Source organism: Rhinopithecus roxellana, chromosome 12, assembly GCF_007565055.1.
Source record: "Rhinopithecus roxellana isolate Shanxi Qingling chromosome 12, ASM756505v1, whole genome shotgun sequence".
Lineage (NCBI taxonomy): Eukaryota > Metazoa > Chordata > Mammalia > Primates > Cercopithecidae > Rhinopithecus > Rhinopithecus roxellana.
In genome coordinates, this window is record NC_044560.1 from 11652613 (window position 1) to 11719704 (window position 67092).

Consider the following 67092-nt stretch of genomic DNA (forward strand, 5'->3'; position numbering starts at 1 on the left):
ACAACACAATGAATAGCATCTCCCATTCATTAGGCTGCCACTCTGTGTGTTCCCAACTGCCATTGTTCCAGTTTTCCCAGCGGTCCTGTTGGGAGAACATTTACCCTGGGCACGTTTTCAGCTGAAGAACCTTCCCCTAGAGAGGCGACTTAACTTGCCCCAGGTCGCACAGTGAGCCAGAGTCAGACTTCCAAACCAGTTCATTCTGCATCCGAGCCTTGAGCCCATGCCCACCAGGCACCTGCCCTCTGCACTGCTAGCTGGAGGCTGGCCCCCCACCTGCCTGCCCACCAGCTCCCTCTAAGGCCAGCCCATAGACTGACAGCTTCCCAGCCAGGCAGGCAACCCAAGCAACCTGTGGGGTCACCTCCCCAGGCTGGAGCCAGAGCTGTGACAGGGAGACCAAGAAAGGCCGAGCCCAGTGGGGGCAAGGCCAAACCCTGAGCTGCTCACTGTCTGCCCTGCCCGCCGGGGGTCTCGTCAGTATCAGCAGTGGCCTCTGGGCGAGATGAGGTTGACATTTCCTGTACATCCTGCTGGAGGCTGCCTGTCTTTCCTGGGAAGGGGCTCTGGTGGGAGGGGCTGTGGGGTGACAACTGCGATGTGACAGGCAGGCCTGGAAGAACACTCCAGGGTGCTCTCCTACCCCAAGAATTTGACGAAGGAAACAGACGAGGCTCCCGCCCCACGCTGAAGGCTCACAGGAGTAGCTGCTGGCATTGATGGAGGGCTCACACGTGCCAGGCTGTGAGCTGAGCACCTCACCTGTGTCCTCTCCCTCACCCTCACAGCTATGCATGGGGAGGCATGAGGAACAGCCCCAGTTTACAGTTAGGGAAACTGAGGCTCGGGGACATGAAATCAATTGCATGCAGTCATGTGAACAGAGTGGCAGATGCAGGACTGAGTTCTATCTGACCTCCGAGCCTTCACCCTTGAACTCCACTCCCACAGGTCTCTATGGAAAAATGTAAGTTACATAAAGGTGGCCCCTGCTTTCTGGGAACTTCCTTCTGCAGCTTAATGAGGCAGGAGAAGAAGCTCCTGGCTGGGGAGGCAGAAGACACAGTTTCAATAATCCTGCTTCCGGACTCCCTCTCTGTGCGACCCTAGGCTGCTCACTTAACGCCTCTGACCCTCAGCTGTGACATCCTCAAGATGGAGATTTCACACAACCATGTCTGAAAGGGACCATCCTGCTCACTGAGCCCTGGAGGCCTCTCCACCTCCCTGCTCTGATTCTCTGGGTTTGAGTCTTGGGGGCAGCAAACAGCACAGCCTGTGAGAAAGTCCCACAGTGTGGTGTGGGGCAGAGCCCACTGAACCCTCATCAGGGGATCCGACAAGCAGAGAGTCAGGGAGCACAGTGACTTGCCCAGGGTCACACGGCACATTAGCATCTGCAAAAGCATTCCCAGTCTAGCACCTTCCACCATGCAGCAGTTGCAGCCGTAAAAATGTTCAAAGAAATGTAAGAATTTTACCTTTGGCTCTTGTTTTTTTTGTTTTGTTTTGTTTTGCTTTAAATCTTTATTCTCTTTTCTTTGATTCTTTGAAGAGAGATAGCACATTGGGGTTCGTAGAAACTCTTTTTTTTTTTTTTTTTTTTTTTTTGTCCTTTTAAGCAAAAAATAAGCAAACTCAGTCTAGAAGACCCTGAAGACAGAAATGGCATCTCGGCTTCTTCCCATTATCCCCCTGGAGGCCTGGTGGCTGTCTCCCTGAGTCCCCAGCGGCTGGCACCGTCATGGAAAGGCCCGGCAGGGGGACTTGCCAGACCAGCTGCTGCATAAACAGCGAGCAACTTCAGACAGACTGGAAAATCAGGCGCCACTTCAAAGGCACAGTGACAGGAGGCAACGCTGGTGGGAGCATGGAGGTGGCCTCCCCTGACGACCAGCCGGGAGCAGGAGGCTGGACTCGCTGTGGTGTTCTCACCAAGAAACAGCAGACCAAAGGACGGGTATCACCTCCCCCACCAGTAGGAAGCTGTTACAATATTTGTCAACCTGTGAGCTCCAGGGAGGCAGAGGAGCCCGCTTGGGAGAGCCAAAGCAGGACAAAGGAGCACTGGCTGAGGCCTGGGACAGGCAGGCCTGATGCTTCCCAAAGCCAGGCTTCACCCGCACAGCCAAGGGCCTTGGGTAGAGGCTGTGTGGCCAGAGTTCAGCATGGCCCTGCCCAGCTCCTAGCCCACATACCAAGTCCCATCTCTGTGCCAGGCAGTATTAGGGCACAGCAAACCTTGGGGGCAGGTGAGGAGAAGCTGAACACACTGGCCCCCGTGAGGCAGCAGAAAGCCCTCTGCAAAGGTTGGAACAGAGCAAAAATGTTGAAGTGTGTGTGTGTATGCACTGCGTGCACGTGTGTGTGCACCCACATGGTGGTGTCTTTTAGCAGGACCTATTTCGTGCTCACACCTTGCGAGGTTCACTCATTCGGCCTCGGGCCCCCTCTCACCCCCAGCTCTTTCTGTAAGTCACTAAGGCCACCTGCCTCCTGGCTCCGTGGGTTCTCCAGCCCGCCCTGCCCACAATCTCTGTCCTCCCGCTCTTCCTCTTTCTCCAATCACAGGGACATTGGAGTGAGGTAACTCCAGATGTGTCCCATCACTTCCAGGTAGTGTGGCCTTAGACAAGGGACTGCACCTCTTTGAGCCTCAGCTTCCCCATCTGTAAAATGGGACGCATGGCTCCACCTTCATGGAGAGATGGAGGTTCAAGCTCATGCCTGGCGCACAAGAGCCCTCCACATACACAAGCCCTTCCCTCCCGCTTTCCCCACCACCCTCCATCCTCTTCTCACCTCTCCTCATCTTTGTTCCTTCCCAGCCCCTCTCTGTGCCTCTGTTTTTCTGTCTGTAAAGTGGAAATAATGTTACTTATCTTCAAGGCTGGTGGTGAAGATTAGGGAAGAGATGTTTAAGCAGGGCCTGTGGTTTCATCACTCACTGGTGGTGCGATCCTCATCATCCTGATGTCTCCATGCCTGGCACATAAACGGAAGTGGGTACTACTGAATGGGGAGAGGTGCTGCGTGTGTGTGTAACTGTTTGCATTAATCTTAAGTGTACCTTTGGCTTTTGCATCAAATGGCTTATGATGCAGGTGTACACCCATGAAACCACCACCTGAATAAAAAATGTAGAGCATCTCCAGCACCCCAGAATGTTCCCTATCCCAGTCACCACCTCCCTTCCACCAGCAGAGGTAACCACTATTCTGATCACCGATACAGCCAAAGTTGCAGGGAAGAGAATAGACTGAACGGGCAAAGGGCAGCCAGAGGACCAAGGCTGAGGTATCCAAGGCAGGGATGCTATGGTGGACATTTGGGGGTGGTGGGATGATGATAAGCTTGAGGTCTCAGGGGACCCCTTCTCTAGGAGCCTCCTGCTGCCAGAGAGAGAGGCAGGAAGGCTGCCTTGTGGCTCGTGGTCACACGCATCTGGGGCCTCTGGGCTGGACCAGCCCAGCAGAGCCGAGACTTGGGCAGCTACTGCCCCCAGCCCTTTGATGTGACAGAGATGGAGACACACGCACGCCCGGCAATTAATTAATTGTGACTTTCACCGCACAGCGGCCGCTTCCTATTGATCTCCGCCCGTCTGGAGTGAGAGAGACAATTAGGAGGGAGTGCAGCAGCGGCAGCTAATTACCCACTGAATAAAAACCGTGCCTTTCAATTTATTCAACTTTTATCACAAAAATAACCTGGTCACTCCCTCCTGCTGAGAAGCAAAGGAGGGTGCTCTGGAGTGGCGTCCCCAGTTAGCCCCTCACGGATGCTGAGAGCCTCAGGAAGTCATGGCCGCTACCTCATTGCCAAGGAAGACCCCCCACACAGCTGGGTTCTGGGAACTGGGGCTGGGGGACCAAGGGCCACTACGTCATCAAAAACAGCCCTCAGGTAAAATCAGGCAATAGACCAAATGAAGTGAGATAGAGGGCTCCAAGGAATCCAGAGGCTTAGATGAAGTCCTGGGAGTGTCCAAGTCAAGCTGCAAAGACTCCTGAAGATCCTATTGTCCAACCCCCACCCACAGGGGCAGCCTGGTGTACAGCAGGGGAAGGCGCGACAGCCCTTGGTTCAAACCTCAGCGAGGCTTCCTTGGATTTTTATTTTATTTTATTTTATTTTTTTTGAGACAGAGTCTTGCTCTGTTGCCCAATCTGGAGTGCAGTGGTGCAATCTCAGTTCACTGCAATCTCTTCCTCCCAGGTTCAAGCGATTCTCCTGCCTCAGCCTCCCGAGTAACTGGAATTACAGGCGTACACCACCACACCCGGCTAATTTTTGTATTTTTAGTAGAGACGGGGTTTCGCCATGTTGGTCAGGCTGGTCTCGAACTCCTGACCTCAGGTGATCCACCCGCCTCGGCCTCCCAAAGGGCTGGGATTACAGGTGTGAGCCACTGTACCCGGACCTTGGATTTTCATTGTCCACCAATACTTAGCACCTTCGAGGGAGAGTGCCACTCCCATTTTACAGATGTGAAAACCGATGGTCAGAGAGGTAACGGTGCCAGCTCAAGGCCACACAGCCCATGTGCTAATGCCTAGGGCAAGCAACATCACCTAATCAGGAGTGAAACCTTTACCATGCAGGGAAGTTGTGAACATTTACATACAATTTCTTTCTTTTTCTTTTCTTTTTTTTTTAAACTGCCTGGCCCTGCAAGGCGCCATCCATGATAGGGAAACTGAGGCTCCAAGATGAGGTCGCTCACTTAAGGCAAGCACATGGGCTACAGAGGGGAAGAGGGAGCAGAGGACTCCCAGCCAGCCAGCCCTCTTTCTGCTCCATAAACATCTCTCTCTATGTTCAGACCCGCTCCACTGTCTGCTGGGTGGTGGGAGGGACCGCTGAGCGAGTCGCCCACCAGCAGGACTTTGATGCCCTTAGATTTGCCTGGGTTTGGGGAAGCTTCTTCACAAGGATTTTTTTTTTTTTTTTTTTTGAGACGGAGTCTCGGTCTGTCACCCAGGCTGGAATGCAGTGGTGCAATCTAAGCTCACTGAACCTCTACCTCCCAGGTTCAAGCGATTCTCCTGCCTCAGCCTCCCCAGTAACTGGGATTATAGGCACTCACCGCCACACCCAGCTAATTTTTGTATTTTTAGTACAGACAGGGTTTCACCATGTTGGCCAGGCTGGTCTTGAACTCCTGACCCCAAGTGATCTGCCCACCTTGGACTCTCGAAGTTCTGGGATTGCAGGTGTGAGCCATGGTGCCTGGCCTCGAGCATCTTCTTAGAAGCATTGCCCCACAGCCCCATGGGGGAGGCAGGATAGTACCTGTTAGAGACAAAGATAGTGAACCCTGAGAAAGGAGGACGAGGCTGAGGCAGTACAGGCTCCACTGGGCCTAGAACCTGGCTCTCCAGGGTCCCAGTGCCCTCTCCAGGTGCCTGGACAAAACTGCTGACCATGGCCTGGCTCCAAGAGTGACTTGGTACTTTCACCCATCACTCCAGGCTGGCCCTAGAGTCCACTCCATGGGCCTTTGCCTCCTTTCCTTCCTGCCGGGGTCGACCCAGCCTTCAGAAAGCCCCCCGCAGCCTCAGTTACTGTGGAGAGTGGCGGACGAGGGGAGGATGGCTTATCCCACAGCTGCTGCCCAGATGTGCCAGCTCCTTCCTGGCTCTCCCAGCAACTGCCTGTCTGCCTGGAGAAAGCCAGGGAGTGGGGTCTCCCAAGAAGGCTGCTCAGAAGTCCCTCTCCCTGAGGAGGAAAGAGCTGGGTCAAGGGCCCTTTGTCCTGTTAGACCTATGCCTCCACCCCAAGCCCCACACTAATGCCCAGAACAGCCTTGCAGTGTGGGCAGCCAGCATCGTGTTACCCACTCAGCGGAGGGGAGGCTGAGCAGCTGTCTCCAGACCCCTGGCACCTGCTTACTTTGGATCCAAACTCCCTCTTGGGCCTCACTCTTCCCATTAATTTGGCAAAGATTCCCTGAGCCCACACTATGTATTCCTTTAACAAATCATGTTTGGTATTTGGTGAATGCTTACTATACCCTTGGCACTGTTCCAAAGACATTATTACCCTATTGACTCCATTAATAGCTGTCACAATCATGTGAGGTAGATTATATTACTATGCCCATTTCATAGATGGACACACTGAGGTGCCGAGAAATAAAGTAACTTGCTTGGTACCACACAGCCAGGAAGGGTCAGGGCCAGGATTTGAACCCGGTCTGTCTAGGATCCGGTCTGGCAAGTGACTGTCTTATCTAACTTGGCAAAGAAAGTGTAGCAAGACTCAGGAAGCCAGATTACCTCTAATTCATTGCGCTGGCACAAGGGACCCGCTTTATTCAGTTAAGATAGACACATTCCAAAGAAAGAGGACTCTCATTTTTTTTCATTTTTGCCTTATACTCAGAAGTCCATCTCAGCAATATTTTTTTTTCCAGTGACAGGGTCTCACTCTGTTGCTCAGGCTGGAGTACAGTAGTGATCATAGCTCACTGTAACCTCAAACTCCTGACCTCAAGCAATTCTCCCCCTTCAGCCTCCTGAGTAGCTAGGACTACATTCATGCGTCACCATGCCCAGCTAATTCTTCTTCTTCTTATTATTATTTTTGAGATGGAGTTTCGCTCTTCTTGCCCAGGCTGGAGTGCAATGGTGCAATCCCAGTTCACTGCACCTCTGCCTCCCGGGTTCAAGTGATTCTCCTGCCTCAGCCTCCCGAGTAGCTGGGATTACAGGTGTGTACCACCACACCCAACTAATTTTGCATTTTTAGTGGAGACGGGGTTTCACCATGTTAGCTAGCTGGTCTCAAACTCCTGACCTCATGATCTGCCTGCTTCAGCCTCCCAAAGTGCTGGGATTACAGGCGTGAGCCACCATGTCTGGACCAGCTAATTCTTATTTAAGAGACGGGGGTCTTGCTATGTTGCCTAAACTGGTCTCAAACTGCTGGCCTCAAGGGATCCTCCCGCCACAGCCTCCCAAAATGCTGAGATTACAGATATGAGCCACTGTGCCTAGCCCTCTCAACAATATTCTGAAGGAAATTCCCTATTCTGGAAGAGGGGGCAGTCACAGGTAATACTAGTCTAAGGTTGAAAATAATCAGAGACAGAGGCCGGATGTGGTGGTTCACATCTGTAATCCCAGCACTTTGGGAGGCTAGGGTGGGCAGTGACCTGAGGTCAGGAGATCGAGACCAGCCTGGCCAACATGGGGAAACCCTGTCTCTACTAAAAATAAAAATAAAATAATAATAATAATAATAATAATAATCAGAGACCTAAGTGAGGGACAGACAGAGGGTGAGGACTAGAGGTAGCAGACAGTACAAGGAAAGTAGAGAAGGCTATGGGTGGGGGTGGGGGGCATTCAAGATGAGCCTTGATGAGTGAGCGGCATTGGATGATGGAGATGCTGGGGAAAGACACACCAGGCGGGGAAAGCAAAGGCACGGAGCTCGGGGGAAGCAAGGCGGCCAGTGGGTGAGGGGCTGGGCGGGTCCTAGTTCCTGGATCATGGGCAGTTTGGGACCTGTGGATCCTGGCAAAGCTCTTGGGGAGTGGCCCCCATGGAGGTCTCAGGAAGGTGGTGACTTTGTACACCTGTGTTCATTGCAGCATTATTCACAGTGGCCAAATGTGGAAGTAACCCAACTGCCCGTCACTGGATGGATGGGATAAATAAAACATGATCTGTCCATACCATGAAATATTAGTCAGCTTTATAAAGGAATGATATTCTGATCTATGCTATAATATGGATGAGCCCTGAGGGCGTTATCCTAAGTGCAATAAGCCAGTCAGAAAAGGATGCGTGATTTTACTTATACAAAGTACCGCTGGGCGCAGTGGCCCATGCCTGTAATCCCAACACTTTGGGTGGGTGGATCACTTGAGGTCAGGAGTTCGAGACCAGCCTGGCCAACATGGTGAAACCCTATCTCTACCAAAAATATAAAAAATTAGCCGGGTGTGGTAGTGCATGCCTGTAATCCCAGCTACTCCAGAGACTGAAGCAGGAGAATCGCTTGAACTCGGGAGGCGGAGGTTGCAGTGAGCCAAGATCATGCCACTGCACATAATCGAAGAAAAACAAAAGTACCTAGAATAGTCAAATTCACAGAGCCAGAAAATGAGACGGTGGCTATAGGGGCGGTTGAGGCTTACGGTTTCACGGGTATAGAGTTTCAGTATGAAATGATAACAATTCTGGAGATGGATGGTAGTGTTGGTTGCATAACAGTGTGAATGCTCTTCATGCTACTGAAATGCACCCTTAAAATTGTTAAAATGGTAAATTTTATGGTATGTATATTTTATCACAATAAAAAAATATAGTAGAGTCTCAAAGGGTCAGGCTGGGGCTTTGAGACATGGAAAGAGTGGGAGATACGGCCAGGCCAGAATGAGCAGGTGAGATTCAAGGTCTGAGGGCACAAATGCTAACCCCAAGTAGCACAGTGAACGTAGGCTCAGAGTCAGACAGGCCCGGCTTCCAGTCCACACTCAGCCAGCTCTTAACTGTGTGGTTTTAGGCCAGTCACTTGCTCCTTCTGAGCCTCAGTTTTCTCATCTGTGGAACAGTGATAACGCTAGTTATTTCTATTTTCTCACAGGGTTGTTGCAAAAGCCAAATGAGGTAACAAGAACAAACGTTGCCCAGGCGCGGTGGCTCATGCCTGTAATCCCAGCACTTTGGGAGGCCGAGGCAGGTGGATCACAAGGTCAGGGGATCGAGACCATCCTGGCTAACATGGTGAAACCCCATCTCTACTAAAAATACAAAAAAATGAGCCGGGCGTGGTGGCGGCGCCTGTAGTCTCAGCTATTCAGGAGGCTGAGGCAGGAGAATGGCGTGAACCTGGGAGGCGGAAGTTGCACTGAGCTGAGATCGTGCCACTGCACTCCAGCCTGGGTGACAGAGTGAGACCCCGTCTAAAAAAAACAAAAACAAAAACAAAAACAAACAAACAAAAAACAAAACAAACAAAAAAAGAACAACCATTTACTGAACGTTACTGCATGCCAGGCACTGAGTAGAGCACCTCACACATGCTAATCCACTCAGCCATTGCAATAATCCCAAGAAGATGTACTTTTATTGTCCAATTTCACAGATGAGAAAACTAAGGCTTTAGGAAGGAAGATTCCACTGTGCACCCCAAGGCTACACAGTGGGAAGAAGAGGAGCCGGGACTCAGACCTGAACTGTGAGAGGAGCCTATGAGCACGGTGTAGGTGAGTCATTGCTGCCAACTCCTGCCTCTTCCTCTAAGAAGTCTCCCAAGATTCCTGCACTGGGGTGACTCTCATCTTACCCACTGCTTGTTTCTGGGTGTCTCTGGGGCCCCATGGTCTGCTCGGTCCTGGAGTTATTTCTAAGTCTGCCTCCGCAGCAGCATGCAAGCTCTCCAAAGGTACATCTGGATGTTTTTCATTTCAGATTCTTGGGTGCCTAGCCCAATGGCACAGAACCGATGAAAGTCTGGGCAATGGTGGAGCGCTCCGGCTGAGGACAGGACCCCGGACAGCTCCACTGGGACCTGCTAGGGATGGTGTTGCCAGAAGGGTTCTATAAGGATGTTGTCAGACACAATGACAGTCCTGACAAGGTAAAGGGAGGCATGGAGGGTGATGAAGACTAGGAGGACAGCAATGTTCATGTAATAATCATTCTCCAGTGGGCTTATCCTCTGCTGTATCCATCAGGAGAAGCTCGGTTATGCCGCAGTAACAACTGTATCGCAGGAGCTGAACACCACAAAGGCTTACTCTCCACTCCTGCAAAGCCTGTCGTGGGTCTGGGTGACTCTCCAGAGCAGTTGTCTCTCATGCAGTTCCTCAGCAAGCCAGGCCACTTGGATGCCGTGGCTCCACCTATGGCAATGCAAGGCCTCCATGACCTCCACAGCAGAGCAAGAGCACGGTGACAAAGACCAAGGTCACCCAGGTGAGGACAGTGGTATTCAGATTCACAGCCACTTCTCTGAGCCCCGTACCTATTTTTCCCTCTGCCATCCCCACAGTGTTCCATGCAAGGGCTACAGGTGTGCTGGAGACCCTCAAGGTGAGCCCCACCCCTACTCCTATTCTGACCTCCCAACCCCCCTAAACCTAAAGGCCCAAGCCCCTGCAGCCGGCCCATGTTCCCAGAGCCTGTCCCTGGAAGCAGCAGCACTTCCGGCTCTGACAGCCTTTCCCAGGAGCAGAAGGGGTTCATTTGCATACTACAGGCTCATTTGCATACTACTTAGGAAAAGCCTTCGCTTTTTCCCACCTGCAGCAAACTCCAGGCTGATTAGTCCTCCCCATGTTGGAGAGTTAATTACTCTCCTGCGTAGACCGGGTGTTTATTTGTAATCAGCAGAGGGCTGGGAGAGGGGGGTGAGGACAGGGCAGCGGCAGCTGTCATTAGCCCAAATTCCTGAGCGGCTCCACAGGTAAAAAAAAATGAGGGCGAGCTCCTGCATCACACGACCTGCGCTCAAATCCCAGCACTGGCCCTGCACACCATGTGACCCTGCCCATGCCCTGGGCTCCAGGGAAAGAAGGGTTGATTAGAGCTGGGGTTAGGGGACCGTTGGACAAAGGCCCACAGTGAGCCGCCGCAGGGCAGAGACAGAGGCTCAGAACCTCGCAATGAAAACGGCAGTGCCCCACTGACCCAGGACTCTGGGAGGAGGCTGGAACAGGGCCCCTTCCGGGACCATCCTAGGGCAGGGCTTGTGGGCTGGAGACTGGACCTCTCCTCTGTGTGACACAGGTGATTCGGCCCTCTGCATCCCCCATCAGTTAATTAAGGATGATGGCAGTAAACTCACCAGCCCCCACACAGGGAATCTCAGGAGCCAGGCAGCGGCCATGGAAAACATACATCTCTACTTAAGTGTAAAAAATAGGCCTGAATTCCAAGATTGGAAATGGTCTTAGCCTCTGGGGAGATTTAGGGACCTTCCCTTCCTTCTACCCCCACCTAACAAACGTGGCCTTCTGGCTTTGCCCCACCATGAAGGCATTTCTCTCCCCTCCCCAACCCCCTGGGCTCTGCCTCTCCCTCATTAAGTCATTTCTAAGCCCTCCAGTGCCTCTCCCCACTTGTCAGATACCAAAAGGTCATGTCCAAAGGTCCAGGGCAGGCCCAGCTAACGTGCCAAGGTTGGGAAGACCCTTAGTCACTGTCAAAGCCCCAGAAAAGGCCTGGGCTGCCAGCCTCAGCTCACTCAGGGTACCTGTTCAAATGCAGAGGCCCCACCCCGAGCCTCTGAGTTTGTAGAGAGCATGCAGCTTGGCAGTGGTGTTCTTCCCCAGCTCCCCCAGGTGACTGCTCCAGGGACCCACCGCTTCAGCGCAGCTCCCTTCTCTTTCCAGCAGAGAGGCCGGAGCCCGGGCGGGTGATTTGTCCAAGGAATAGAACCCAAGTCCCTTGCCTCCAGCCCACAGTGGTCTCTCCTGATAAAAAGTCTGGGGCAGTTAGACACACCCAGAAGGCAGCCTTCCATGGTGATGATGTGGGAACCATGGTGGGGGAACTGGGCTGGGGTTCTGGCCAGTCCACCGGAGCAGTGATCTTGGCCCCTAGGTAGATGGGTGAGGCTCACATCCCCCTGGGAGGCAGACAGGAACACCCTCGCACCCTCACCCCTCCCTAGATGGCTCTTGCCAGAGAGCCACAGGGAGAGGGGGTAACAGCCACTTACAGCCTGTGTGACCTAAGGAGGTTCCCAGATAAAATGCAGGCTGAATCATTTGTTTTAGCTTAAGTATATCCCATGGGTAGTGTTGTTTATCTGAAATGCAAATTGAAATGTGCATCCTGAACTCTCATTTGTTAAATCTGGCAAACCTAGACCCACGCACAAGTCATCGCACCTCTCTGAGCCTCAGTTTTTCATATTTGGAAATGAACCAAAATACCACCCTGTAAGGATCCCGTGTCAATTAAGTGAGATGATGTTAAATGCCTGGCACAAGGGAGGTCAATGTATGAAGCTGGCAGATCTCGCCCTCAGAGTCCCCATACTCAACATGTTCATCTCCTCTGTGCTCCTCCCCACCACTTTCAGGGCTGCTGTTTCAGACCCCAATCTGCAGGACAGATGCCAATGGCACACTCTCAGGAAGGTAACCCAATGTGGTAGAAATAACTATTCCAGGCCAGTCGCGGTGGCTCACACCTGAAATCCCAGCTCTTTGGGAGGCCAAGGCAGGCAGATCATTTGAGGTCAGGAGTTTGGGACCAGCCTGGCCAACATGGTGAGACCTGGTCTCTACTAAAAATAGAAAATATTAGGCTGGGCACGGTGGCTCACGCCTGTAATCTCAGTACTTTGGGAGGCCGAGGCAGGCGGATCATGAGATCGAGAGATGGAGAGACCATCCTGGCCAACATGGTGAAAACCTGTTTGTACTAAAAAACAAAAAAACAAAAAAACAAAAATTAGCCAGGTGTGGTGGCGCGCACCTGTAGTCCCAGCTACTCGGGAGGCTGAGGTAGAACAATTGCTTAAACCCAGGAGGCAGAGGTTGCAATGAGCTGAGATCGTGCCACTGCACTCCAGTCTGGCAACAGAGCAAGAATTCATCTCAAAAAAAAAAAAAAAAAAAAAAAGCCAGGTGTGGTGGTATGAGCCTGTAATCCCAGCTGCTCGGGAGGCTGAGGCACCCGAATCACTCCGATCACAAAAGGCGGAGGTTGCAGTGAGTTGTGACTACGCCACTGCACTCCAGCCTGGGCGACAGAGAGAGACTCCGTGCCAAAAAAAAAAAAAAAAGAAAGAAAGAAATAACTATTCCATTTACAGGCTGTGTGACCTTGTGTGAGTCACTTACCCTCTCTGAACCTTAGTTACTTCATCCGTAAAAGGGGTTGTCACTGTGCCACCTCCCGGGGGATTCTGATGATGAAGTGAGGTCGTGTATTAAGCACCCAGTAGGAAGTCCAGCATTATTCAGTGGGGCTCACAAGGAAGAGCCTGTTAACATCTTGCAAACACACCACGGTGCAGCACCAACCTCAAAATACCCCAGAGAGGACAATGCTTACCCTGTGGAAATAATTCCTCACAGGAGGAATTTCAGGTCCTGTGATGGGCAGATGGTGGAGATCATTTGTACTCCGGGCTCTCCCTAGCTGCTCTCTTGTGACCCTCGTGCCTGTGCGAGCTCCTTGGAAGCTAGCATCTCCCAGCAACCTCGACGTCAGGCCCAGCCCTCACAAGGTGGTGGTAATACCTCCTTGTTGGCTCCCACAGCCCGATCTGTTTGTTTTCCAAATTCTCTCTTAATCCTCTTAATCTTTTTACATCTTACCTGCCTGGTGGCTTCTGGCTATATTTGCCTGTGAAGAACGTCTTCAGAGCAGTTCCGCCCAGTTCCCCTCCAGGCTGGGCTGCCTCCCTCGTGGGCATTCAGGGTGCTGGCTTCCATCTGGGGGGGCTTTATATCTTCCTATTTTTCTTCACTCTCCCCCACAATAAATCTTTTTTGTCTTTTTTTTTTTTTTTCCACATTTTCTTTCATGCACCACCGGCCCTCTGAGTGCCAGGTGAGAGTAGGAGGAGGTTAGACATTGTGTTAAGCGCCTACTGTGTGCCAGAGACCAGCCGCACTGCTGCCTGGAAGCCTCGCATAGTTTGAGGTCATCATTCCCAGTTTACAGGTGAGGTGTTAGAGCCCCAGACACAGGAGGTTACTCGTGCAAGATCACACAGCCAAAGACAGACAGACACTGAATTTGAACACACGCTGCCTCCATCTCCACAACAACTGATTTGTTGTTTACAATCCTCTCTGCGTTTCATAAAATAATCCAAGAAGTGCTTTTATCTGCCAAGAAAAGTGAAGAATAAAGAGTGTGCACAGACAATGCATGGCCATTCTCTCGCACAACAGCTCCCTCCCCAATTCCAAATGGCTCCCCCAACCACTTGCTAACGGAACCCTGATCTTATTGGGTGGTGGGGACAAATAATGGAAGGATAGACCCCAAAAGGCCCAGAAGGAGGATTTTGCAAGAAAGGCGAGACTAAGACAATCTCCATAATAAAGAACAGAGAGCAGGAGAGTGGGGGAGAAGGAGGAACAGTGGCTCTGGGTACAGGGGCTGGGAACTTTTTTTTTTTTTTTTTTTTGGAGACAGGAAGTTGGAGACAGATGTCTGGAGGAGTGGATGGAAGAGAGCAAAGAGCACTGGTATCAACTCTACGCCTCCTTGTATGCTGTTCAAACATACAGCAGAGAAGTGAGTGTATCTGTTCACAGGGCTGGGTAGAGCAGAGGATTTGCACAAGAATGTTCTTAGCAGATTTATTCATCATAGCCCAAACTCCACACCAACGGAAGGGATAGACAAAGTGTGATACTGCGTATGCAATGGAATAGCACTCAGCAATGCCACGCGAACTGACACACGGTAACACAGATGCATCTCACTGGCGTGTTCATCAAAAGAAGCCAGACACAAAAGAGCAGTCTGCATGATTCCATTGACACGAAGTTCAAGAACAGGCAGAAGGCACCAACGGTGAGGGAGAGCAGAACACCAGTTATTGTGTGGGTGGAGGGGAGCACTGTTGACTCAGAGGGGCACGGCCGCCTTGCTGGGGAGATGGATACTCCGCACTCTGATCCGAGTGGTGGTAGAGGGCCTGTGTGTGCAGGTGTAAGCCACTGAGCTGTGTGCTTGAGATGTGCACATTTTACTCTGTGCAAATTACGCCTCATTTTTTTAAAAGAAATATGCAAGCACCTCAGAGTCACATTATATACACACTTGAGTATCTCCACTTTGCCTAATAGGACTCCAAGACAGAAACAACTAGAAATCGCAATTTAAGTGAGGCAGGTTTTTTTTTTTTTTTTTTTTTTTTTTTGAGACAGAGTTTCACTCTTACTGCCTAGACAAGAGTGCATGGCACTATCTTGGCTCACTGCAACCTCCACCTCCTGGGTTCAAGCAATTCTCCTGCCTCAGCCTCCCAAGTAGCTGGGATTACAGGCATGTGCCACCACGCCCGGCTAATTTTGTATTTTCAGTAAAGACAGAGTTTCTCCACGTTGGTCATGTTGGTCTCGAACTCCCAACCTCAGGTGATCCACCCTCCTCAACCTCCCACAGTGCTGGGATTACAGGCATGATCCACCATGCCCGGCCAGGGGATATTGTCTTCTAAGAGCCTATTTCTGGAAGAACTGTGGCTGGGAGAGGTCTGCTGTCCCCAAGTCTGCCTCAGCTCCTGTGAACCCCTCACGATCTAAACACCTCACCTCCGAGGGTGGCTCCAGTCTCCGAAGATTCAATTCCTTTGTGTGTGAGTGATGGGGAAGTTGGTTAACCTTAACCAACTGGTACTCAACTGAAGAACAAGAAATCTTTTCTACTGTTGGAGCCAAAACCGACAGCAAAAGTCCATTGTGAAACGGTAATACAGTCTTTCATGTGACGCTGTTCGAAGGTATTTTTCCACCATTTACAATGGTGATACTCACCATTTACAATGTTTGCCTCGTGTGCTGATTTTGCAACCCAACACTTGAATGCGATGTGACTCCGCCATAAAGAATTCGAGTCATTTAAAAATTATTTTTTGATGATTTATTTGACCTTTGACCCCACTCTGAGACTGAACCTCATGGATCATGACGGTGCAAGCATGGCTAGGAATTTCCTCTCTTCCCCACATCTGCCTCCCGTCTAGGAGTCTGGGCTCTGGAGAAATGGAAGACTATGCCCTTCCTCTCCGCCTGAAGGTGTCCCTGTTGTGACATGCACAGGGCCATTGCTGACCCTTTCACTTCTCACACTAATGATATGTACATTAGTATCGATGTCTTTTATTTCTTGGGAAGTGTTTATACTCTTGCAACAGCCTGATAAGTAAAATCATCCAACACTTGGAAATAAGGCAAATAGATAACCGGTGTCCTTTCAAAGTCAAATGAGAGCTGTATCTAACAAGCCCTCCTAAGGGTCATCTGACACTCTAGGGGAATGTCACTTGACTTGACTTATTATTTACTATTGATTAGAGCCCAGATTCAGTAAAGATAGCTGTTAACTGGTAGAAAACTGATAAGTTGCAAATTATTTTTGTCTGGTAGAGATGCAAATGATTTCTTTTCCATAGAGAAGATAGCCCCGACATGTTGATTGTATTGCCATATAGAACATTAACCAGTTTTGTATCTAATTTAGCAATCTTATGACTATTTCAGAATTCTTGTTGTTTCAACTGATTCTCTCTCTTTCCATATACAGGTATACATATCTATTTTTCCATATCCATTGAACTAGCTTTGTCACCCAGCTGGTTCCTCCATTAACAACCTACAAGACGACACTGACACATTCCCACACTGTATTTCTATAGGAACTGGGTATTCGATATTTTGAAAACGACACTTCAAGAAGTTTTTCACAGTATCCTTTTGCCAGCTGGCCCCTGTCTGTGTGACCCTGGGCAAGTCTTTTTTTGTCTCTGGTCCTTTGTGTCTTCAGAGTAAAATAGGGCACGTGAGGCTGGTGTTTCCGGCTCAGGCGTGTCATGTTTCTAACTCCTCTGGCAGGCAAGCGAGGCTGATGCAATGGAGTCAAAGAAGATGGATACTGGGCCGGGCGTGGTGGCTCATGTCTGTAATCCCAGCACTTTGGGAGGCTGAGATGGGAGGATCACCTGAGGTCAGGAGTTCGAGACCAGCCTGGGCAACATGGCAAAACCCCATCTCTACTAAAAACACAAAAATTAGCCGAGCATGGTGGTGCATGCACACCTGTGATCCCAGCTACTCAGAAGGCTGAGGCAGGAGAATCTCTTGAACCTAGGAGGCAGAGGTTGCAGTGAGCCGAGATTGAGCCACTGCACTCCAGCCTGTGAGACTCTGTCTCAAAAAAAAAAAAAAAAAAAAAGAAGAGGAAGAGGAAGATGGATACTGCAAGGGATGTTAGAGATCATTTGGGGCAGTCTTCCCGCCTCCCACTCACTCCCTCATCTTGGTAGATGGAGAAAGTGGGGTTCAGAAAGATGAGATAACTTGCCCAGCATCACACTGTGAGTTAGGTATGGGCCGAGCAGGTGAGATTCCAGCTCTGTGAACTTTCTGAATCCAGGGAGCTTGGGAGGGGCTGTCAGGAGGAGCTCTGGGCCCCCACCCTTCAACCTAGTATCCCCAGTTTTTGTTTGTTTTTTGTTTTTTGTTTTCTTTGAGACAGAGTCTTGCTCTATCACCCAGGCTGGAGTGCAGTGGCACAATCTCGGCTCACTGCGAGCTCTGCCTCCCGGATTCACGCCATTCTCCTGCCTCAGCCTCCCAAGTAGCTGGGACTACAGGCGCCCACCACCATGCCCGGGTAATTTTTTTGTATTTTTAGTAGAGACGGGGTTTCACCATGTTAGCCAGTATGGTCTCGATCTCCTGACTTCATGATCTGCCCGCCTCGGCCTCCCAAAGTGCTGGGATTACAGGCTTGAGCCACGGCACCTGGCCCAATATCCCCATTTTTATCTGTTTGACATACATCAGATGCCACATAAGATTGCAAATGAAAAAGAAGTCCCCAAAGCTGGAAAACCCTTCATCTGCCCACTTACAGCAGCTTTCCCGTATCTCCTCTCTCCTCCTCTTTTCCTCCTCCTGCCTCTGGCAAAATTCACAGAAAACAAATAAAAAAACAAACAAATCAACAAACAAAAACATACTCATGAGAAGAAGCAGACAGATGTGGTCAGCCCAGGCCTGAACACATTTGTCTCCAGTCTGGGAGAGACAGAGCCTCTCTATCTGAAAAAAAGCATTCTCAAGGTCCAAGCTGACAATGAAGCAGTGTGCTGTGTGGACAGGTAATGAGCACCCCGTCAGTTAAGATGAGTAAGGCTAGATGATCCATTCATACATTAGCAGCAATTATCTCTATATAGTAGAATTCACAGGCTTTCGTTGCTGGATTTTGTTTCTGTTTTTTTTTTGAGATGGTGTTACGGGATCTTTGGGGTGTCATTTTTCTGGTCGGAAACCTCTGCGACTGGTGGCACCTTTGCCCAAGTTTTGCTCAGGCCCACTGGGCTCATTTCACTCACTCCACCTGGCAGGCTGCACTCAGCTCACGTTACCAGCCTGGGTTGCACGTCTGCCCAGGGCAAGTCAGGGATGGAACAGTGAGGGGTGTGTGAGTGAACGTGGGGTCTGGCCACTGCACACAGTCAGACATGCCGGCTGCTGCAGCGGGGTCAACAGCTCCAGGTGCCAGTATGGGCGCCAGCTCTCTGAGAGGTTGTGGCTAAACCAGGTGCACCACAAGCAGCTTCCATGGCTGGCACCAGGGAACACGGTGGCACCCAGAAGCTTGGAGATCCCAGGAACCACGGGGCCCCAAAAAGGGAGTCACAGCCCTGGTTTGGGGAGCTCCCAGGTCTGGGTTCCCCAAAGGTCCGCAGCTCTTTTCTCCTTCTCTTCACTCACACCATGGCAAGCAAGGGGCATGTTGCAGCCCTGTTTGTGCTACAGTTCTTTCATCCCCACCATTTGATGGGTCCCAAGTTCTTATCCTGCAAACGGGAAGAATGAGGTATGCAGACAAGTGGAGAGTGAGCGAGACGAAGAGGAACTTTATTGAGCGATAGAACAGCTCAGCCTCCTGCAGGCCTCCCTCAGAGGGCAGCTCCTTTCCACAGCCAGGGTGTCCTGACGAGTGTTCAGCTCCCAGCAGAGAGGAGACCTGGAATGGGAAGCTCCTCTCTGCAGGCAGGTCAACCTGTCGACTTCCCAGCTCTCAGAAGAGGGAAGACCCTGGAGTGGGAAGTTCCTTTCTACAGGCAGGTTGTTCTGCCGTCTCTGCAGCTCTCAGCAAAGAGGAGGCCCTGGAGCGGGTAGCTCCTCTTGGCAGCTGGTCATCCCAATGTCTGCTCAGCTCTGGCTCAGCCTGAAGCTTTCACGGGCTTCAGAGGGGAGGAAGTGCATACTGATTGGTCCATGGGTGGCCACAGGCAAGCCCAGAAAAGATACCACAAGTTCCCACTCTGGACTGTGGGACTGGCAGCCTGGCCCCCAGCCTTCAGGCCCTCCCTGGCCTCACCAGGGACCCATCCCCTTCCACCAGGAGCCTGTCTGTCTCCTGCTACTGTTCATGGTGCCCAGGCTGTTCATGCCAAGGGGCACCTGTGGGTCAGCACTGAGCTGCCCTCAGTTTCCCCTTGGCTTTCCTTCCATGCTAGTCAGTTCCCAAAGTCCGGGAGGGGGCCAAGGCAGCAGGGAGCTAGTGTGTTAGCACTTCCCAGAGCATGCACACACCCAGCCAGGCTGCGACAGCACCCAGGCTCAGCACCAACTTTGCTCCAAGATCAGAGTGGGCGCCAAGAGCAGGGAGAAGCCAGGCAGTGGGAGCAGGTACTTCTGAGCCTGCAAGGGTTGGTGGGGGGCCTTCCTGGGCCCCCAAGAGTTGAAGGATGCCTGGGTCCACAGCTGCAGTTTAGGCAGCTGTAGCTGCATAGGGGGTTGTGGGGGCCCCCGCCTGCTCCGTGGAGCAGGAGGCCTGGGTCTTCAGCAGTGGTTTGGCAGCTGCAGCGGTGCCCAGGAGGGTGGGGTTCCCACTGTCCCCAGCTCCCACTGGAGCATGCAACCCTGGCCGTGCCTCCCTACTGCAGCCAGTGTGATGACAGCAGCCATTCCAGATGGCTTGCCATTGCCATCTCTTTTTTTTTTTTTTTTTTTTTTTTGCGATGGGGTCTTGCTCTGTCTCTCAGGCAAGAACGCAGCCTCAACCTCCTGGGCTCAAGCAATCCTCCCAGCTCAGCCTCCCTAATAGCTGGGATTACACAGGTGCATGCTACCACACCTGGCTATTTTTTAAATTTTTAGTAGAGATGGAGTTTCACCATGTTGGCCAGCTGGTCTCGATCTACTGACCTCAAGTGATCCGCTTGCCTTGGCCTCCCAAAATGTTGGGATTACAGGCGCAAGCCAAAGCATCCAGACTTGTTTTTTTAAATGTTGGCAAAAGCTAGTGATTAAGTGTTCACCATGTGCCAAGTGTTTTGTATGTGTAGGTCATTAAAATGTTACAATAATCAGATGACATAAAACCTCGTTCCCAATGTACAGATAACACTGAGGGCCCAGGACGTCAAGTAATTTCCCAAAGACATGCAACTAGGAAGCAGCAAGTCTAGAAACAGATTGCTGTGCTTCCTTCTCACCAATGCACTGTTCTTTCTTCTTTGTATTTTCCAAGCTTTTGGCAATGAATTGCGTGTCACTTTCATAATCATGAAAAGTCCTACAAGGGACAGATTTTTTAAAAGATTCCTTCCGCTCTGGTGTTCTGTGCTTCTCTGGTTCTCAGAGCGTCATCCTGCACGGCCTCCACCCCATGTCCTCACAGGCACTGGCCTCACTGCCCCCACCCCCACACCAGCTGTTGCTGGGGCAAGACATCCAATGTCTTGCTGAAGTCTGCTCAAAATGTCCCTGGTGAGCTTCTGGCCCCTGGGGAAGTTCAGGGGGGCAGGTCTGGAGAAGGGGAAGTGGGAAGGGATGTGAAACTTGGCCACAGCCTGGCGCCACTCCTGCTGGGCAGCCCACAGGGTCCCTGGGCAGAGGGCAGGAGCATCCAGTTGGAGTTGACAACGGGAGGCAGGTGAGGCCAGAGTCCCAGAGGAAGGGGGCTGCGGAGTTCCGGGACCCAGGGGAGTTGGCCCAGTAGGCTGGGCAACTGAGGCAGGGAGGGAGGGAAATAACTGTGGCTGATTCTAGGACAGGGATGGGAGTGCAGTGCTGATCGGGAACCCAGAATGGGTGAGTGGAGGGAACTTAACTCCTTGAGCCGGGGCTTGAGGGAGGGTGAAAGGCGATGAGTTAGACCCAGCAACTGAAGGGTAAGACCAGGGTTCCTGGGTCCTGGCCCCCCAACACATAAGAAACCAGGAAAAGCCTGGGGTGCTAGAGCTGGCAGTGGGACCCAGCAGAGGGGACTGTGGGGGCAGCCAGTCTCCCGTGCTCAGGTGGATACTGAAAGGCGCAGAGCATGCAGAAGAGTGAGCAGGTGTCGTGTTGAGCGTTTGTGAATTCCTGTGCATATGCACAGCTCCGCCATCTGGGTGAGCCAGTGTTAATTAAACAAGGAGCAGGCGCTCAATACACATTTGTTCAATGAAATCGATCACCTGTGGGAGTGTATGAATGTGTGTGTCTGTGTGAGTGAGGGACAGAGTCTATTTGGGTATCAGTTGTGGGTCTAGGAGGGTTTAGTGGATTTCAGACTTTGCCTACTGTGTTTTGTAGGTGCATGTATGAGAGACTGTGTTTGTGTGAGTGCATGATGATGTGGGTGTGCTTGGTTACATGTGTGGATGTGTGTGAGTTTGTGGTTCTGTGTATATGTGTGGGGTCCCTGGCGCTGGATTGAGAGTGGACATTGAGAGCCCCTGAGGGTGCTTGTACACTGGGGGAGGGCTGTGCATATATCATTGTGTGCATGGGACTCAAGGGTGTGAGCTGGGTGTGAGTGTGATGTCCAGCCTGTCCAGGCCCTCCTGTGTCTCCACAGGGGCAACATGGAAGGCCCCCAGGGATGGCTGGTGGTCTGTGTGCTGGCCATATCCCTGGCCTCTATGGTGACCGAGGACGTGTGCCGAGCACCAGACGGGAAGAACGGGGCGGCAGGAAGACCCGGCAGACCAGGGCGGCCAGGCCTCAAGGGCGAGCAAGGGGAGCCTGGTAAGCACTCTCCCTCAGGACCTAGCCCCTTGGACATTGGCCTGGCCTGGCCTCCAGGGCGAAGGCTTGGGGTGGCACTGAGAATCAGGAGTCCGTCTGACCCCAATGTCCCATGAATCCTCTCCGGTTTGCACTTGGCCCCAGGGGCTAAGGGAGGCCTAGCCTTCTCCCTGGGCCATGTCCTCAGGCCTCTCCACTCCCTCTTTACTGCCTGGGGCCTCTTTCTTCGGCTTCACCTTCCTCCTCTGGAGAATGACTCCCTTTGCTCCCTTTGAGCAGAGAATGTGGAAGTTCTGGCAGCAATGCTGAGTGCTTGCTCACGGTTCTCTTAACAGAAAAACGAGGACCCAGAGTTTAGACTCAGGAGCCACTGCCTTGCTGTGTGACCTCAAGCAAGTTATCGGCCCTCTTTGAGCCTATGTGGCCTCATCTGTAAAATTGAGAAATAACGCTGCCTGGCACAGAGAGAGGGATCAAATAACTGCAACTGACCCTTCACTTCCTTCCAGCACCCCCAACACTGTCCCTGCTTCCCCCTCCCCAGCCCCTTTAGGCTTCAGAAACTCTCACATTCTAGAAGAAAGGCCAGGGGTGACGGAAAAGGGAGAAGGTCCTGACCAAAGCGGAAAGGGAGTCTCGTGGAATCCCCCTAGGCCTCTTAGTCCAAAGCAGACCAGAAGGATCACATAGACATTTGCAATAATTTGCATCCGGGTATCCTACATGTGGTCCCCGAACCTGAAGAAGTCAAGGTCAGTGCCCCCCAGAGGGGTATGGAGTCCTCAGCCTCGGGCAGGAGCACAGCAGAGCAGCCAGAGCGCCATGCATTTCCCAGAACCTGACACTTTCCCAAGTGCCTGTTCACACTTCTCTCCACTTTACAGATGGAGTGGAGGCACAGAGAGGTTGAGACACTTGTCCAGAGTCACACAGCTAGTCAGAATCGATGTCCTGAAGGCCCAGGTGCTTCCTTGCCTTTTATCCCATAGACTCAAGGGGTCCAGCTCTCTCCCTGAGGACTGGTAGGCATTGGATTCTGACTCCCAATCTGGTATTTCTCCCCACAGGGGCCCCTGGCATCAGAACAGGCATCCAAGGCCTTAAAGGGGACCAGGGGGAACCTGGGCCCTCTGGAAACCCTGGCAAGGTGGGCTACCCAGGGCCCAGTGGCCCCCTCGGGGACCGCGGCATCCCAGGAATTAAAGGTATCAAGGGCAACCCAGGAAACATCAAGGACCAGCCACGGCCGGCCTTCTCGGCCATTCGGAGGAACCCACCGATGGGGGGCAACGTGGTCATCTTCGACATGGTCATCACCAACCAGGAACAGCCGTACCAGAACCATTCGGGCCGATTCGTCTGTACTGTACCCGGCTACTACTACTTCACCTTCCAGGTGGTGTCCGAGCGGGAAATCTGCCTGTCCATTGTCTCCTCCTCAAGGGGCCAGGTCAGACGCTCCCTGGGCTTCTGTGACACCACCAACAAGGGGCTCTTCCAGGTGGTGTCAGGGGGCATGGTGCTTCAGCTGCAGCGGGGTGACCAGGTCTGGGTCGAAAAAGACCCCAGAAAGGGTAACATTTACCATGGTCTTGAGGCTGACAGCGTCTTCAGCGGCTTCCTCATCTTCCCGTCCACCTGAGCCAGGGAAGGATCCCCTCCCCCACCCACCTCTCTGGCTTCCATGCTCTGCTCTGTAAAATGGGGGCACTGTTGTTTCAACTGCTGAAGGGAGGGGCCTGGCTCCGAGAGCCCCAGGACTGGCTGCCCCCATGACACATGCTCTAAGAAGCTCATTTCTTAGAACTCTTTCTGGAATAAACATCTGTATCTGTGTCTGCCGAACTTGCGCTTTGGTTGCTACTTGGGGCATTGAGAGGGAGGCCTAAGAATGATAACGATCCAGTGTTTAAGAGGCAGGCCTGTCCTTAGTATTTTTATTATTATTTTTTGAGATGGAGTTTCACTCTTGTCACCCAGGCTGGAGTGCAATGGCGTGGTCTTTGGTCACTGCAACCTCCGCCTCCCTGGTTCAGGCGACTCTCCTGCCCCAGCCTCCCAAGTAACTGGGATTACAGGCACCTGCCACCATGCCCGGTGAATTTTCTGTATTTTTAGTAGAGAAGGAGTTTCACCATGTTGGCCAGGCTGGTCTCGAACTCCTGACCTCAAGTGATCTGCCAGCCTCGGCCTCCCAAAGTGCTGGGATTAGAGGTATGTGCCACCATGCCCAGCCCATTCTTAGTATTTCACATGATGTGTTTAGCAGGTCCTAGCAGCCTCATCTACCCAGGTTTGAATCCTGATGCCACCACTTATTAGATGTCTAATCATGTGCATGTTAACCGAGCTCTGAGATCTCAGTTTCCTTATCTGAGGAAAGTGGAACTGATGATAGCGCCTACCTCAAAGGGTCATTGGGAGGATTAAATAACTTAATATATGAAAATTGTAGAGCAGTGCTCGGTTTATAGTCAGGACTATGCAAGTTTTGCTATTATTATATTTTATTTAATCTTTATGACCAAGCTCTGGGTATGGTATGATGGCCCTACATTACAGATGATGAAACTGAGGCTGCAAGGAGTAGGCATCAATCAGCAAATCAGCATCTAAGGGGAGGATCTGGGGGCCAGTCACGGTGGCTCACACCTGTAATCCCAACACTTTGGGAGGCCAAGGCGAGCAGATCACTTGAGGTCAGGAGTTCGAGACCAGGCTGGCCAACATATGGTGAAACCCCATCTCTACTAAAAATACAAAAATTAGCTGGGCATGGTGGCGCACACCTGTAGTGGCACAGCTACTTGGGAAGCTGAGGCAGGACAATTGCTTGAATCAGGGAGGCAGAAGTTACAGTGAGCTGAGATCATGCCATTGCACTCCAGCCTGGGTGACAGAGCAAGACTCCATCTCTCAAAAAAAAAAAAAAAAAAAAAGTTGGGGGATGGCAAGGAGCTGAGATTTGAACCCAAGTGTTACTGATGCCCAAGCCTGTGTTTAACCACTACCCTCACCAGCCTCCCCGGCTTCTATGGAGCACTTGATGCATTACACAGGTGCTTTTCCAACCCTGTATTGGGAAGGCAGGGGCAGGAATCAGAGAGCCGAAGCAATTGGCCCAAGGCACTCAGCAGTGCCTCCTGAAGCCAGGTTTCCTAAGTCCAGCCCTGAGCTTCTACCTGGCAGGTGTGGAGACCGGGGCTGCTGCCTCTGCTGCCTGCTGGACATTCCGCCCAGGCTGGGGGCTGGGAGAGTCTTGACTCAGTGCATTCCAGGCCCCTACTTGTCTCTCTGGAAGCTACTACAAAGCAGCAAATCCCATCCTGTCCCTCGAACGTGGGAGAAATAAGGAGGCCAGGAGTTCAGATCTGAAAATGTCCAATGCCCTATGCAGTCTCTCAAAGGAAGCTGGGTTTATCTTTGTGCTGCACACACACATACACACACACACACGAGTTACGCCTTTCATACCCACAGACACACTCAGGGAGGCACGAGCCATCACACCACACAGCCCCTGCCTCAGACATACAAGTAACATCCATGAACCATCGCATGTTCTGTCTGTCTTCCGCAGGTGTCCCAGACACACTCCTGACACCCGGGGACACGCATCCTCCTCACTCCAGCGTGCATGAGCCTCAGAACGCCTGTGTTCTTACCCACACGGACCTCCCTACACACACACACAAACTCTCACAGGGCCAGCCTCAGAAATACAGGGGCTGCCCCTCCCATCCACTACTTGACACACAAATGGCCTCGTGGTCCTCAAGTGCACAACCTGAGTACCCACCTCTAAAATACAAGGCCCTCTCCTGGGACTGTCCCTGCTCTGCCGACAGCCTTTGGGGGTCGGGAAGAAGTGAGGGGGGCCCAGGGACAGGGAGAACCCTCCATCCACAGCCTCAGGGTAGCCCCTCAGCTCCCTTCTGGAGTCAGCTCGGCCCTGCTCTCCCCCCGCCTCACCCACTCAGAACACACACTGTTTAACCAGCGCCAGGAAAAGAGACAGGTCTTCGGGCACCTATGTGCTGGGCATTCCACAGCCATTGAGATATTTAATCCCAGCAGAATCGATGTGGACACTGAGGCTCAGAGAAAGCGGACATCCACCCAAGGACACACAGCCAGAAAGGGGAAGGGTCCTGGGGCTGAACCACGGCTGCCTGACCCCACAGGGTTAGGGCATGCAAAGAAAATGCCAGGGGTGGAGGCCCCTCAGCGGCAGTAGAGGCCAAACTAGATAAATGGGATGTGCAGGGAGTGCCCGGCCACCCCCTTACCCTAAATCCTACACATACCCCACCATCCACCCACTACACCGATGCAAAATCTCTGGCCCCTCCAGGAGGGGCATGAACTCAGCAGCCCAGAGTGGAGCCAAGTGGGCGGGGCACGGGAGGGCTGAGTGTGGGCCGAGGCTGCCACCTGCTGGACAAGCCAGACCCAGGCGCAGAGGAGGTGAAGAGGGAAGAGAGGAGCCCAGTGCCGTCAGGCTGGGTGGCCCCCAGCCCCTTAATGCATGTGTCCATCATTTCTTCTCATCCCAGGCTTCCACCCACCAGGGACTCCTAGGGCCAAGTGCGTTCATGCCCCTTAACTCACCCCACACTCTGCAGCCCCATGGCACAGGGTGGAGACACAGAAGGGGAGACTGAGACCCTGAGGGTTCTTCAGCGAGGCAGGGGCAGAGCTCTGAACACCTGCCCATGCCTGGCACCGGACAAGGCATCGCACGTGTGTTGTGCACCGAATCCCAGCCACTGGCCTGGAGCTGTCAGAAGTCCCCATGTTACAGAGGTGGAACCAATGGACACAGGTGTTAGGTATGGGGTCGAGGCTGAAGCCCTGCTACTGCCTGACAGCCCCTTCATCCCTAGAATCTCATGTGAGGAGAAGAGGGAGAGGGGAAAGGGCCTCTCAGCTCTGCTGGCCTGGTCCTGATGGGGAGCCCCTCACAAGCCATGTGGGCTCCAAGCCCAGAGGCAGGGCATGCCCAGGATGCAGGCAAGGAGGGTGGTGCTAGCAGGGAAGATGGAACCATCAGGGAAGACCAGGAGCCCCCAGCAAAGGAAGAGGCACCAATACTGAAAGCCGAGGCCCCCCCAGTAGACAGAAGGGAGGCCAGAGGGACCTGTGATTTGCTGAAGCCATCTGGTCCATGGAGTGACAGGGTTGGAAGGAGAAGCCAGGGTCCTGACTCTGTCGCTGGGGCAGCCCGTGCACCATAACAGCTGCCTGCCGCCAAAGCGGGTCCATCCGGGGGGTCCACCTCCAAGTGTGGCCACTGGGATGGGGCACATGGAAGTTTCTAGAACAAGGCTTGCAACTTGACAAGTGCATGTGAGGCTTGTTTCTGGGGGCAGCTTGAGCAGAGGGGTCAGAGCAAGGCTTTGGGCCCCAAGAGACCACTGAGTGTGTGACTTTGGCCAATGGCGTTCGTCCTCCTGAGCCTCAGTTTCCTCATCTGTAAAGGGGGATAATAACTTCCTCCTAGGGATTCTGGGAAAACTGAGTCTCAGGCACAGCAAATGCTAACACTGGTCATTAGATGGGATGAACCTGACGCTAGGGGACGTCTGTGCCCTGGGGGCTTGTGTTTACACACACACACCCACACACACACGCCCTCAACCAGTTGCTGGGGCAGGGGACGGTTCCTCATTTCGGACACTGACTGCCGGTGGGGGATGTGGGCAGGGGTATTGCTGTGGTCAGTCTGGCTCAGCAACCAAAAAAAGTGTCAAGTCAGGGAAAATTCTGGGAAAGGGGATGTGGGATTGGGGGAGGGCACGAGAAGGGAGGGGGCCCAGCCCTGCTTTGGGCAATCCTTGCTCTGACCACTCTGACACCGTGTCCTCTTGTCTGGGAGAGGGGAAGCAGATCTGAGGACATCTCTGTGACCAGGCCAGAAACCGTCCACCCACAGGTGAGGCCCGGACCCCTGCCCAGGTATGGGCAGATGGCCATTTCCCCTACCTTCTGCCACCTTCCTGAAACGTGGTGCCAGGGGTAACTTGGTGTGTGAGGGGAAGGAAGCCTGGGCCCCGGGGCCTGGGCTGAAGAAGAGGCCTCACCATCCATCCATGGTGAGGCTCCTGGGGGAGGCAGGAAAGCGAGCTCCTGAGGGTTGAGGAGGAACGGGTCCTGGGGAATGAGAGGGTTGGGGGCAGGTGAGGGGCTGGCGGGGACAGCTCAGCTCTCTCCCTCCCAGTTCCTTCTCCGGGATGGACATGGGGCCCAGCTCCCTGCCCCACCTTGGGCTGAAGCTGCTGCTGCTCCTGCTGCTGCTGCCCCTCAGGGGCCAAGCCAACACAGGCTGCTACGGGATCCCAGGGATGCCCGGCCTGCCCGGGGCACCAGGGAAGGATGGGCATGATGGACTGCCGGGGCCCAAGGGGGAGCCAGGTGAGTCTGCTGGCCTGGTTTAGGGGTTTGGGTCTGGGGCAGGGATCAGAGTGTCTGTCTGGGGCTGACCAGGGGGTGGGGGACAGCAGGAAGTGCTTTCCCTTGCTGCCACGTCTGCCCCAGGGCAGAGTTGGACTCTCACGGTGGGTCTGGCTCCTCTATCCTCAGAGCCCAGGCTTCAGGCCCCCCCAGAGGTGACCTTGGGCCTGGCGCACCTCCATGCTCCTCCTCCTCCTCACTGAATTATAAGGAGGGAATGAGTGCCTGCCCCAAAGGTGGCCAGGAGGCTCACAGGACACGGTGCAGGGAAAGTCTGCTTGCCCTGCAACATGGGCACCTGGGGAAGCTGGGGCCCACACAGTGAATATATCCAATGCCAGGGTTCAAATCCCAGCCCCACTGATCCCGTCTATGTGAACCCGCACAAGTTTCTTAACCTCGCAGTGCCTCAGTTTCCTCATCTGTAAAACGAGGAGACGGTAGCACCTGCTTCACAGGGTTGCTGTGAGGATTAAGTTAACTTAAATATAAAACAGCCCTGAGCACCTGGGAAGTCTATACAGGTGTAGGCTATTGTATCATTGGTTTTATCAGAGATCTGTGCTCACCTCCCTCCTTAGGATTCTGGATAGTTGGAGGGGTGGGGAGCGAGAGGTCAGAATTGCAGCCAGAGAAACTTCTGTTGGAGGTCCACAGTCAATCCTTGGCATAAGAGAAGGGGGCTGAGGCTATGAATGGGTGACTGGGGCTGGGGCTGGAGCCCTGGGGAGTGTGAGTGCCTTGTCTGTGAGTGAGCTTGGCATGTCTGGGATGCTGGGCCTGCCTGGAGCCGGCCTGGGGTGACACCGAGCAGAGGTGATGGAGTGACAGACGCGGTGGAAGGGAGGGAGGCCAGCTGAGAGGAATGTCCTTAGGAGTGGTCCCACCATCATCTTCCCTCCTGGATAGATGGAATGACACCAACTTTCCAGAAGGAATTCTCCAATTCAGGGTGAGCTTAGGGTGAGCTCAGTGAGGTCTCCAGGTCTGCCATTTTCCAGGAGCTTGTACTGCACAGCTGTCTCTGGCCATCTCCCTGCCCAGGGTAGCTGATGGCCACCAGTGATTGAGCCCCCAAGTCCCAGGTGTGGTCTCAGTTTTAGGAATGATAAAACCGAGGCCACAATCCCTTGAAGAAGTGATTGACCCTCATTTTGCAAATGTCAAAGCTGGGGTTCAGAGAGATTGAGCAACTTGTCCAAAGTCACACAGTGGGATCCTGTCCAGCTCCCAAGTCCACATTCTCCACCACTGCCCTCGGCTGCCTCTCAAGCCCCCTCTCTATTGCTGTTTCCTGGCCCCCTCTCAATTGGTGGTTTGAAGACATCACGAAGGATGAGACGCTGCTCTGCTCAGCATCCCTGGAGCCTTCACGAGGACCAGACACTCCAGAGCACGCCTCCTACGGTGTGCCTGGCACTGTGCCTTCTCCCACTCCACCCTTTCAGGGACTCCCTCTTCTATTAGGCCCGTATCTCAACTGAGCAAACACAGGCTCAGGGAGGGAGGTCACCCTCCCAGGGTCACAGGTGGGAAGGCCAGGTCGGCTGGGTCCTGACCCCACACTCCTAATGCTGAGGCCTAACAAGTTCATAAGTCATGGAGGATCTGTCATAAATGGGTCTGCACAGACACCCAGCCCGATGGAAGTCAGAGGAGGGAAGGAAACATCAGGGCTGACGGGGATGGTCAAGGAGGGCTTCCTGGAAGAGGAAACTGGAGTCAGACCTTTAAAGATGGGTATGATTTAGATAAGGGGAGAAGAATCTCACAGAGGCTCAGATCATTGGGGCTGGAAGAGAGTGAGACCCTGGGATTCTCTAGACTTCAGTTAGAGACCTGATTGCACCTCAAACTGGCTGCATGGCCTTGGGCAAGTCTCTGACTCGGTTTCCTCATCGGTAACATGAGGGAAGTTGAACCAGGCCAGCTGTCATGGGGGCTGACGTGGGCTGAGTGGGGCTGGGGTGAGCTGGAGAGAGCAGGCCCTGTAGTGGGGCGGCTTCAATTTGGCTCCATCCAGTGGTTCCCATGTGCTAACCTGGGGAGTCCATCTCAGGAGTGGATATAGGTTTTGTGGGACTCTGAAGCTTATAAAATGTTGAGAGTCCTCTTTGTGAAAAATAATACAAACTGACAGATACGCTTGATTGCAGAGGGGAGAGTGGTCACAAAAATTCACACATGACAAAATTATATTGGAACCACACACACACACACAAAGTGTATATAAAACTGGTGAGGTCTACATAAGCTCTGTCAACTTCCTGGTTTTGACATTATACTTTAGTTATGCAAGTTGTGTCACTGAGGAAAACTGGGTGAAGAGTCCCTGTTCTTTTGGGGTTTTTTTCAACTTTCTTTGTCTCTATAATTATTTCAAAATAAAAAAGTTGAGAAAATTTAGAAATACAAACTTAGGCAAAAGGTCTTGAAGGGGCTGATGCAAGTGGACAGAGCCTGAAACTTAAGCTGCCTCTGACCAACCTTCTGATTTTTTTGTCAAGGAGCTCTGAGAATTTCAATTTCAAATGAGTTCTGAATTTGTTCATGTTGGGCTCCGGTTAAAAATTTTAAAAAACATTGTGCAGGCCAAACAAGATACCTGTGGCCACATGCCATCTGTCCGTGGGCTGACATTCATGGCATCTGAGATCCCACCCAGCTCTGAGCTCCCTACTTGCTCCATCACAAATGTGGAAACTGAGGCCAAGAGACAGGGAAGTGCCTTAGACAAGGTCAGAGGGCGGGTCGGTGGAGAAGCAGGACTTGAACCAGACTCTCTCTCCCTCCAGCCAAAGCCTGACTCCCTGCACCCTGCTCCTTGGGAGACAGCCCATCTGTGGGAATGAGATTCTAGAGACCAAACGCCAGCGCTGTGTTCCCTGGAAGACACCCTCAGGGTCCCTCCTCCCTGTCTCCCACCCTACCCTTTCTCTCTGCCTTTTCCATCTCCAGGAATCCCAGCCATTCCCGGGACCCGAGGACCCAAAGGGCAGAAGGGAGAACCCGGCACACCTGGCCATCCTGGGAAAAATGGCCCCATGGGACCCCCTGGGATGCCAGGGGTGCCTGGCCCCATGGGCATCCCTGGAGAGCCAGGCGAGGAGGGCAGATACAAGCAGAAGTACCAGTCAGTGTTCACGGTCACTCGGCAGACCCACCAGCCCCCTGCACCCAACAGCCTGATCAGATTCAATGCGGTCCTTACCAACCCGCAGGGAGATTATGACACGAGCACTGGCAAGTTCACCTGCAAAGTCCCCGGCCTCTACTACTTTGTCTACCACGCGTCGCATACAGCCAACCTGTGCGTGCTGCTGTACCGCGGCGGCGTCAAGGTGGTCACTTTCTGTGGCCACACGTCCCAAGCCAATCAGGTCAACTCGGGCGGTGTGCTGCTGAGGTTGCAGGTGGGCGAGGAGGTGTGGCTGGGTGTCAATGACTACTACAACATGGTGGGCATCCAGGGCTCCGACAGCGTCTTCTCCGGCTTCCTGCTCTTCCCCGACTAGGGCGGGCAGATGGGCTCGAGCCATCCACCTCCCTCAGCTTCCTGCATGGACTCACCTTACCGGCCAGTCTGCATCCTTGCCTAGACCATTCTCCCTGCCGGATGGACTCCTCCTCTAGGGAGCCCACCCTGGCCCACCCACCCCCAATCCACCCCACCACGTGGGTTCTCTCCTTCCTCTGAACTTCTTTAGGAGTCACTGCTTGTGTGGTTCCTGTGACACGTAACCAATACCTTCTGGTACTGCCATTCTTTTTTTTTTTTTTTTTTTTTTCCAAGTATTGGAAGGGGTAGGGAGATATATAAATAAATCATGAAATCAGTGCATATGCCTGGCTCAGATTCCTCATTGCTGATTCCTTGAACTTTGGATCTTTGACTTTGCATCAGCCATAGCAGTCCATGGGCTCTGGGCTCAAGGCATCTGGTTGGTGCTCAGGAAAGCTTGGCTGCCAGTGTTGGGGCACTCAGCACCATTTGGCCTGGTGGGAGAGAGATGTTCTAAGTGTGGTTACACGCTGCCAGAGGTCCCCAAGGGGTCATCCACTCTCACTTTTTTTTTTGGTGGGAGAGGCACTGCCATTATTAAAGGTATCCAAGCTCACAGGTAAATGGGAATCAGTTTGACTTCCCAGGCCTGTGCTGAACTTCAGGAGCATTTACCATGGGAGGGAACTGGGCTTGGGTAAGCCCAGTACAGACAAAGACAAGGTGTGCAATGAATCTGTGCTGAGTGAATAAGAAATTGGTGTGAATGAATGAATGCATAAGTGGGTAAGTGAATAACTAAAAGCAGAGTAAATGAATGAATGAATGAAATCATAATAACTAATATTTACTGAGCACTTAGTGTATGCCAGTCATTACTCTAAGCACTTTATACATATTAACTCATTTAATATTCATAATCATGCTCTGAGATGGGCATGAGGGGGAGAGAGAGAGAGAATTGGCCGCCCAGATGTCTGACTTGCCCCAAATAACTCACAGACTCTGGGACTCCCAGGAGATCTAAAGCCACTGCTGCCCACCAGCCTTCAAGTTTGGAGTGTAAGGTGGTTGGTGGTTGGACCCAGCCACCATGGTCCTTCTTGGAGGATGATGGAAGCCCACAATTTGATGTTTCAGCTACAAAAAGATCAAAAGTCTAACTTTCCTCTGCAGACTCCTGGTCCAATTCTCAGCACCCAGTCAGACTCGAGGCTTACTCTAGCCTGGGAGAACCTGGCCTGTCCTGGCTGTGATCACACCTTGGTTCCACAAAGCCCCATGGAGTCATGGAAGCACCAGCCAACTGAGGCGTGGGCTGTGAAGAGCAGTGGCTCAAGCTGAGTTCTACAACCACCTCTGTTCACTTTGGCTCCTCTGTTTGGGAAAGGGGCTGTGTCACAACTCCCTGCCTTTGCCCATGAAGTCCCTCCCACTCATGCAAATCATCCATCCACCTGGATAATATTCACTCAACTGTCAGGAGTCAACACAAACATCACCTCCTCCATGAAGCCTTCTCCGATTTACCTCTTGGGTCCCCACAGTGCCCTCCACAAATTTGGGCACAAATTCATGACTCCTTAGAGCCCAGGTTCCCAAATCAGGTGGTGAATAAAATTAACCTAAAGACTTACTTAAAACAAAATAAAACAAGCAAAACCAGATTTCTCAACTCCAGGCTGTTTCATAAAGGTCTGGGGAAGACCAGGCTGTAAATGAGTTGGCGGTTTGCAGGGGAATCTGATGCACACAGCCAACCAACTAGCTTTTGTGCACTTAGTCGCTTACAGATCTGCCTCCCCTCTAGACTGTGAGAATCATGGGGGAGGGCCCCTTCCATACACACCTGGCACATGACAGGAGCATGAAAAGTGTGTAAGATGGGAAGGAGGGAGAGAAAGACACACACATACATGCACACACACATATATGAATATATACACATGCATATAAAGACACATGTACAGACATACACACATATGCATACACACACACACCATACAAACACATACATACATACATACACATATACGCATACAAACACATACACACAAACACATACATACACATACAAATCACACACACATATGCATACATGCACACATATGTACGCACATACATACACATATATAGGCACATGCACAGACATACACACATATATGCATACACATACACACATTTATACACATATATACACAGACACATGCACAGACATCCACACATATACACATATAAAAATATACCTATACACACAGATATACACGTACACACATGTATACACATACACACACATACACATACGTACACATACACACATATACATGCATACAGTATCCGCACAACACATAGATATATGCATACACACAGAAACACACATACATGTATACGCATATACATGCACATATGTACACACATGCGTATACATGCACACACATTGACACACACACAGACATCCACACATAGACATCCACACATCCACACGCATTCACAGACACACACAGAGACACACATACACACATAGACACTCATGCACATGTACACACAGATATACACACAGATGCATACACGCATACATACACATACATACATATACATGCACACATATACACACGCATACACATACAGAAATACACAGAGCGAGAGCAGCAGGCAGGGGCGGAGGAACCCCGGCGGTTCACTGAGTCCAGTGCCCCTGGCGGGGATGGCATGAAGGCCACGGCCATGGCATCCACTGTTCTCCGCCACCAACCTCTGAGCCGCCTGCCGGGCGAAGCCGTAAGTGATACGTCTTTCTTCTCATTTCTCTTTTGTTTAAAAAATCAATACACCGTTTATGTAGGTCACAGTGTCAGATCAGAAACCTGTACTTTGGAAATGACAATTTTTGTGCCATTTTTATTTTCCATAATTGTTTCCTTGTTGTTCGCTCTTCGTCAGGGGAGGCAAGCCTTTGAAAATGCCAGCTTGTCTGCTTTGCCGAGAGGAGGCGGGGGAGAGTTTTTAGTGGGGCAGGCAAGGAGGGGTGGACATGGGGCAGGAGCCAGGACAAGACACCCCAAGCTGCAAGGAACCCCTTTCCAACCACAGGAAGGTGAGGGCTGTAGGTTTCCTTTTCTACTCTTTGCAGAGATCAGGGATTTTCCACTCTCAATCAGAGATGCAAATCCAAAATTTTGTGGGTACAGAGACCAGCTGGCTCCCATCAGTGGGCCTCTCAGCTCCTGATCCCCAAGTCCAGGCCTCCTCTTAATCCAGGCCTGGCTTCTTTGCTCCTGGCTTCCAAGAATTCCATCTTCTCTTCATATAAGTAATACCGTTCCCATGTTTGCAGTGGGCGCCCACCAAGGGCTGGGCATTCAGCTGGCCCTGGACATGGCAGGGTGACCTCGCTGGCCCCCAAAACAGCCCCAGGAGATAGGAGTTCATGCCTCCCATTTCTACACGAGGAAACCAAGGCCAGCAAACATTCCTGAGGCCACGTAGTTAGCAAGACACAGAGCTGGGATTCAAACTGCCCAAGTCCATGCTCCTAACCCACCTCTGCTGCTTCCTGTTCTTAGCCTCACTGCTTCTACCCCAAATTCACATCCATCTTTTCCCATTGCCATTAGCCACCTAAGAATTAGACGCCCAGAGGCTGGGCACAGTGGCTCACGCCTATAATCTCAACACTTTGGTAGGCCGAGGCAGGCAGATCACTCGAGGTCAGGAGTTTGAGACCAGCCTGACCAACATGGTGAAACCCTGTCTCTACTTAAAAAAATACAAAAATTAGCTGGGCGTGGTGGCATGCACCTGTAGTCCCAGCTACTTGGGAGGCTGAGACAGGAGAATTGCTTGAACTCGGGAGGCAGAGGCTCCAGTGAGCTGAGATCACACCACTGCACTCCAGTCTGAGCAATAGACTGAGACTCCATCTCAAGGGAAAAAAAAAAAAAGAGAGAGAGAGAATTAGAGGCCCAGGACCACTTGGCTTTGGGAACGCTCAGAACTCCTCAACTTGCAACCTACTAACTCGTTTCTCCCTTTGCGCAGAAACTGCTTCTTTTCACCCTAGCCTGGGTCCTTTTGGGACTATAGTTGACTGAGCTCAGAGACCTTTTGGTTTTGTCAAACTTATCTTTCCCTCCTGTTCACCCATCGCAGTTAACATTTAATTTCCACCAAGCCACACCCACAAGCCCAGTGAATTTCCATCTCCAAGCACAGTTGTCAAGAGGGCCCTCCAGCTCCTGGTGCTTGCCGGTCATCATGGCGTCGGAGAGGCAGCCACAGGGAGAGACTGATATCCTAGTACCAGGGATGCGGCTTCCAGGCCTGTATCTGCCACTTCCATGAGGCGTCGGCCCCAGCAGTCACTCTTTCTGTGACATTTATCACAGAAGCAATGAAGCCTCATGTCATTCCATGTTTAATACAGGTCTCCCCCCTGTAGGGGGGCCCCATGGGGACAGGGACCATGGCTGATTTGCTAAGAGCTCTCTCTTCAGTGCCTAGCACATGGAGGTGAACACTAAATATTCATTAAATGATGGCTCTCCCTGAGGGGAAACTGAGCCTCAGTTTCCCCGTATATAAAATGAGGAGGACAAGCCGAGTGACCTCAGCCCCTCTCCCGCCCTAACTTGGCGTGATTCCAGGATTGAGAAGAAGCAACAGGCTCCTGCCTGGGCCTATTACTGTCATCAGCTTCAAGCCCTGCTGGAAGCAGAGGGAGGGGTATCAATAAATAATGAACACATTTAAAATTCATTATGAGATTATTTTCTGAGAACAGGGAAAGAGCAGGGGCACAGAATGGGGAGGAAGCAGAAGAGATGAGCCCAGAAAGGGGAAGCCTGGGACATGAAGTGATATTAACAATGAACATGTGCACAGCCCTTTACAGTTTACCCCCGGACAGTTCCTCCCCCATCATTTCCTCCATTATCCTCCCAGTGGCCTGTGAGATCTGTATCTGTAGAGCAGGTATGATTATGGTCCCATCCTATAGCAGAGAAAATGGGGGCTCCCTTGGGGCTCCCTTGACTGAGAACATGTAAGCTGGCAAGTGGCAGAGCCGAGATGGGAATCAAAGTCTCTGACTCTAAGCTAGCGCTCAGGCACTGGGCCAGCCACATGATGCTCACTGAGGAACACCCCTGCCCAGTGAAGAAGAAGATCACGAGGTCAGAGAGCCTGGGAGGGTGAGCTTCGGACGTTCCCCCAGGACGGCGTGTTCTCCCCACAGATGCTGAGTTGGCAAAGCCAAACTTGCCACTCACCCATCTCACTTACAGTAAATCCGGTGGGTTGCAGAAATGGGACCTGAAACTGCCTGAGGGCAGCAGGGTGGGGGGACAGTGGGGGGACGGGAAAGGGGCCAGCCTGCTGGGCCATGGGAGGGGACCATCAGGGGAAAGCCCTTCCCTCCTCTGGGGAAGGGAACTTCTGCTTCGGACCAAGGGCAGCAGGCTCCCGGCTCCTGGTCCCACTGCTGCTCACCCCAGCAGCATCACAGGACACCGGCTTCCCAGGTGAGGATGGGGCTTGGCTCCTGGGGGAGGCTGGCAGGGCTGTTTAACAGTGCAGGTCGCTGGGCCCAATCCCAGACCTATGGGATCCAGCTCTCTGGGGTGAGCTGGGGAGTCTGCTGCTACCCAGGGCCCAGCGGATGGGCAGGCCGTCTAAAGTGGGAGCCTGGCACATAAGGGCTTTGGCATCACAGAGACTTGAGCTGAGTCCGGCTCTGCATCTTATGCGTTGGTCATCTTGGGCAAGTCACCTAACCTCTCTCAGCCCGGCCCCCCTGTGGAGAACAGAACCTCTCAGGGCTGCTGTGCCCTACAGGAGATCAAGCTTGCAAAAGCTTAGTGCATGCCCTGGCTCAAAATTTATCAGTAAACCAGAGGCAGGAGTGGGATTAGAACCCAGTCGCTCCTGCCCAGCCCAGCATTTCCCCAACACCTTGCTTATCTCCTCATACTCTGCCAAGAAAACTCAGCTTGACTCTTCCAAATAAATAAGGGGGCATGCACATAGAGTTACGATGAGTTCTCAGCTAGTACTGAGTGAGCGCAATGTTTGTGCAGTAAGGGAGTGGGATGTGGCACTGCATGGGGCGGGGGGACCTTATTTCTTCTAAGCTCCTTCTCCTGTCATCTTCCGGCAGCCCTGTCAGGTTGAAATCAGCGTTGCCAAGAGACTCAGAGAGGTTAAGGCACTTGCCTGAGGTTATGCAGCCGGTAGCAGATAGGGCTTTAAAGTCAAGTGGGCCTGACTCCACGCTGGGAAAAGGGACTGCGGGGACCGAAGGAGATGGAAAGGTCAGAGCCTGGGGGGAAGACAGGAGAAACCAGGCTGGTAATATTAGATCATGGGCTGGCATAGGCAGGAGGCAGTTAAACCTGGTGAGTTGTAAGCCCTAACCCAAGCCTGAAACTCGGTGGCTTTTGAAATGGACTAGAACCAGCACTTTCCCACTTCCCCCGCCCCTGGCTTCCCCAAGAAGCCCAAGTCCTGTCAGTACCCTGCTCCCCACCCTTCCCCCCACCAGCTGGTCGCAGCTCTTCACCCCTGGCTGCCTCCAGCTGACAGAGCCCCTCCGTCTAAGCCCAGTCTTTCAAAGGGATTGTCATTTTTTACTTCGCCAACCATCTTCCCTTTTGTTCAACCACTCAGGAATTCTTGGATGACAGTGATAATAATAAAATAGCTAACATTCATTAAGCATTTCCAACATGCCAGGATCTGTCGGAAGCTGTAACTCATGTCCTCGCACATAGCCTATGAGGGATAGAGTAGCATTATCCCCACTTTATAGGAGGGTAAACTGTGGCCAGAGAGGAGTGATTTCCCAAGTCCCTTAGCTAAGAAGCAGTAGAGACCTTACGTGAATGCTGAGTGTTGCTTTCCTTATGACACTCTAGGCTCCCACCACCAGGTGAATGTGTGCTGCCTGACAAGAGCCGCAAGCATCGTGGTGGTAAAAAGCCACCTTCACCGAACACTGACCATGTGCCTACCACTACTCTTAGCATTCCCATGCGTTAGTCCTTTTATCAGGCTGTCTGGCCTCGAAGTTTATGTTTTAGCCACCAGGTACAGTGACCTCTTAACATAACATTGAGTTTTAAGATCTAGTGGATGTGGGTTTGACTCCCAGCCACACAGGAGCTGTGTGACTTTTATCAAGGTGCTTGCCCTCTCTGATCCCGTTTCCTTATCTGTAAAATGAGAAAGCAAGAGTGCGTTCTCAGGGGCTGAGCATCAGATTACATGAAATAATGGCATGTAAACCAGCTGGCTCACAGCCTGGCCCATAAGTACCCAACTTATTAAAGTTGTCAAATTGTAAAACCTTTAGAAGAGCAAGAGTGAGAGCTGATGCTTGTTCGGGGATAAGCAGGACCATGCCCCTGAGCCACCCTCTCTTCAGAGCATAGAGCCTGACAGAACCTGAAGCTGACACCAGCAGACCCTGGCTACACTCATCTTTACAGCTTCCTTTCCTTGGTGCACAGAGTCTGGCATAACTCAGGGCTTTGATCAAGAAATTGATCAGGACCTGGCTGAGGGGCTGATTTGCTGAGCATAGGAGCCAAATATCAGCTGGCTTTTTCTGGTCCCAGGGAGCCCTCCACATGCCAGACTCGGGCTGGTACAACCAGCATGAGGCAGAGAGGGTAGGGGTTTGGCCACAACCCTGCTGTTAAATAATTTGCTCGGTGATTTGGGGTAGGTTGTTTTCTAAGTTCTGATCCTCAGTTTCCTCATCTGCAAGATGGGAAATTCACCACAATCCACTTTCCCAGGGTGTTGTGAGGACCTGAGAACAGCAGCAGCAGCAGTAGCAGCCACAAGTCCCAACGAGAGCTTGGGGTTCAGGGCTTTGTGACTCTTTCCCATCCGGGGTCTCGCCTGGGTCCCTTTGGCCACTCTGGGAGGTGGGCAGAGACCACTTTGCTCCCCCGTTTTAAGAGAGTATACAGTTCAGCCTCTGAGGAAAGGTTTCCTGGAGGAAGAAGGCTTTGACCCAAGCCTTGAATGATGAAAAATATTTGGATCTGGGCAAAGGTGGAATGGGCTGCCTCAAGAGGTAATGAGCTGCCCATCACTGAAATGGTGCAAACCGTGGATGGAAGAGCCCTTGGCAGAGAGGTCATTTCCTCACACTCTGCTGAGAAAGTTCAGCTTGACTCTTCCAAGGAAATAATGTGATGTGCAGCTAGAGTTGTGATTAATTCTTAGGACTGAGTGAACACAACGTGTGCACAGCAGGGGAGTGCGATGAGGCACCACACGGGAACCTTGGCAGAGGTGTCATTGAGGAAACTTAAGAATAGGCTGACGGGTCCTCAGGAACGTAAACATGGAATTGCCATAAGTGGTAATTCCTCTTCTAGGTATAAACCCCAAAGAATTACAAACAGATACTCAAATCCTTGTTCGCAAATGTTCATAGCAGCACTCTTCACAATAGCCAAAAGGTGGACACTTTCCAAATGTCCACCAATGATGAGTGGATAAACAAATAGTCAAGCGAGATGGTGCACGCCTGTAATCCCAGCTACTCAGGAGGCTGAGGCAGGAGGATTGCTTGAGCTCCAGAGTTCGAGACCAGCCTGGGCAACACAGTGAGATCCCATCTCAAAAAAACCCAAAAATCCAAAAACCAAATTGTAGTACAGTCAGTAAGTGGAAAGACACAGACTGTATTTTCCTCTGCTCTCACACCACAACAGTCAACCCAGAAGACTTCTGTGACCAAATGTGGGGGGTTTCTCCCCACACATCAGCAAGCAATCAAATCTGCTGGCTGTCTTTCCACTCAGTTCTGATACTGTCTAGAAATAGCATCAGTCTCCACAGGCTGAAAGCTCAGTCCCACAAGACTGCTCCCCCTCAGACACCAGTTGCAAGTCCAGGATCCCAGAACTTCTGACCAATCAGCTTCAAGTTGGGGTTCTCACAACCCTCTCCTTGGGTTTGGTTTCTTTGCTAGAGTGCCCCGCAGAACTCAGGGAAACACGGTTAGCAGTTTATTATAAAGAATGCTATGAAGGAAATAGATGAGGAGATGCCCAGGGTGAGGTATGAGGGAAGGGGTGTGCCACTGTCATGCCCAGGTCCCTGGGCACGCCGTCCCCAGGAACCTCCTCGTGTTCGGCTATTTGGAAGCTCTCTAAACCTAGTTCTTTGGGATTTTTATGGAGGCTTTATTATGTAGGCATGATTGATTAAACCATTGACCATTGGTAATCAACTTAACCTTCAGCCCCACTCCCCTCCCCAAAGGTTGGGAGGTGGGGCTGAGGGTAGGCCCTCTAAGCCTGCCTTGGTCTCCCTGGTGACCAGCCCCATCCTGAAGCTACCTAGGGGCTGGCAGCCATCAATCAACCATTAGCATACAAAAAGACATCACTTTGGAAATTTTACGGATTTTAGGAGTTGTCTGCCAGGAAAGAGGTAGAAGACCAAATAAATACTTTGCAATATCACACATATCCATACAATGGAGTATTATTCAGCTATAAAAATGAATGAAGTACTGATACATGCTACAACATGGATGAACCTTGAAAACATTACACTAAATGAAATAAGGCAGACACAAAAGGTCACATGTTGTATAATTCCATTTATATGAAATAATAGGAATAGGTAAATTCATAGGGACAGAAAGCAGATTCGTGGTTGTCAGGGGCTGGGGGAAGGAGGATTGAGAAGAAACTGCTTAATGGGCATAGAGTTTTATTTTGGGGTGATGAAAGTTCTTGGAACTAGATGGAAGTGAATGTGTTCAACACTACTCAAATGCTTGCTTTAAATTGGTTAATTTTATGTTGTAGGAATGTTGCCTCAATTAAAAATATATAGGCTAAGGTTTAAACTAGATGAACTTTAAGTCCGCTCTGTCCTGAGAGTTAACGGCGTGGAACACTGGCCATGCTGACCAGTTTGAGACAGCCCACCAGCTTCTTCTTAGTTCTTTGGGATTAAAAAGGGGCCATCACTGCCCTCTTGCCAGAGTCACAGCTCTGAGAATATTCCACCAGCAGAAACAGCCTGGTATGCTGGCAGGGACATCGGCTTCATTCCTTCCTGTATGACTTTGAGCAAGTGACTTGGCCTCCCTGAGCCTCAGTGTCCTCTTTGGTGTAGGAATCACAGTAGATGCAGGGATGCTCTCAGCATGCAAGGTGGCCTCTCCATAAGCAGCATCATACCCTGAATTCAGAAGCTCTACTGAATAAGAGCTTTGGGGGAATAAGACCCTCAAACTCACAGTAGCCTAGTTGCCTCTCTAGTCTTGATTCCTGTCACTTGAACCCTCGCTCCCCTCTGCCATACTGGCCTCCTGATGATCCTCAACATCCCAACCTCTGTCCTACCACTGGGCCATCTCCATACTTTTCTGTCCTCCTGGAACATTCTTGCCCCCACTTTTCTGGACCTTCAGGTCTCAGCCTAATCATCACTTCCAAGAGTGGCTTCCCCTTGGAGAAGACTTCCCTGGTGGGAGGACTTTCCTCACAAAATCCATTACCTCCTACCTCCAGCCCAGTTACTCTGCCTCCCAGCATCCTTCCCTTTCTTTCAGAGCACCAATCACAGTCTATCGCTATTTCTATTTACTTGCATGCTGACCTGTTTATATCTACCTGTTTATATCTGTCCCCACTAGGGGCACAAGACCATGAGGGCAGGGACCGTATCTGTCTTGTTCTTCACTGAGTCCCCAGCACCTTCACAGGGTCTGGTAGATAGGGGACAATCAGTGAACATGTGGATGGAGGAATGGATGGATGGAGGGACAGATGGAGGAATAGAAGGATGGATGGATGAATGAATGGATGGATAGATGGACAGAGGGATGGAGGGATACAGGGGCAGAAGGATGGATGAATGGATGGACAGAGGGATGCAGGGATGGAAGGATGGAGGGATGGATGGATGGACAGCGGAATGGAGGGAGGGATGGATGGATGGTTGGATGGATGAATGGACAGATGGATGCAGGGATGGAGGGATAGAGAGATGGATGGATGGATGGATGGATGGATGGATGGATGGATGGATGGATGGATAGATGGATGGAGGATGGATGGGTGGATGCAGGGATGGGCAGAGGGATGGATGGATGGATGAATGGATGCAGGGATGGAAGGATAGAGAGATGGATGGATGGATGGATGGATGGATGGATGGATGGATAGAAGGATGGATGATAGGATCACCATGGTGGTAGGCTCTCACATTGGGTTCTCCTCCACAGGAGACATCTGACACAGTATGATGATGAAGATCCTGTGGGGCAGCATCCCAGTACTGACGTTGCTCCTACTCCTCGGTCTGCTCGACGTCTCCTGGGCCCAGGGCAGCTGCACTGGGCCCCCAGCCATCCCTGGCACCCCGGGTATCCCTGGGACACCTGGCTCCGATGGCCAACCTGGGACCCCAGGGATAAAAGGAGAGAAAGGTACCATGGGATTTAGAGGCACATTGGTAATACTGACCAAGTTTCCCGTCTTCTGCCTCCCAAGTCACAGTTGCCTGTCTTTGAGACTGCAGAAGCACTGGCAAATCCAACAGCTTGCTTAACTCTTGCAGTAACTTTGCAAGGAGGGAATTCTAATTCCCATTTTACAGACAGGAAAGCAAGCATTTAGAAAGGCTACTGACTTACTCAAGGTAGCCCAGTAAATGTTGAGGCTAAGACCAGACCACAGGTCTCTTACATTAAATTCAGGTGGAGAGAGGGTGCCGCTGTGGCCACAGAGTTCTGTGTTTAAACTTACCTCCTGGGCAAGTGACTTCTCCTCTCTGAATTACTACTTCCTCACCTGTAAGATGGGGGCAATGATACTTTTGTGGGGTTATCATGGGGTTCAGATGAGACTCCCCACTGTGAAAACCCCTCTGTAAAATTTGGCTTATTCATTCATTTAACCCATGGTTATAGAGCAACCCTCTGTGCCAGTCACTCTCCTCACTTAATCTCATGTAATCCTCACAATCCCACAAAATACCTTCATCCCCATTTGACAGATGAGGAGGCTGAGCCTCAGGAAATGTGACTCAGTCAAGGTGACACCACTACTAACGGCAGATGCGACACGCGAAGCACATCTCTCTGTCCCCAGATCCCATCTTCTCAGGCCCTATTCTCTGCCACTCTACTGGAAAATTGGTTTTATCTTGTGTTGTGCCAAACCAAGGGGTAGTGGCTGCTTGGAGGTGCAGTGAGAAGGAGTCTAAAGTCCATTTCCAGGAGCAGCAAGAGTGAAGGTCATGGTTGATTAGGGATGTCTGCCAGGGGTGAGGGATAGAGGGGGACAGCACTCATTATCTCTGCTCTAGCCTGAACAAGGACCCCCACACAAGCTGGGGAGGAGGGCCGGCCTAGCACCTTCCTTAGCAAGGAGCCGTTCTCTTCCCCACGGATAGCAGCTCCCATGAAGGTCAAGCATATCACAGGCTCAGGAAGCTGGGCTGGAGGGAGGCCCAGAGCCCCTGTCTGACACTGCCTCCTTTGTTTTACAGAAGGGAGGCTGAGGCTGAGAGAGAGGCGGGGTCCTGCCCAATGTCCCAGCGCAGGCCTCCTTTTGGTCTCAATGATCTCATTTCTTTGGTCTCTGCTTTTCCAGGGCTTCCAGGGCTGGCTGGAGACCATGGTGAGTTCGGAGAGAAGGGAGACCCAGGGATTCCTGGGAATCCAGGAAAAGTCGGCCCCAAGGGCCCCATGGGCCCTAAAGGTGGCCCAGGGGCCCCTGGAGCCCCAGGCCCCAAAGGTGAATCGGGAGACTACAAGGCCACCCAGAAAATCGCCTTCTCTGCCACAAGAACCATCAACACCCCCCTGCGCCGGGACCAAACCATCCGCTTCGACCACGTGATCACCAACATGAACAACAACTACGAGCCCCGCAGTGGCAAGTTCACCTGCAAGGTGCCCGGCCTCTACTACTTCACCTACCATGCCAGCTCTCGAGGGAACCTGTGTGTGAAGCTCATGCGTGGCCGGGAGCGCCCACAGAAGGTGGTCACCTTCTGCGACTACGCCCACAACACCTTCCAGGTCACCACCGGCGGCATGGTCCTCAAGCTGGAGCAGGGGGAGAACGTCTTCCTGCAGGCCACCGACAAGAACTCACTCCTGGGCTTGGAAGGTGCCAACAGCATCTTCTCCGGGTTCCTGCTCTTTCCAGATGTGGAGGCCTGACCTGTGGGCTGCTTCACACCCACCTCAGCTCCCCCTTCCAGCAACGCTCACTCTACCCCCAACACCACCCCTTGCCCAGCCAATGCACACAGTGGGGCTTGGTGAATGTTGCTGAGTGAATGAGTAAATAAACTCTTCAAGGCCAAGGGACAGTGGTGTAATTCAACTCTGTGTCCAAGCACCTGGCACACCAGAAGTGCCATGCTCAGAAGTGTTGGTTACATGAATGAATGAACCATGAATGAATGAAGTCTCTGTCCGTGTGCTGTTCTGTGCCAGCCACACAGTGGGAGGCAGGGGTCCAACACCAACTATGCTCCCAGCAGTAGCCTACACTTTTTCCTGATTCTCTCATTAATCTGCACACTCCTCCTGGGAGAGAGGGTGCATCGTGCCCAGCTTACGGAAGAGCAAACTGAGGATCAGAAGGGATGAAGGGATTATCCACAATCTCACAGCAGGGCTAGGATTCAAGGGAAGGCCTGCCCACTGATGGCCTGAGACCTCTTTTAAAGGCAACATGTCTAGGCCAGCCCCTAGAGGGGCTCTGTGCTTGTCCCTTCCCCTTACCCCCACCAACGATCAAGGGGTCCTCCTCCAAGGCTTTAACTGACCTTGGAGCAGAAACCTTTTCCTTTTTATTCTCCCCACATGCCCTTCCTCCCAGTGTCTTCCCAGCCTAGCACAAGCTCAGCCATCCAGTTAGAGCAAATGTCACTCCCCTGCTCAAAAACCTTCAGTGGCTCCCCACTGCCCACCAGATACAGTCCCAGCCCATGAACCTGGCCTTCCAGCCTCACTCTACTGGGCCTTTCTGTCTTCTAAACAAGTCCCCCTCAGTGCTCTTCCTTGCACTGTTCCCCTGCCTAGAAGCCTTCCAATGTGACCTTCTAACCATCCTCATTCAAGCCACACCTCCTCCCTGAAGCAGGAACACCCTAGCTCTCGCATGTTCACTCTTCTGGCCTGCTGTAACCCAGGAGCATGCACAGCCAGCATCTGGCTCCTCACCCTGTCTCCCCAGCTAGGCTGTAGCTCCACACCCTGCTCATCTCTGAGTCAGCACAGAGCCCATGATGGACAGCAGCCACTCAGTAAAGATTCATTGCCTGATTGACTGAGACCACAGGACTAGGACTCCAGAGTCCCACCCAGCTGTGCACCTGCTCTCCTCAGCCTCTCCTACTAGCCCCAACATCAAGACCCTCAACCAATCCTGACCTGAGATGGGAGGGATTTAAGATATTCCCACCTATGTCACCAATCCAGCCTCCTATTTGGCTGGCCCGTCTCTCAGGACTCAGTTCATTGGGTGCAGCTTCTGCTCTATCTCCTGGACCTGGAGCCTAGCCTTGATGACCTGCCCTAACCCCAGACTGTCCAACCGAGACCTAGAATCTTTTCTCCAGGAGCTGGCCCTTCTTTCTGCTGCTTAACCCTTTCAGTGCAAACTGCCTGGCCTTTGACTCTAATACTAATAGTTATGATAGCAATAGTCACACCACAATTGAATTACTGTGTATCTAGTGCTTTGTGCACATCAGCTCATTTAATCCCCAACCACAACCCCTAGGAGGAACACAGTATCATCCTCATGTGGCTACATGACAAAAAAATATAAAACTCAGAGAGGACAAGCAATTTGCCCAGGGTCACACAGCTGACAGCTACACAGCCAGGTTTGGAGCCTGCTTCTGTTTGCCTCAAAGTTCATCACCTCCTTGCCACCCACATCTGTTGAAACCCCTTCTGCAGCAACTCCCCTCTGCAGCCCCATAACCTCTCTCACCTGAACCCATCTGACCTCAGGAGTTCCCATTCTCCAGCCTCTGCAGTTGGGTCCATCCATGCTGGACTACACTACACCCAGAGGCAGAACTGGCTGCTGGTGTCGAGCAGGCGCAGAGCACCCCATCCTGCTGCACAGACCCACAGGCGAGCCAGGCTTGTCTGAGAAGTCAGAGCTCCATGCTCCTGCCTGCTTGTCTCAGGAGCTGCCATCAGGCCGCCTGGCTCTTTTGCAGGACCAACCCTCCTCTGACCCCTGACCTGTAAATTCTGACCCTGACCCCTGTCCTCCACCAGACCCCCCAGTGAGGACACTTACAACAGTGCCCTTGTTGGGCCCTCCCAGGAGCTTCCAAACCTGCCAGAAATCCAGGCTCTGACTGTGTGTCTAGCCATGGCCATCACAGTCCAAGAGCCCTTGATCTACACAGACGTGCATGCATCTCGACTCTTCACATTTATTTATTTACATTTATTTTTGAGACAGGGTCTTGCTCTATTGCCCAGGATGGAGCGCAGTGGCATGATCATGGCTCACTGCAGCCTCGATCTCCACAGCCCAAGCAATCCTCCCACTTCAGCCTCTCAAGTAGCTAGGACTACAGGTGTGCACCACCACACCCAGCTAATTTTTGTATTTTTTTTTTGTAGAGATGGGGTTTTGCCATCTTGCCCAGGTTGGTCTCGAACTCCTGGGCTCGAGCAATCCACCGCCTCAGCCTCCCAAGGTGCTGGGATTCTGGATGTGAGCCACTGCGCTCAGCTTTCACCTTTATCGTGGCTCTTTTCCAACCGGTCGGGATAGGGTTGCCCCTACAGCTCTCTGGAGAGATGGGTGAGGTTTCATTACAAGAACCTGGACCAAGAACAGTGTGGGAACCCAGAGGTGATCTGAGATGAGTCCTGGTAGCTCACCCATTTTATCACTGCCCAGACACCTTCCTTTTCCCCTTGGTCCCCTTCTCAGAGGAAGTGGGACTCAGATCTTCTGCCTGGGCTAGCAGTTGGGCACGGAAAGGAAGGGAAGTGGTTCTCCTCAGGCTTATGACCCTTGACCCTCATGCACCCCCTTGATCCTGACTCCCATCCCTCAACACGCCAGAGCTCTTTTACTTGCGAGTGACGGAAACCCCTTCAAACCAACTTAGGAGAAAAAAGGGAGTAATCAGAAGAACCCAGGAGCAGGCGGTTGCTCAGTCTCAGTGGACACAGGGTCAAGACCTGGGTGCCCCCAGACCCGGACTGCAGTCTTGCTCTGAGATCTCTATTCTCTGCGTCTCTTACTACAGAACTGCCCTCTCAACTGTGAAGGCAAGTGGATGCCCCCAAATGACTTCTGGGCCCCCAAGTTAGCTCCTGTCTTTCATGGAAGTGACACACAGTCTAACATCTCCACTCCCCAGTTCCCAGGAGAGGGGATGTAATTGCCCCTCTTTAGAATCAGGATACTCCTAGCCCAATCAGCTGAGGAGTAGATAATTCTAATCCAATACTTCTCAAACTTCAGCAAGCATCACAGTCACAAGAAGGGCTCACTAGAATTTGCATTTTCTAATAGTTCCCATAGGGTGCTGTTGCTTCTGGATTTGTTTGTTTGTTTGTTTGTTTTTAATAGAGATGGGGTCTTGCCATATTGCCCAAGCTGGTCTCAAACTCCTGGGCTCAAGTATTCCTCCTGCCTCGGTCTCCCAAAGTGCTGAGATTACAGGCATGAACCACCTCGTCTGGCCTGTTGCTTCTGTTTTGGAGACCACCTGTTGAGAACCACTGCCCTCATTATATTGCTCCCATTCTGTAGATAAGAATATTGAGACTCAGGGAGAGATGTTATTTGCCCATGTCACGCAGAGGATCTGGGATTTCGATCCAGGTCTATTTAATTCACGTGTTGAAGGCCTGTGCACTGTGGCCAGACTACAGGCAACCCCTCCTTTGTTTCAGGCTTTGTTCTTTATAAGTCTTACCTCGTTTAATCCGCCGTGGGCAGGTACTATTGCTATGCCCATTTCACAGATATGGAAACTGAGGCACAGGGCGCCCAATGGGTGGAGGCAGTTCTCAGAACAGCGTTGGCAGGCCCTGTTAAACATGTCACCTTCTGACTACAGTGCTGAGTCTTGGCTTCTTCACCCCTTGTTGATCCTGACAAACACGCCCCTCCCAGTGACACACAATGCTTTGAGTCAGTTAAGAGAGGAAAGGAGTGGAAAGGAAGAGAAGAAGCAGGAAGGTGGGGGCTTAAGAAACAGTGGTAACAACAGCTCACACCATGCACGGTTCTATGTACTTCATGTTAACCTGTGTAACCTTTACAGTCACGTTCCCCTTTTACAGATGAGAACACGGAAGCAGAGCGGTTCAATGACTTTCCCGGAATTCTGCAATCAGTTAAGTAACAGAACCAGGTTCAAGGCCCGGCAAGTCCGTTCTGGAGCTGCTGCTCTATCACTGCAGACAGGAGGATCCCCAAAGGGTGGAGCAGGTAGCAGCTGAGGGCACTGGCTCTTGACTTAGACCTGAGTCCAAACCCTGCCTGGGTTTCTTACTAGCTGTGTGGCTTCCGTCAAGTGACTGCCCTGGTCTCCTGTTTAACCCCCATACAAATAAACAATGCACCTGTGATGTCCTGGCACAGATCCTTGATTCTTTTCTTGGATTAAACCCCTAGAAGTGGACTCCCTGGTGAAAGGATGTGCACCATTGAAGGCTTTGAAATGTGTTTCCAAATGGAGGGATGGGCTGTCAAGGCTGAACATGCCAGGCCTGTTCCAGGCTTGCTGCCACCAGAGGGGAGCAGACACCAAGAAAACGACTGCCTGGAAAAGGAATGGGTGGTTACGCGGGACCGTGGAAACTCCTCCCTCCCTGCTCTCTTCTCCCCCAGGCCTTCTCACTCTCTGGGTGGGCTATGAACTTCCAGGGTGGTGCTTAGGTCAGCTCTGAAGCCCAGGTTCCTTCTAAACTGGTGTCCTCAACGTGGGGTCCCAGCATCAGCATTGCTTGGAAACTTGTCAGAAATGCAAATTCTCTGGCCCCATCTCAGTCTGGCTGAATCAGAAAATTGGAGGGAGGAGCCCAGCAGTCACCTGCCCAGGTGATTTTGATGCAGCCAAGCTTGAGAATCACTGCTCTAGATCAGGGGTTGCCTCCTTTTTCTGTAAGCAACCAGGAAATATTTTAGGCCTTGCAAGCCATATGGCGTCTATTGCAAGTACTCAGCCCTCTTTTTGTAACATGAAAACAGCCATGAGCAATATATAAATAAGTGAGCATGGCTATGTTCCAATAAATCTTTATGAACAGTAAAATTTGAATTTTACATAATATTCACGTGTCACAAAATATTTTCCTTTTGTTTTTTTTCAACCATTTAAAAATGTAAAAACCGTTCTTAGCTAGCAGGCTGCACACAACAGGCTGTGGGCCGGATTTAGCCTGTGGGTTATAGTTTGCCAACCTGCTCTAGACCCAAATATGGCTCTAACCTTGGAAAAGAGGAGTAGGAAGTTGAGCCCAGCACTGCCTGACTCCCAAGCCAGTGCTCCTTCCTGTAAGTTCGTCTGCCAGATCCCAATCTTGGGACATTGGCAGAAAAACTCTCTGGGTCTCACTGCCTTTTACAGTAAAATGAGCATTGCAATCTCTGTGCCATCGGAGGCACTGGGTCTCCAATTTTACTGGGCAATGAGATCCCCTGGAAACTTGCTAGCATGCAGTCACCATCCCAGAGGTGCTGATGGTTCTGATTCCATCAGATTAGACAAGATCTGGAGGGACCTGGGAATCTGCACTTCTCTCAAATACCCTGCATTGATTTCAAGGTGGCCCTCCACCTCCAGCCAGGGGCTGGGCTAATGAACATGAAGCTTGAATAGCAGTAGATGCAGCTTCTTCCTCCAGGAATCCGGTGGCTATATGGGGAGAGAAAATGGGAAGAAGACTTTTTGTCTGTCAGCACCTATACAAGATGAGAAATGCAGTGAAGAAGAAAAGCCCAGGGGGCTCTGATAGGCTGGGTTCAAATCTCACCTCTACCACTTACAAGCTGTGTGTTCTCAAGCTAATCACTTAACCTCTCTGGGTCACAGTTTCTTCACATGGGAGCAATAATCAGACCTACTCCAGAAAGCTGACGAGGATTAAATGGGATCCTGTGTGCAAAGCCCCTGGCACACAGAAAGTTCCCCACAGTAGTAGCTGTCATTATGGTGATGGGTGCCATGGTGGTGCAAGTGTTCCCCAAATTTTCATGTACACAGAAATCACCTGGGGTCCTGTCAAAATGCAGATTCGAATTCAGTAGGTCTGGGATAAAGGCCTGAGAATTTGCTTTTCTAATAAGTTGCTGGGAGGCACTGATGCTGCTGAGCTGGGACGGCAGTTTAGGTAGCCAGGGTTAGGACCGGTGGTTCCGCATTTTGATTTGCTATGAAGGTGAATTCTGTCATCCACAGGCACTGGTTAGCCTAGGGGCTGGTAGACAGCAAGTGCTCTGTAATTAACATGTTACCGGTATTGTTGCTATTGTGCTCATTGTGATGATGTTCTGACGGTGAGGATGCGGGAGTTCAAGGTCAGGCAGAGGAAAGGACAAAAGGTGGATCATCCATTTCCCCAACGCTGAGCATTGTGGTCTCCCTCCTGTTTCTCCTCCATGCCCTCGACTTTCTGGTCTCCTGCTGACAATGGGGCACCAGGTGCCCTGCCTTAAACCACCCCCCTACCCAACACACACACACAAACGTGCCATCCTTTCAGAGCAAGCTGCAAGCTGCATTGATTTTTGTGCATAGCCAGGAGGCATTCTCATAGACAACTCTGTTGACCAGATGCAGGAGAAAAGTTTGTTCCAGAAAACCGGCAGCCCACCCAGGGAAGGACACCCGCAACAAGGGGACCTGGCAGAGCAGGAGGCTCTGTAAAGTATGGAAGTAAAGAGCTCCCAGTTTTAGGCTGGTCTCGGAACCTGACTTACTGTGCAACTTCAGACAAGTTGCCACCCCTCTCTAAGCCTCAGACTACCCCACAGAAAGAGGGGTTTGCATCAGACTCACCAGGGGAGCTTGTGATAATCTCGAGCCCACCCCAAGCCTATTGATTAGGAACTGGGGAAGCTTGGTGATGCCCTCAAGAAAAGGGCCATGAATGATGACAAGGTCACCGACCAGTGAGAAAGCAGTAGCCCAGTCTCTCGATTGCACCTCTCTTACCAGAATCCTCAGCTACGCAGAACAAATGAGGCTGAAACTGACATCTCACAGCCCAGAGAGCCTGGAAGATTCATGTTTATCAAATGAATGCATGAAAGCATGACTATATTAGTTAATTAATTAATTGACAGATCGACTCCAGAGAGTATAGGGCCTGGAGACAGATATACATAATATATGCTCAGTGAATAGCTGCCAAACAGAATAAGAAAGGCAAGATGGAAGGACTGTCAAAATTATGTCCTGCCTGGAAAGATAGGGCCCATAATAATAATGTTTCCTAAGCCCTTGGGATAATTTCCAGGGGAAGGCTTGGCATCCGGAAGGAAAGGAAAGCAGGCAGGGAGAAGCCTAACTGAGCCTCATGAATGTGCCCGTTGTACAAACATTAGCCCATGTCACCCTCACAGCAGCTCCTGATGTGGGCGTCACTACCACTGTTCAGAGGCAAAGACCCAATGGACAGCTGAGGCCCGAGAACCTCCAGAGAGACCCACCAGGGCTCAGAGAGTGTTCAGGGCTTCAGGGACCATACGTTCTCTCTCTCTCTCTCTCTCTCTCTCTCTCTCGGCAGAGTCTCACTGTGACTCCCAGGCTGGAGTGCAGTGGTGCGATCTTGGCTCACTGCAACCTCCACCTCCCAGGCTCAAGCAATTCACCTGCCTCAGCCTTCCAAGTCGCTGGGATTACAGGCATATACCATCACACCTGGCTAATTTTTGTATTTTTGTATTTAAATTTTGTATTTTTAGGGTTTTCACCATGTTGACCAGGCTGGTCTTGAACTCCTGAGCTCAAGTGATCTGCCCACGTCGTTCTCCCAAAGAGCTGGGATTACAGGCATGAGGCACCATGCCTGGCCCATAATTTCTTTGTAGCCTCCATCCTCATTTCTGTCTATGTCTTCCTGCCTTGCCCACCACATTTTCCTATTGCTTTTGCAGGTTCTTCTCATTTATGTCTTCTCTTTTTTTTTTTTTTTTGAGACAGGGTCTTGCTCTTTTGCCCAGGCTGGGGTGCAGTGGCGTGATCATGACTCACTGCAGCCTCAACCTCCCAGGCTCAAGTGATCTTCCCACCTCAGCCTCCCAAGTAGCTAGGACCACAGGTGCACACTACCATGCTCGGCTAATTTTTGTATTTTTCGTAGAGATGAGATTTTGCCATATTGCCCAGGCTGGTCTCAAACTCCTGGGCTCAAGCAGTCTGCCTTCCTTGGCTTCCCAAAGTGCTGAGACTACAGGTGTGAGGCACGGCACCCCGCCTCATCACATATTTCTCCCTATAATCTGCCTTACAGCATCTGTGGAGCAAGAGAGGACATAAACAAGCCAACCAGCAAAAAGAAGGCAAAGGAAGCAAAGCATGATGCACCGAGCAACTCCGATGTGACAGGCGCCATGCCAGATGCATTGTGCAGGTTCCCTCATTGGCTTCTTGCTTGTGCCCCACCAGGTTCATTCCTGCTTTGCCACTTTGTAGCTGGATGACCTTGACAAGCAAGTCGCCTCAACTCTGAGCTTTTACATCCTTGGCTGCAAAATGGAACCCTATTGGCTACTACTGTTATGAGCATTCCATAAGCTAGTGTATATAAAGCACCTGCCTGGCACATAGTAGGCACAAAATAAAATCTGGCTGTTATAAAGAAACGCAAGGCTGGGCACGGTGGCTCATGCCTGTAATTCCAGCACTTTGGGAGGCTGAGGCAAGTGCATCGCTTGAGCCCAGGAGTTCGAGACTGGCCTGGGCAACACAATGGGACTCTGTATTTACAAAACGTAAGAAAATTAGCTGGGTGTGATGGCACATATCTGTAGTCCCAGCTACTTGGGAGGCTGAGGTGAGAAACTCTGTTGAGCCCAGGAGGTAGAGGCTACAGTGAGCCATGATCACACCACTGCACTCCAGCCTGGGCAACAGACCAAGACCCTGTCTTAAAACAAAACAAAAGAACCACACACCCCCCAGACACATAGTAGGCCCTCAACAAATGTTAGCATCCTCACCTGTGAAATGTGACTATCGGTTGTTGTGAGGTTCAGGTGAGCCACAAGAGGCAAAAATCCTGTGCCCACCTCAGGACAAATTTTTCCTTCTCCCTCCAGCCTGGATTTCAGCCACTCCAACAAGCCCCCACCTCTGCAGGGCTTGCGGAAGCAGCATGTGAGCCACACCACAGGGTGGGCCTGTCTGCAGGCTCCAGGCCTGAGTTAGCACATCTCGGGGTGGGTTCCCCATGCCAGCACAGGTATCCACAGGAGAGACAGCTGGGCCCTCGTTAACAAGGTGTCTCCAGACCTTGTTTGGAATACGTCAGCTACTGTGATTAAAGACAGTACATAAATGTCAGCCTTGCCGGGCTCCAGCCCCAGCTTGTTTCCGGGGAAGGAGACCTGAAAAATATGTCTTCATTCCTTCTGTTTTACAGCTTAGGCCACGATGGCTTTGTACAGAGTGAGTTCACCGTGGTGGAAGCCTGCGCAGGTCCTGCCGGGCGTGGGGAGTGGGAGAACAGTTTCCCAGTGAGCCCCCCCAGCCAGGCCAGGCCTGATCATTGTGTGACCTGCAGTCACTTCTCCCCTTCAGAGCCTCGGTTTCCTCATCTATAAAATGAGGAGAATAATAGATGTGCCCATGGGTTCTTAAGAAATAAAGATCACCTTTGTAAGCTGCCCAGGGTAGTCCCTCTCCCAGAGAAGGCCCTCACTGCAACCAGGAAAACACAAAAAGGGCACACTAGGGAATGGAGCTGCCCACTTTGTAGACACAGGTGCTCAATGAATGGCCCTTTCCTTGGACCCAAGCGGGGAGAGATTTTGACATTCTCAGTGAAACAACATTGAAAGTAGGTAATTGGGGGCAAAGTGAGGTGCAGGAGCACTGCTCCCAGAGTCACTGACTCACTGTGTGACCTCAGATAACTGACTCCAGTCTCTGGGACTGGCTTTCCTCATCCATAAAATCCCTGGTGCTCTTCCTTTTGGAGCACTGTGATGAGGCCAACCCCTGCCCTCAGTTTCGCAGTCTGTGAAATAAGGGGACTGGACCAGATGATCTCTGGCTCATCTCAGCTCAGGCACATGGAATTTCTTCCAGGAAGTGAAACAATGGTCAGGACTAGGCTGTGTGCAAAAGGGAGGTTTCATGATTAATGAAGGGGCAGAATCCCATAGTAGGAGAAGCCATTCTGGAGACTGGGGTTTTGTACCTGAGGTCACACAGTGCATAGATGACTCTGAGACCAGTGCTCTTGCCATTTCTATGGCAGGAGAAGCCCTTGATGCTGTTGGAGTCCCTCAGGGAGGCAGAAAGATAAACCCAGGGCAGGGAGAGAGCTCACCATGCTGCAACCCTCGCCCCAGACAAAGATGAGGGCATGGGAGGGGACTGGAGATGTCATTTCACAAATTGCTTCTGAACCTCAGAAGAAGAGAATAGCCTGGCACCAACTGTGCTCCTCCTTTGTTCCAGGTTTTGTTCCAAACACTTTATATACATCTTCACTCATTTAATCCCCATGAGGCAGGCGTGATTGTTATGCCTATTTCACAGATATGGAAACTGAGGTACAGGGAGGTAATTTGGCCAAGTCCTGACAGCTAGTCCATGGCAGAGCTGGGGCATGGACTAAGACAGTCTGGCACTGAAGCCACTCTCTTGAAGTATCAATGATGAAGAGCACCATTTCATGAGCACCTACTATGTACCAGGCACTGTGCTGGCTTCCTTACAGCATTATCTTCACTAACTGGGACTGCATTCTTACAAGGACGGCACTTTGTTACTCACATTTCACAGAGGAAGAAATGAAGGCCCAGAGAAGTGAAGCACCCGGCATCGGTCACAGAGCCGGAATGTGGCTGAGCTTGGATTCCTACCCAGGGCTCAGGCTCCTTCCATGCCACCAGGCTGGACAGGACCCCCTCTGCAGAAACTCTGAGTAGAGGCTAAAGCAAATGTAAGGAGACACGACATAGCTATGGCTTGTGTAGAATGGCATGAAAGTCCATCAGGTGGTCCAGGGACAAGAAAAGGCATCCAGGACACAGCTGGGTGGTGGGGAGATCTCTATGAAGGATATCTGGGGGCTCTGAGGGGCTCTGGGGAGCTTCAAGGGGTTCTGGCAAGCTTCACACAGCATCAGAGTCAAGAGGACAGGTCCTCTGATCGAGGGCCTGCTGTGTCCTGGACACTGTATTAAGTGCTTTGTATTCATTATTCCTCAATTCTTACCATGGTAGGAACGGCATAGATATCATTATTATCATCCCCACTTCATGCATAAGGAACTGAGGCTCACACAGGTGGAGTCCCTAGTCCGGGGTCACATAGCTAGCAAGAGCCGAACTCAGGTCCCCCCATTTCAAAGCCAGTGCCTTTCCAACGGGCCACTCCTTCCTTCCCGGGTTCAAAGTGCTCAAACCAACCAAACCGCATGGCTCAGGATCTGGCGCATGGCCTCGCCCCTTCCTAGCTCCATCCCATGACCCCAAAAGGGTTAACTCCCCTGTGGCCCCAGGTCTGTCCCTGTCAGCCCACCATCCCTGCCCCTGCATTATGAGGACCAGATCAGCTCTCGCTCCGGGCAGCTGACCAGTTCTCTGCTCAGTGGTTCGCGCTCCAGATATTAAATTACTCATAAAATATTTGGCCTGTCCCCAAAGTGGCTGCTACCTCCTCCCTGTGCCCACTGCTCACTTCACAACAGAAGGTCACACTCTTCCATGGGGGAGGGGCCCTTGGAAAATGAACCCAACTTCATCTTGGGGGACCTGGAAGCCCAGGAAGGGGTAGGCTCTGGTGAGGTTGGGATGCTCCAAGGGCGAGGATTCTGTCCCCCATTCTGGGGCCCCCTGGCCTGGCCTGAGCAGAGGACTATGCCCCCAAATCTCCATGCTGCAGGGTACAAAGAGCCCAGAACTGCTGACCGCCCTGAGTCCCTCACGATAAGGCCAAGGGTGACCTGGAATAGGTTCCCATTGTCTGAGGGACAAGTGGTCTCTCCTCTCCTCCTCCCGCCCTTCCTCAGTTGCCATGGCAACCACAGTGGGGGGTGGGAGGCTGGACCGCTCAGCTCCTGGCTGGGCTACCCAGCATGCTCTGCTTTCACCCAGTTTTCTCCTTCACTGCCCCTTGGCAGGCAGGGGGTGGGGCAGACCCAGCCCTTTCACCACTCAGCAGAGGGTTTGCAGCCAACGAGCGTCACCTATGGTCCCCTGCCTTCAGGCAGGAGGTTTTCCGGCATGGCTCCCAGGAATGGGACTTTTCTGAGTATAGTTTATCAGAGAATGATTTGGGGGAGGGGTCTCTCTCAAGCCCCCTGGAGTTAATGAAGTCAGTTAAGCCCTGGGATTAGAAGGTCGGGGTCATGGGTACAGCCCATGTTTGCAGAGTAACACCCCACCCCACCCCTAGCTCCCACCAGCTGTTTCAGAAATGCCTAATGCTGGTCGTCTAGGGAACTAGCGAGAGGGTCTGGACAGGACATGGCAACCTCATCCTGAGTCCCCACAATCACAGTCCCTCAGAGTATATATCCCGCAGCTTGGGCATCCGGAGCCTCCTTTCTTTCTTCCTGCCCCCTCATAGAGGACACCTTTTTCATAATAGTAGTGTATATATTACTAGTAAGTTCTTATCACCCTGGCCTGGAGTTTCATAAATGTAATACTGAAAGAAACTGGGTTTAGCCTTAGTCGTGGCGCTACTTGGGGTACACTGCCACCAGGTGGCGGTAGTCACTTTCCAACTATTCCCTGAGATTCCAGAAGATGATATTCCACTTTTACATTCCACCACCACAATCTACAAAATGCCATTGCTTTTTTACTTTTATATTAAGATTACAGGACTTTATAAATAGCCAAAATTAAGCAGACTTTAAACAAACTCTATGTTTTGGTAGTACAGCATAGCAGACAGCACAAACTCTAGAGCCAAACTGCCTGAGTTCAAATCCTGGCTCAGCCACTTGCTAGCTATTTAACCGTGGACAAGTTGCTTCTCTGTGCTTCAGCTTCTTTATCTGCAAAAATGGAGATGATGGAAAGCACCTCACTCAATGCATTGTTTTAAAGACTCAATGAGTGAATGTACATGAAGCATTAGGAACAGTGCCTGGCACAGAGCATTAAGCTCTTTAGAAATGTTGGTTATCAATATGTAAAGATGAGCATAAGGGCAAAGTTTCAAAAACAATTCGTATTGAGACCCACAGACATCTTTCTCTGCTCGGTCTTTTATCTGGTGTTTCTAATCTGGTGATTCACTTCAGGGATCCCCTGCTAGACACCCATCATCTGCCCAGATGCCTCCTCCAGCTCCCTCAACCCCACATTCAAGCCCATATCCTAACGTCTTCATCTCCCGGGTGTCTGTGGCATCGTTCCCTGCATGCCCTGTGCACAGTCACCCTGATCTCATTCTTGAACCACTGCAAATGTCCCCCTGCCTCTTGCCTGCTCCCCTCCAACCATCTTCTCACCGCAGCCACAGTGATTTTTCTAAAACAAAAATACGCCTCTACTCAAATGCTCTCCATAGCTCCCTAGTGACTCAGTATCAAGTCCAGGCCCTTCAGCTAGGTCCCTCTTCCCATCTCCCACTCCAGCCTCATGTCCCCATCTCCACTGTCAGAATGCTATGCCCCGGTTCCAGCTGCCTCCTTGCAGTTCCCCCAAAGCCTTGGGCTCCCAGGCTCTGCCGCCTGGGCAAGGGCTGCCTCCTTTACCTGCGCCTCTTCTTTCCTTCTCCTGCCTGCCCATCTCCTGCCTGCTCAGGCTCAAGATGTAGCCTCTGTCTCCCCTTCCCTGGGAAGCACTTCATGATCCCTCCACGGCCTCTGGACTGGGTGCAGACCTTTCTCGACATGCCCTGAGCCTCTGTATGCTGGAAAGGGACTATCTTGGTTCGTTGGTATCACCAGAGATGCCCTGCACACAGCAGGCCCTCAGAGTATCTCTAGGGAATGAATCCAGAAAGTCCATTTTGCTCATTCGGCCTACAATGTCCTCTTTCCCATCTTCTCTGTCCCAGCATCTCCTTCCAGGTCTGGCTCAAATGTCACCTCTTCAGGAGCCTCCTGGTAACCCTCACCCCCATGTCATCCCTGCATTAACTATTTCACTCTCTCCTCAAAGAGGCAAATGCAACAGGCATGAACTTAACATGTGCTGAATGAATGAACAAATGACCAGGATTATGGTCTAGACCAATGTTTCTCAACCGGGGTTGGCCTCCTCCAGGGGACATTTGACAATGTCTGGAGACCTTTTGGGGATCACAGGGGTGCTGCTGAGATCTGGTGGTGGGGGCCAAGGATGCTGTAACACCTCCTGCAATGCACAGGACAGTCCCTAACCAGGAGTTATCTGCCCCAAATGTCACTTCCTCAAGGTTGAGAAACTGGGCTAGAGCCTGTTGCTTACAAATCTGTCTTCCTAGTACACAGAGGGCCCCAAGCACTGAGCCTGATCTGATTTCTCTTGATTTTCTCAGTTCCCACCACAGAGCAGGCACGCAACAATTTTTTTTTTACACGGAGTCTCGCTTTGTGACCCAGGTTGGAGTGCAGTGGTGTGATCTCCGCTCACTGCAACCTCTGCCTCCCGGGTTCAAGCAATTCCCCTGCCTCAGCCTCCTGAGTAGCTGGGATTACAGGTACACGCCGCCACATCCAGCTAATTTGTCTGCATTTTTAGTAGAGATTGGTTTTCACCATGCTGGCCAGACTGGTCACAAACTCCTGACCTCAGGCGATCCACCTGCCTCAGCCTCCCAAAGTGCTAGAATTACAGCCGTGAGCCACCGCGCCCAGCCAACAGTTTTTTAAAGTAAGCTCATGGGTAACATACTTCTTGCCCTTTTCCTCTCCCCAGCTTCCACCTCTCGCTAGGAGCTTGGCCTCGAACTACTGTCAGATGCCCCTTCTGGGGCTATTCTTGGGTCCTGAGGCTTCAGCTTGCTAAGTCCCTCCAGTTTCTGCTGCCCCCAGCCTTCCCTTTCTCAGATTCTCCTGGTCCCCACAGCCACGTGGAGTAAACAGGCAGGAAAGGGAGACCACATTTCCAAGATGGCGGGGAGCTTTGCTGGGTGCTGGGGACCCTAGGAGTGAGTCCTGGTTGGTGACTAACTTGCTGTGTGACTTGGCTGAGTCACAGACCTGTCTGGGCCTCCAGCTGTTAGTGAGGTGATGGGGGCGTGTAGACAGACCCTCTCTGGGCCTGCCCCCTCTAAAGGACGGGGCAGTCCCCCACCACTCCCAGCACCTCTCCCCTGCATGCAACAGTGCTCCCTGGGAAATCCTGGGAGGTGCGGAGGAGACAAGGGTTCCTCTGTCTTTCCCCAGCCTGGGTGCTCCAGGTGCTCCAGGCTCTGCCACTCACTGGGGTGCCACCGTCTCCAAGGGCGCCGCTGTCAGCTGTGACCCCTGCGCCCCTAGAGGCGACCAAACAAGCAGCCTTTGTGGTCTGTGCGTCGGCGGCCCTCGGGGAGCGTCACAAAGGGAGGGAAGAAAGGCCGCCAATCCTCTTAGGGCCAGCCGCCGGCTTTCCCACTGTGGCCCATCTGCTCCTGGGGAGCGGGCATAACCGCCGCCCGGCCCCACGGCTCGCAAAGCAAGCAAAAGCTGCTCGGGAATGAAAGGCAGGGGCCTGGGCCAGCCCAGATCCCCACGGCAAACACAGGCCTGGCCGGGGGCCTGGGAGGGGGCAGGGCTGATCTCCGGGGGAGCCCATGGTTAAAAGCGCCGCCCCAGGAGGGGGACCCAGGGCTAATCCCCTCCTGCCCCACGCCTTCCCTTCCCACACCCCTACAAGGAGAAGGGGAGAGGCAGGGAGGGGCTGGGATCAAAGGTCCTTCCTCCTGTGCCGGGCGCTCAGTGGGGTCCTTTCTACACACCCCTGTCTTTTCCTTGACGCACCCTATTTTATAAAGGGGCTCAGTAAGGCTAAGTCACTTGCCCAGGGTCACCCAGCTGCGATGTGGCAGAGCTGGGATCTCAGCTGGAGGCTGAATCTGAATTCTTTCATCCACGTAGCTGAAGTTTGCTGAGCCTCTCCGTGCCAGGGGCTCTACAACCATCTCCGTTTCTTACTGCAACTCTTTTAACAGATGGGGAAACTGAAGTCTATAGGCTGGTGGTGATTGCCCAAGAGCACAGACCAGATCAAGTCCTGGCTCTACCACTCCCCTGCATTCTGGTCCCAGCCCCCATCACTCATGTGCAATCTTGGGCCCTGCCAGCCCCTAGCATGGGCCCTCAGGCCGGTCACTTCACCCCCAGGAGCCTCGATTTCCTCCTGTGGAAAGTGGGGATCTGTGAAGGGCATAGTTCTGAGGGTTTGATGAGATGATCTGCTAAAGACTTTAGCTCCAGGCCCGGCACACAGTAGGCACCCAATAATGGCTGCTACTATTGGTATTACTTGGCCCAGAGCAGGATAGATCCCAGACCAGGAAGAGAAGGAAACAAAGAATTTCCGCCCACTAATGGCTGGCCCCAAACACTTCTTTTTTCCATGGTTGGGATTGGTTTGGCAGAGTAAGGAAGGAGCTGGAGAGAAGGGGAGGGAGGCAATGGATGCGTGGGAGGCCGCAGCTGGGGCCCAGGCTGAATCCACCCAGGGAGGGGGCTATGGACCAGCTGCCCCATCTCCCACCCACGAGAGGCCCACTGCCTAGGCGTGGTGGCATCCAGAACATCAGAGTCCAAATGCTGCCTCCTACACACACACACACACACACGTGCACACACACATATATTTGCAGATGCGTAAATACATACACTCACACACGTGTGCACACAAATATACACATACATATGCACACATACATACATAACCACACACATGCACACACACATATACTCCCCATATACACGCGCACGTAACCACACATGCACACACACACCCCACCCAGACACACATGCACACACATACACAGATGTCACTGTCACATACATACACACACGTCACACTCACCACAAATACACACATGCACACACACACATACACGGACATACATATGCACACATACACTCACACACACACTCATACACACATACATTCTCACACACACAACCACATGCACACACACACATCCCCCCAGAGACACACATACACACATGCACACACACATACAGACATACATACTCTCACATACACATAGACACACACCACAAATACAAACACACATGCACACACATGCACATACATATACACACACACTCGCACACATACACGCATACACCCTCACACACATACACACATAACCACATACACATTCCTCCAGAGACACATACACATGCACACACATACACACACACAAACCACACACACCATACACAAATACATACACACATACATATACACACACACACAGACATACACTCACACACACAGATACGCATAACCACATACACACACATATCCCCCCCAGACACACACATACACACATGCACACATATATACACACAGATATACACACCCTCACACACACATAACCACAACACACTCACACACACCACACAAATACATACACACATGCACACACACACATGCACATATATACACACGGGCACGTGCACACACACACACACATAACCACACACACCACACATAAATACACACATGCACACATGCACTTACATATACACACATATATTCACACACACACATCCCCCCCACAGAGACACACACATACACATACACACATGCGCACACCCATACACACACACGCATGCAACCCCAGCTCTGGCTGTTTTGCAGATTTGGAACCTGAGGCTCGGGAGAGGGGCTGTGGCTCGCTGAAGATCACTCAGCTCTTGAGCATGCCCCAGGCCCCCAGTCACCCTCTCCCATCCCTCGATGGGATCTGGCCCTGAATCCCACCAGCCTTGCTCCATGCCTTGTCCACCAAGGAGCCATGCAGGGGACAAGGGCAGGGGACAAGGAGGCGAGGGTCCCTATGCTCCTGTCGAGCCGGCTGAGTTAGCCACTCTGCCCTTGGCATTCCCCTAGATCTGGAAATGGGTTCTGCTCAGAAAATGGAAATGAATCCATTATTCATTCTCTCTCTCTTTTCTCTTCCCTTCCTCCCTCACCACCTCTCCCTCCCTCTTTCCTTCCATCTTTTCCCCCTGCTTGCCCTCTCTTTGTCTCTTTTTTTCTCTTCATGTCTCTTTTAATCTCTCTCACATCACCGTCTTTCCGCTTCCAGCTGCTCCTCCCTCCCCCAACTCTTGCCCATGACACTGTCCCCAGGGAACCTGACTGTGTGACTTTGAGCCTGTTTCTGCTCCCTTCCATGTACCAGGGGGTTGCTGGGAGTGTCCCCCACTGACAGGCCCCCTCTGGGGTATGGGGGTGCAGTTAGTGCAAGACAGGCCATGGTTTGGGGTCAATTCCAGCCCTGTCACCAACCTCATGCAACTCCTTTTCTCCTCCAAGTCTCGTCTCTTCCTCTGTGCATGCAGTGGGCACACATGAAGAACGTGGCCTCCACAAATGCCCTGTCGCCCAGAACCAGAGCCACTGAGCCCTTTGAGGGATGCATAAGAACTGTGTTCATCTTTGAAAATGGTCCCCCCTCCAAATCCTACTGTCTGACCTCCTGCCCAAAGCTCTCAGACTGCCCCCCTCCCAGAACAGAGCAGAGCAGAGCAGGCCTAGGGATGTCCTGACTTGGACTGACTCCAAGATGTCACCAGTGGACCAAAGCTTTCCCAGTTAACCTTGGCCTTGGAGGGTGAGAGGTCACAGAAATAAGCGAGACCAGGAGTCAGACAACCTAGGTCCAAATCCCCCTCTGCTTCATGCCTGACTGAGGGTGTTGGAGAAGTCCCTTTACCTCTCCTGGCCTCATTATCCCTCATCAGGGAACTGGAGCTAATTGCTGATTTGTTCTTGAAATTAAAGAAAGGGAGGTTACCACAGAAACTGGCGCTAAGGTGGCGTTTTGCTGAATTTATGGATCGGCTAATTTATGGACCACAGACTGTCTGCTCTACCCAGGCCCTTTCTACTTAGGGGGAAACTGAGGCTGGGAGAAGGGAGGCAACCTGCCAAGAGTTGGTGGCGAGTGGCAGCAATGCCCAGACTTGAATTCCAGCCCAATGTTTAAGTTCCTCAGTGCAGGCTATCAAAGACAGCCAATTCCAGAAGGGAGATCAAAGGCCTGCTTCCTTATTTACAAAGAGAAGTCCTAATTAAAACATGGCCAACGGCTGAGGCGGCTATGGAGATGGGCCACGTGTGCGCCAACAGAGAATTCACCATCCCAGACTGCGCTGAGCAGCAAGGGAGCCGTTCAGTGAGTCTGTGCTAGGGAGAGCCAGCCCGAGGGTGGGGTTAGTCAGGGAGGGCTTCCTGCAGGAGGACTGGGTTCAGGTCAGCCTCACAGGGAAGACGGGACATCCAAGGAGAGTTGACCACAGCTACCTTTTTTTTTTCTTTAAGTTGGAGTCTTGCTGTGTTGCCCAGGCTGCAGTGCAATGGTGCTATCCCGGCTCACTGCAACCTCTGCCTCCCAGGTTCAAGCGATTCTCCAGCCTCAGCCTCTTGAGTAACTTGGAGTACAGCGTGTACCACTATGCCCGGCTAATTTTTGTATTTTTAGTAGACGGGTTTTCTCCATGTTGACCAGGCTGGTCTTGAACCCCTGGCCTCAAGTGATCTACCTGCCTCGGGCTCCCAAAGTGCTGGGATTCCAGGAGTGAGCCACTACACTGGGCCCACAGCTACCATTATTGAGCACCTACTGGCAGGCACCGACAGTAACTCTGAGAGGCTGGGATCCTGTCCCCGTTTTCCGGGGGAGGAAAGAGAGGCACAGGACCTGCTGGGGGATCGCCACAGGGCAAGCCAGACACCACTGAACCTGGCTCTGGGGTCTCCGTACCTCCAAGCTTGTCGCTACTGGGTTGCTCTGCCTCTTCAAGGATAACATGAACCACTGTGTGTATCTGGGCGGTGGGAACATGGTCTGTCACTAGAGTCATTTGTCAAAAGCAAAATGTGTGGGAAGTGGGATGGAGGGGCCCGAGGACGGCCTGGCTGGAAAGCAGGTTGGGGCTGGACTAGACAGATCCTTCCAGCATGCAGGGCCCAGGGTTCTTTGATTCGACGGAATCCTTCATGAACATCTCCTATGCAACAGGTACTGTTCCAGACTTGAGGGACACAGCAGCGACAAAACCAGATGGCATCTGGCCTTATGGAGCAGATCCCTTGAGAAGGATGAAGAATAAATCCATAAATAAATACGACCATGTCTCATTTCAGATGGTTATCAGTCTTCCAGAGCTGCCGCAATAAGATAACACAAACCAGGTGCTCAAAACAACACGCATGGATTGTCTCACAGTTGTGGAGGCTGAACGTCTGGAATCGAGGCATGGGGGGACCTGCTTCCTCTGAAGACTTGGGGAAGAATCCTTCCTTGTCTTTTCCAGCTTCTGGTGGCCCTGGCGTTCCTTGGCTGGTGGCGGAATCATTCATATCTCTGCCTCTGTCTTCACATGTCCTCTTCCCTGTGTCTGATGACATCACTTGAGAACCTGGATCCAGCCACACCTGAAGTTCACTTCTGGTCATTTCAATGATGTGCATCCATAAATTCCATTTATTTACTCTAGCCGACTTGGTGTCCTGACTTACACTATTTTCTTATCTGGAAAACTCCGAGGAAGGCAGTGTGAGCCACCCTCAGATGACAAGTACACAATTTCATGCCCTCCCCACCTTCCCTGCTGGACCAATAACCTTCATGCCCATCCCAGGCATCATTAGCCAATAATAATGGTAAGGAAGACTGTGCTCTTCAGGCCGGGCACGGTGGCTCATGCCTGTAATCCCAGCATTCTGAGAGACCAAGGTGGGCAGATCACCTGAGGTAAGGGGTTTGAGACCAGCCTGGCCAGCGTGGTGAAACCCCGTCTTTACTAAAAGTGTAAAAATTAGTTGGGCATAGTGGCATGCGCCTGTAATCCCAGCTACTCGGGAGGCTGAGGTAGGAGACGGAGGTTGCAGTGAGCCAAGATCACGCCACTGCACTCCAGCCTGGGCGACAATGTGAGACTCCATCTCAAAAAAAAAAAAAAAAAAATGGTCTTCTTTCCCTGATTTCTGCCTAGTAAACTCCTATTCATCCTTCAAGATACAGCAGAGAATGTCGCCTATATTGTAAAGAAATTCCCTGAAAGTTTGCTGCTCCCTTCTCTGCCTTCTTCTAGCTCCCCCTGCCATGCTGTTCTCCCTGGTGGCAGGGAGTGGGGGAACCTCATAGCAGTCTGTGTTGTAAGATCTGTCTTGGAGCTTCTGAGTTCCTTTGGATCAGGCATCATGCCTCATTCATTCATTCACTCATTCACTCATTCATTCGTTCAACAAATATTACTCAGAGCTCTGAGTCTCTACTCAGCACACGGCTCAGTGCTGTGTGCTGGGGGGAGAGACAGACTTTCCTTTCATGCAGCTTTCCATTGATCTAGAGAAACTGATGAGAAAATAGTTAAAATCATGTGTGACACGTTGATGGGGAAGTCAGTAGAGGGACTATTGAAATGCAGGAGCCAAAGGGTGGGGCTGTACACGGGTTGCTGGGGAGAGGGGCCAGGGGACTTCCACGCAGAGTGTGCAAAGGCTGAGAGCCAACAAGTGCACAGCACGTCCATGAAACCAAAAAAAAATTCAGATGGCCTGGATTAGAGAGGGTGGGTGAGGCAGGAAGGGCAAGACTGGGCCAAGGAGCTCAGATTTATCCTGTGAGCCTTGGACAGCTGCTGAAGGTTGTGAATAGCAGAGAGATGTGGTGGAGACCACGTTAGTCCCCATGTGGAGATGGGCAGCAAAATCCAGCTGGAGCCGCAGAAGGGCCCAGGCAGCTTGGACTTTGGGGTGGCAGAGGGTGGAAAGAGTGGAGTGGCAAGAGCTGGCAACTGGTTGAAAAGAGTAGCGTAGGGAAGGAGAAGGCACCAGGGTGATATCTGGATTTCCATCTTTTGCAAGCAGGAGGTTGGTGGGACATCCCTGAAAGGGAGGACACAGGGTATAAGCAGGGCGGGGGCCAGGGAAGGGGATGGCTTCGGTTTGGGGATGTGGGGTTTAAGGAGCCTGCAGCACCTCCAGATGCAGATGTGGATCCATCTCTGTGTTCGTACCTTTCCAAGCCTGGATGCCTGACCCTTCGTGCCATAAAGTCCCACCCACTCAGCAGCGTCCTTGTTCTCCCTTGGCCCCTC

The 67092-nt window shown here is 51.8% G+C and overlaps 3 protein-coding genes across 7 annotated transcripts; all 3 read left to right on the forward strand.

Moving 5' to 3' along the window:
* Positions 1-20421: 20421 nt before the first annotated feature.
* Positions 20422-23536, forward strand: C1QA (complement C1q A chain). 3 transcript variants are annotated; one of them, XM_010364354.2, is made up of 3 exons: positions 20422-20612; positions 21522-21691; positions 22759-23536. In XM_010364354.2, the coding sequence occupies exons 2-3, from the start codon at positions 21529-21531 to the stop codon at positions 23331-23333; spliced, it is 738 nt and encodes a 245-aa protein (XP_010362656.1). In that variant the 5' UTR covers positions 20422-20612; positions 21522-21528; the 3' UTR covers positions 23334-23536. The 3 variants fall into 3 exon arrangements, with proteins under 3 accessions (XP_010362656.1, XP_030768978.1, XP_030768976.1); XM_030913118.1 differs by lacking the exon at positions 20422-20612 and adding an exon at positions 20677-20770; XM_030913116.1 differs by lacking the exon at positions 20422-20612 and adding an exon at positions 21051-21072.
* Positions 23537-27505: 3969 nt separating this feature from the next.
* Positions 27506-31987, forward strand: C1QC (complement C1q C chain). Of its 2 annotated transcripts, XM_010364355.2 has the most exons (3): positions 27506-27626; positions 27912-28105; positions 31103-31987. In XM_010364355.2, exons 2-3 carry the CDS (start codon positions 27925-27927, stop codon positions 31657-31659), a joined length of 738 nt encoding a protein of 245 aa, XP_010362657.1. In that variant the 5' UTR covers positions 27506-27626; positions 27912-27924; the 3' UTR covers positions 31660-31987. The 2 variants fall into 2 exon arrangements, with proteins under 2 accessions (XP_010362657.1, XP_030768979.1); XM_030913119.1 differs by lacking the exon at positions 27912-28105 and having other exon boundaries at positions 27534-27626.
* Positions 31988-36844: 4857 nt separating this feature from the next.
* Positions 36845-45103, forward strand: C1QB (complement C1q B chain). Of its 2 annotated transcripts, XM_010364357.2 has the most exons (3): positions 36845-37165; positions 42907-43110; positions 44279-45103. In XM_010364357.2, exons 2-3 carry the CDS (start codon positions 42924-42926, stop codon positions 44851-44853), a joined length of 762 nt encoding a protein of 253 aa, XP_010362659.1. In that variant the 5' UTR covers positions 36845-37165; positions 42907-42923; the 3' UTR covers positions 44854-45103. The 2 variants fall into 2 exon arrangements, with proteins under 2 accessions (XP_010362659.1, XP_030769369.1); XM_030913509.1 differs by lacking the exon at positions 42907-43110 and having other exon boundaries at positions 37012-37165.
* Positions 45104-67092: the final 21989 nt, after the last annotated feature.

Coding starts and splice junctions, on each gene's coding strand:
- C1QA (XM_010364354.2), top strand. CDS start 21,529: ATGGAAGGCCCCCAGGGATGGCTGGTGGTCTGTGTGCTGGCCATATCC. Junction 21,692..22,758: donor GGGCGAGCAAGGGGAGCCTG/GTAAGCACTCTC, acceptor TTCTCCCCACAG/GGGCCCCTGGCATCAGAACA.
- C1QC (XM_010364355.2), top strand. CDS start 27,925: ATGGACATGGGGCCCAGCTCCCTGCCCCACCTTGGGCTGAAGCTGCTG. Junction 28,106..31,102: donor GGGGCCCAAGGGGGAGCCAG/GTGAGTCTGCTG, acceptor TTCCATCTCCAG/GAATCCCAGCCATTCCCGGG.
- C1QB (XM_010364357.2), top strand. CDS start 42,924: ATGATGATGAAGATCCTGTGGGGCAGCATCCCAGTACTGACGTTGCTC. Junction 43,111..44,278: donor AGGGATAAAAGGAGAGAAAG/GTACCATGGGAT, acceptor CTGCTTTTCCAG/GGCTTCCAGGGCTGGCTGGA.